Raw genomic sequence first — 72,089 nt, 5'->3', positions numbered from 1 at the left:
TTCCTTCTTTGATTCATGTTCAAAAAAATTTACAATAAATACTAAAGATTTAAGGGTACAGCAGGGAAGAAATGTTGCTGGTTCCTTGAATGCAGTGATAAGAAACAGGGAAGTGAGCATGGAAGTAAAAAAGTTACTCCACGACAGTATTGTGATACCAATTCTAACATATGGAAGTGAAGCTTGGACCTTGTTGGAGGGACAGAAGTCAAGAGTGAGAGCAGTGGAAATGAGTTATTTGAGAGGAGCATGTGATGACACATGGAGAAGCAGAGGTGGAGGGGGGTGGGAGGGAGGGGGAGGCCAAGGATGAGATGGAGGAATGGAGTGGAGAGGTATATAAGAGAAGGGGGTGTGAGCTGGGAGCAGGGCAGTGAAATGGTGGGGGACAGGGCAACATGGAGGCGATTTGTTTGTGGCCACTCCTTACAGGATTAAGGCATCTGGCAATAGAAAGATAGACAGTCTGAGTCACAGAGACTTTTACTTGATAACCTAAATCATGGGGAAAAGAAAAATATGATATTTAAGGTGGCAAATCAGATCTATCTATCTATCTATTGCCAGACGCCTCAATCCCGTTTGGGGTGGCCACAAACAAATCGCCTCCACGTCGTCCTGTCCCCCGCCATTTCACAGATGAAGAGGGATAATCGGTATATTATAGGTGAACAGTGTGTGAAGAATGATGAAGGAAGGGTAGTGGTGAACAGTGAGGATATTAAAGATGCATGGAGAGAGCATTATAGCCGGTTGTTGAATGAGGAGTTTGACTGGGACAGGGAAGGTTTGGAGCCAGCAAAGCCAGTGTTTGGCCCTTGGCCTTTGATTGATGCTGCTACTGTGAGTGAGGCAATAGGCAGGATGAAGGTGGGGAAGGCAGCATGTGTGTCAGGGTTGACTGCCAAAATGTTGAAGGCCTCAGGAGGTATAGGGGTCAGGTTAGTCACTGACCTGATAAATATGATTAGATACGAGTGTGTTGTCCTAGATGATTGGCTGAAGAGTGTAATTGTAAATGTGTACATGGGAAAGGGCAATGCCCTGGAAAGAGGAAATTATAGAGGTATAAAGCTTTTAGATCAGATAATGAAGGTAATGGAGAGAGTTTTAGGAGGTATAATTAGAGAAAGAGTGAATACTGATGAGATGCAGTTTGGGTTTACGCCTGGCTGGGGGACCACTGATGCCATATTCATTGTTCAACAGCTTCAGGAAAAATATATTGGGAGGAGAAGGGATCTTTATTTTGTTTTTGTTGATTTGGAAAAGGCCTTTGACAGAGCCCCTAGAGAGGTGGTGAAGTGGGCAATGAGAAAGCTTGGCTTGGAGGAGTGGCTGGTTAGGGTGGTTATGGCTATGTATGTTGGTGCTCGCACCCATGTAAGAGTGAATGGAGATTTGAGTGATGAGTTTTCCGTGAACGTTGGTGTGCATCATGGGTCAGTTTTGAGTCCCATGTTGTTTATCATGGTACTTGAAGCCCTCTCACGTGACTTCAGAAAAGAACTCCCGTGGGAAACGTTGTATGCTGATGATTTTGTGTTGATTGCAGAAAACGAAAGGGAGGTGTTGGAAAGATTTAGGAGGTGGTGAGATGGTATGAGGTGCAAGGGCTTAAGGGTAAATGCAGATAAAACAAAAGTGATGATATCTAGGGTTGGTGGCGGTACTGTCAAAGACGAGGGAGAGTGACTATGTGCAGTTTGCCACAAGGGTGTGGGAAGTAATTCCATCTTGTGCAGTGGTTGTGATAAATGGGTGCACAAGAGAAGTAGTGGTATCAGAGGTAGACTGCGAGATAATGCTGATTTTATGTGTACAACGTGTCGGGGAGAGCAGGTGGAGATTGTCAGGCGTAAAAGGACTGAACTTGCTGGTGAATCTGTTGAGTGTGTGGAAGAGTTTTTTTTATTTGGGAGACATGTTGTGTGCTGGAGGTGAGGCTGGAGCTAGCTCTGTGGCTAGGGTAAGAAGTGGTCGGAAGAAGTTCAGGGAGCTGTTGCCTCTCCTGACATTGAGAGGGCTCTCCCTACGTGCAGCATGTGTTAGAAGTGTAACACTGTATGGTAGTAAGACCTGGGCAGTAAAGGAGGAAGATATTCGCAGGCTCAGACGTACAGAAATGACAATGATTAGGTGGATGTGCAGTACGTCCCTGCGTGCAAGGTCTGGGGGAGCTGGGTTTACGATGGAAAAGTTGAGAGGGAGGATGGGTCTGGAGTGTATTGGTGTTGTGATGAGGAGAGGTAGAGTGAGCTGGTTTGGGCATGATAATTGGGTGCAGAAGATGAGAAGTGTTATTATTGGGGGTGAGGTTATGAGGAGTAGACCGAGAAAGACATGGGACGAGGTCATTAAGTGTCACCTCAGGGTTAAGGGACTGAACAGGGGGGCTGCAATAGACCATGCAGCGTGGAGAGCCGCCATTAGGTGACCAAGGCCGATGCATGCAAGCATGTTGGAGCCTTCAAAAACGAAACGAAGTGATAGATAGAAAATGGCATGCAAAAACTAGCCATAATAACACTAAATTACAAGTACCTGTATAGGCCTACAAGCAAAAACAAGAGTAACAGGTAAAAAATCTTCCCCAATCAAAAACACCCTGAGATGAAAAGAGTGGACAATTCTAAATGTATGTGGGAGGCAAAAAGGAGTACATGTCGACTCTCAAGCAAGCACAGGGAAAATGATGGCCAAGGCCAGCTGAGAAGAAAAGAAAGAATTAGGAGTAACTTCCCCACCTTAATATACTTGTACATACAGTACTCAAAAGGTCATGTATCCAAACAGACCACAAAATGAAGCTGAACTGCCTGGAGGACTAGGGGACTGTCAGCAACTGAGAGAGAGAGAGAGAGAGAGAGAGAGAGAGAGAGAGAGAGAGAGAGAGAGAGGATGTGAGAATGAGCAGACATGAGTAGAATGCTTCTAAGTAAGAGGTTAAAGATTTACTTATGCATGAGTGTCTTACCTAAAGGAGAACTCTATTATAAAGGGAAAGATTTACACCAAAGGACTTTTCAATCTTAGACTGAAGCATGCCTGTTAGGTGGGATGTTTGTAGTGCAGGAAATTAGGGAAAACTGACCTTTTTCACATCAAGAATTCTCACAGAAATACTAATTATACATTAATAAAAATGAATATACAAGTATATCTACCTCTGTACTTACACGTGAAACAAATGAGAAGACTCTGGTTTCCCCTGCTCACATACGGATGGAGCGAAGGAACTGGAGTAACTTTTGCTGCTTGGCTGAGCAATGTTCGTGTGATTGATGTTGGCTATAACATGATCGTCCTCCCTACTGCTTGCCAATTGCTTATGTCTGTTTGACAAATTAATTTGCATGTCGGCACCCTGTGAGAGGATGAGGTGGAGAAGCCAGCACATGGTGACAAATCGGACACAAACTGACACCAACAAAAATACGTACAGTATGACCCTGACGGTGTCGAGACAGAGACTGACTTGCAAGTCTGCTTGAGCCTGTTCGTATCTGGGAAGTGGCTGGTAGGGAAAAATACTGGCAGGACACTCAAACTATGGCAGGAATGTCACTGCGAGTATACTTGTGACCCAGAAGACCCAAGGAAGCTTCAATTTCAAAAGCATACTCATGACCTGGAGGACAGAGTTAATCCAAGCACAGTATGGGATACTTAGCTATTCAAGTACTAAATCTGAAGAGGCCAGTCAATTGGACATTTTGCTTGGCTGCAGTTTATTATTTTCTACATACAAAACAATTATGTACTCAAAATTTAAATCATTATTTGTTGGGGGCAGTCACCACCCACTCATTCAATGTAGTGCTGCTCTTGGGTGTCTGCCCTGTCCTCTCCTCCATCCTTCTTTCCTTCCATCAACTTCTGTCTTTCTTTCGTTCATTCTTTCCTCGTCTTTCTGCCTGCGGGTGACTTTACACTCCCTCTTGTATCTTTCATTCCTTCATTCTTTCCTCTTCCTTCTGCCCATGGGTGACTCTACACTGCGTGACAAGCCAAATGGTTTCCTGTACACCAAGAAACCATTTACTACTCTGGATGGTAGCCATATAACCAAATTTTGGCACCTGGTGGTTTAGTGGGTAATTATTGTGCTCCAATCGGATTGAGCCAGTGAAGGTTTATATCCAAGGGGTGGTTGGGGTTTATTGCTCACATAATGCCACTCACGGATGAGTGAGGTTGGTCACTCTCATCTTAAATGTCACGACCAACTGCCTAGCCCCAGGCTTCTACGCTCCTCATGGGGCAATGTAGGATTGGATGACGGATGGATGGATGGATTTGAATTCCATTACTGTGACTGCAGTTTGGTTCTGTTGTCTTTATGGCAAGTTAAGCCGCACAGTGACAGTATATACTAAAGTACTTTTATCACATTAAAGGATGATGAAATGCTGCATCAGTGCTCCACAAACTTTTCTATTTCTTCTAATTATATTCTGACAACACCATAATTTAGATTAGGATCACCAATGAAAATGAACAAGAAAAATAATATGCAATACATACATTTTTTAGTTTCTTGTAAAGTTGATCACGTTTATTACTAATTATATTGTACTGCACAAGCATACTTATACGAGGTGGGGAGTCTGGGAGAGTGGAATAAGAAAACATTTCCTTCTCAAAGCATCCATCCATCCATCATCCAATCCTACGTTGCCCCATGAGGAATGTAGGAGCCCAGGGCTATGCAAGTTGGTCCTGACATTTAAGATGAGAGTGAAGAAAAAGCTGATAATCCAGGACAAATTATTCTGATAGTGCAGTGGTACCTTTAAAAGGAATTATGGATAAAGTTATTTGAGTCCTTGCATTATTAAGTAGATATTCTCCTTAATGTGTGATGGTAAACTGATCTGTTTCCATTTTGTTCTGATACACATATACGAGTATTCATAACTCAAACACTTTTCATGTGAATACAAATCTGAATATGAGATTTTAAGCACTTACATTTTTTGACCTTTTTATATACTGTATATACTAATATATACAGTATATATATATATATATATATATACAGTATATATCATCATCCAATCCTACGTTGCCCCATGAGGAGCGTAGGAGCCCGGGGCTAGGCAGTGACAAACCTCACTCATCCCTAAGTGGCATTATGCAAGCAATAACTCCAACCAACCACTGGATATAAACCTTCATCAGATCAATCCAATTGGAGCAACGCAATTACTCACTAAACCACCAGGTGCCATAATTTGGTTACATGGTTACCACCCAGCATAGTAAATGGTTTCCTGCTGTACAGGAAACCATTTGACTCGTCACTCAGTGTAGAGTCACCCATAGGCAGAAGGAACAGGAAAGAATAAAGGAAAGACAGACACAAGAGGGAGTGTAAAGTCACCCATAGGCAGAAGGACGAGGAAAGAATGAAATAAAGAAAGACAGAGGAGGAAGGAAGGAGAGGAAAGGGCAGACACCTGAGAGCAGCACTACCAGGAGGCTGTCAGATGGACAGCCGCCATTAGGTGACCAAAGTCAAAGCATGCAAGCATGTTGGAGCCTTTATAAATGATATGATACAAAACGATCTTTTTGTATATATTCCTTTTTCTGTGCAATGCATATTTAGTTGTATTTGGAGATCAAGGCAACTTCGAGCATTTTCAGGGCAAACTCCTTCCCCCCCCCCTCCAATGAAATGATTGCCTACATGCTTCTGTGCACAAAGCTCAGTACACTAAAAATGTGGTCCCAACAGTCAGAAACATAAAAATACAGGAAGAGCCTTTAACATGAAAACAAAAGTCCTCTACAGCTACTATGAGAGTTACTGTATGTAACAAAACTTTATTCCAACCTCACATCATCCTGATGGTCCTTTAGTTGTTGTCTCAGTAAGGTTAGCCATGGGTGCTAACTGTTATTACACATGACCTAGCTACTGGTAAACTTGGAAAAGTAATGCAGAAAAGATAACACAAGTTACTGTTAATCAATCCCAGTCTGTCTGGCTGAGCAGACCCATCAACTGCAGGCATGCAATGGCCCCTGCAGGTCTGTCCCATGCAGTGAACCAATGTTCCCTTGAAGATGACAGTGCTTTCTCACAGCAAGGTGTGGTGAGACGCTGTCAGCTGTGGAGGTTTGGTTCTTGGATGGATGCCGCACTTGTGTCTCTCCATCCAATTAAGAGTGGCACCATAGCAGGCTCCAATTCACCCCATAATTTGGTTATATAGTTATGACCCAGCATTGTAAAGGTTTCCTGGTTTACAGGAAACCATTGGGCTTGCCACTCAGTGCAGAGCCACCTGAAGTGGAAAGAGTAGCTAATAAAATGTGACTGGGAGGAAAGGGAAGAGTAGGAAGAGGTGAGGGCAGAGAATGGGAAAGGAAGAAGTAGCCAACACTACATCAAGTGAGTGGATGAAAAAATTTTAATGTCCAACCTCTGCACACTCAGTTTTATGGTTCTTACAATACACTAACTGGCTAACAGTACAATAAACTTTTGAATCCCAGCTTGCCCACTTCTGAGTGTCAAGTCCCAAGGCTAGACTACTGTTAGTCCATCAAATCTGGGATTATAAATAAATATATCATTATAGTTGTAACTTGATCATTAAAGTGTTCCTCAAGAATTTAGTGAGTGCAGCCTCTTAATGTGAGACTTGAGGCAGTGTGGCTGAGTGAAAGCTCTTGGGCAGAGATGACACTTGTATGGTCGCTCTCCAGTGTGCCTCCGGTAGTGACTGGTTAGGTGCGCCTTCTGGTTAAATGCCTGAAAACACTGGTCACATTTGAATGGTCGCTTGTTCAAGTGAGCTGACATGTGCACCTTATAAGAATTCACCTTTGTGTACTGTTTTCTGCAGATTTTGCAATACAGAGGAGTATTTACATTTCTACATTTTCCCCCTGTTAACTCATTCTTCTTCTTGCGTAAGGTAGGTTTTTCTTGCTTGCTAGCACACAATATCTCAGAAGAAATTGAGTCCTCCTCAGTTTTCACTTCAAAACCATATTCAGGGTGGGAGGTCTCAGCTTCAATGTATTTTTCTTCAGAAATATCAGAATCAGTACCGGTATCATCATCACTGGAATATTTTCTTTTCTTCCTGGACTTTTCTTTTTTCTTAGTTGCATGATAATTAATTTGTTGTAAGGACTGTTCCTGATTGGTCACACTGACATCATTATCCTGACCAAGATCCTCTAAACCTTTACACCACATAGCCTCATGGTTCCTCAACTTTGAAAGTCTGCTGAAAACCTTCTGACAGCTCCTACAAGCATACTCTCCACTCTGTGTTGACTCCAATGGTTCAATTTTTATAGGACTTTGGCCATCATCGGCATTTTCACTAACAGTCATTTGTTTTGTTGAAAACAGTACTTTGTCATCATATATTTTCTTATTAGACACATGGAAACCTTCTTCCTCTTGCTCATCACAGCTTTCGAACTCAGTTTCCTTTATCTGCTCTCCATCACTTCCAAATTCAGCACCTAACTGTCCCAGTTCTGACCCTGTCTGACCACATGGTTCCTCCTTGATATCCATTTCATCAGTAACATTATAATCTCTATATCTTTCATCTACTCTTCCATGCTTGACACTCTGATGAAATTTTAAAGCAGATGCCCTCCTGAAAACCATGCCACAAGCATCACATACTTCACTCAAATTACTGTAATGTACAAGGAGGTGGCTCTTCAGTGAGGAAATGTCAGGGAAAGTTGCCTGACAATTGCAGCAACTAAATTTTTCTTTCATATGCTCTCTCTCACTCTCTCCCTGCCTGATTGCATTCTTCTGCTCATTGTGCATTATTTTTTCATTCTCATTTTCCCTACCACTGTCTACATTATGTATGCTGTCACTGCTACCACAGCCACAAGTTTTATTATTATTCCACAAAAGATTACAGGAAGGTCCACAGGCACATTTTGTGGAGGCTGTATTACCAGCTTCTTGTTCTGCAATACATCTATCTGAGTGACTCTTGTCTTTTGACTGTGCTGCCACTTCACAATCGCACACACACGATTTCACACAACTGTGAATGCACTCGTGTGATTCTAAAAGAGGCCTCTGCTTAAAAGTACCACTACAATACTTACAATTAAAAGAACATTCTTCATGGGTCTGTGTGTGTGATGTTTTGCAAATGTCACAAGCTTTCATTCCTGAGGAACTGGGGTTATTACTTTCATTCGTGATAACTTTTCTGTTTTTTGTATCTAATTCCCTTTCCTTTACCTTATCACCATTTTCTTTTCCTTTTCCTATTTGTTGTGAGATTTTTAAAGCAGAGGCTTTGCCATGGTGCACATGTTTAATATGACGCATTACTGCAGATCTCTGAGCAAAACAAGAGGAACAGGCACTACATTTGTAAGGTTTGAAACCTGTGTGTCTACTCATATGATCTTTTAAATGTGTGATCTGTTTAAATGCCTTGCCACAAACATTGCATTCATATGGTCTCTCCCCAGTGTGCATCCTTAAATGGCTGTGCAGGTTGGATGATTGTAGAAAAGTCTTATCACAAAGCTTGCATGCCCAAATCTTTTTACCACATTCATCAATTATGGTTTTATAATTTTTTTCATCTTGTTCTTCTTTTATTTTTTCCAATGGTTTTGATGTAGTGTGGAATTCTTCTTTCAATGCCTGAACCGCATTCTTAGAAGTGCAGTCATCAGTAGATCTAGTATCAGTAACTTTCCTTTCCTTTCTCACAATGGATCCTGACTCCACCAAATGATCCTTCTCCATCTCTGGCAATTTATATCCACTTCGATGCTCCATCTCATCCACACCTGGCCTCGTTAATAAGTGACTTCTGACAAAACCATCTTCCTCAGTCACCTGTATCACCTTGTGATGTACCTGCCCATTACTTGCCTCCAAGATGTCTATATCCTCTTCCTCTTTTACTGCAATTTCACTAGTATCTTTGTTTGTGTTATTAGTTACAGGAGGAACAATGACAACAAAATCTTGCTCTTCTCCAATCTTGACACTGATGCACATGTCTGACCCACAGTTCTCAACAGCATCGATCTCGTGTGCCATTGTCCGGTGGTTATGGAGAGTAGTCAGGTCCACAAAACTCACACCACACACTTCACATATGCACTGATAATCAGTGTGTGTCAGGCGGTGCTTCAGCAGACTGGCTTTACTTTTGTACTGAATGCCACAAATTTTGCACGAAAAAGGCATGGAAAGTCGGTGATTCCTCATGTGCTCAATCTTATAGCATTCATTTATAAAAGTTTTCTTGCAAATTTTGCAGTAAAAACTTCTGTGTCTATATTCTGGTTCAGCCTTTTCTTTCTTCTTAATTTTCTTTTTAGCTTCTGAATGCTGTGTTTTTTTGTGAGACTTTAATCTTGAGCACTGAGTAAAAGCAAAATTGCAGATGTCACACACATATGGCCGCTCTCCTGTGTGGATTCGTACGTGTGATCTGAGATGTGCAATTTGCTTAAATCCTCGCCTACAAAAATCGCAAAAATAAGGTCGCTCCCCTGAGTGGGTACGCATGTGGGCAATGTAGTTTGAGGAAGTTTTGCACTCCTTGCCACACTGACCACAGTTATAAACTTTTGGCATTCTGATTTTTTTTTCTTTCATCTTTTTGCTCTTCACAGTAATTTTTATTGGTGAATTACTACCAGCTTCTGTTCTCTGTTTTCTACATCTCTTGCCTTCTTCTGAATTTACATTTCTTTTCTCCTTTGGTTTCACAGGTTCATTTACACATGGTACCTCCTGAGAGTCAATCATCACAGGATCATCTGAGCCCTCATCTATGATGTAAGTAATTTCATTATTGTGTTCCAGAATATCATTCCACAGAAGAAGGCTGGTACCATCTGGGTGAATATCTTTCCTCACCTTGGAGTATCTTCCAATATCCAATTCTAGCTCCTTACCCACTTCCATTGAGTACACCTGTCCACCATCAGAACCAGAGTCTTGAATATTCTGACTTACCTCCACTGTAAAGTTGTTTGGCTCCTCTACAGGCACTTCTTCATGCAGCTCCACACACATGTCACTGTCACTGACATTTGTGATAACTGGATTGGATTTCCCATGACTGACAGATACTTTCCCTGAACATACTTGGGAAGAATGAATCCCACCCAAAACAGACTCACTTCCAGATGCATCACCTGCAGCATTTGAGTTTTGTACTGATACTGAATTTGATGGCAGGTGACTCCTGGACTGTGCAGAATCAGACATTAGCATAACATCTTCAGTCTTTAAAGATGGTGGTAATATTATAAAGAAGGTGTTTCCTTCACCATCTTCAGTTTCTAGTAGTTTTCCATTATCTAAGGCAGCTTTTACTTGATTAGGGTGGATGTAACTGTCAAAATTATGTGCATTATCATTTAAATTGGACACCAAGTTCTCCTTCAATTTCTGTAAATATGTCTCTGCAGCATTTACTGTCAGTTTTCTTGGTGATGAAGAATTACTGTCAGCTGCTAATGAAGATGGTGAAGTTGATGCGTCAGGTGAACAAAATATATCATGGTCAGTTTCAACCTCAAGTGACTTGGGGCTTTCATTTTCTTTTTGTCCAACTTTAGTCTTCTGATTCGTACTGTTATCTGAATATGTGCATTTTTCTATTCCCAAAGAATGTTCTTTCTCCCTGCCAATTATATTCTGGGACTTAACAAGAGCTGCTGAAGCAAAAGTTTTGTTTGCCTCCTTATCATGGACATACAAATAATCATCTTTGTGTGTGTGCACTTTTCGATGCAGTGAGAGTCCAGCCAGCCGAGAAAATTCTTGGCCACACTCAGTGCAAACAAATGGACCCAGGTTAACATGAACCCCACGATGCTGCTGCAGGGTAACCTTTTCTCTAAAGCGAACTCCACATTCCTCACACTTATACCTCCTCTCGCCAGTGTGAATCATTCGATGGAAGTTCAATCTTGTTGAGGTAGAAAAGGCCCGGCCACATTTTTCACACTGATAAGGTTTTTCACCTGTGTGCATCCTCATATGCAGCTTTAAATTCATTTTTTCAAAAAATGATTTGCTACAAATGTGGCAAGTGTAAGGTTTCACTCCCGAATGCTTCTTTTTATGTAGAGTGAGTGAGGATCTCTGAACAAACCTGGTTCCACATTGGTCACACTTAAAAGGACGTTCCCCAGTGTGCGTGCGCTGATGGTCGGTCAAATGGTGCCGCTGTCTGAATGCCTTCGGACAAGCATTACACTTGAAAGGTCTCTCCCCAGAATGAGTTAACAGGTGCTTTTTCAAATTGGCCAAAGTCTGGGAAACTGACCCACACTCATCACAGGTATATCCTTTCTCAGTTTTTCTAGTCATATTCCCTTTAGTTTTGTTTATCATGGCTGTAGATTCCTCACTTACCACAGCATGCACACTGTTAGAGCCATCCACAGCTGGTACTTGCTGCTCAGTTGCATTTTGCTGGGTTATTTGTTTGGCGGATAACATTATGACGATGATAGCACCTCTCTTCTCCTCCCATTCCTTACTACGTTCTTGAAATCACCAAAATTTACCAGATTTTCATGGAAGAGCAGACTGTCAATCATGTACCTGAAAGAGACATTTGCTACATTAACAGACAGTTCAGCCACAAGTACACTGAATCACAGTCCAAGCTGTCTCATACACACATGCAGAAATTGGTAAAAACAATGAAATTTTCTAAAAGATTTTTAAAATGAATGACATCACAAAATACGACATGATGTGAAGGAAGTGTCAGGATTAATTATGAAGCTACTGGGGGACATTGTTGATTTGACAATGTCAGTAATCATTTTTGGGTACAAAGAAAAATTATTTCAAGTCCAGAACTGAAAGAGGCAAGGATGAAGAAACATTCATCAAGATTCTAATGCAGTGTTTCTTAATCAGGGGTCTGGAAACCCCAAAGAACTGACAGGGGGTCTGCAAAATCTCTCTGAATAATTTACACTGACTTTTAAGTTAACATTTACTTACACTGTAGTTAGCAGATTTACGAGAAGTAGTTCTTTTCTGCTTATTTGTAATTTATCCTCCTAAATGCACATAAAATATGACTAAGTAAATGTTTGTAATTACAGCTTTTGGACAATATTAACAAACATTTTGTCCATGGTATGCCATTTTAATGGAAGCCAAACTTTGGATGTGGCTGAAATGAAGTGCAGTTTCAAAGCAATTACTGGATAACTAGTAATAAGTTAAGGCCAAACATAAGAGAAGTATGATTCTGCACCAACAATACTTAGGATTTGGCCATCACAGGAGTGTTCACAGGAAAGCAACAACCAACAATCGTATGAATTCATAACTGATGTGAAGCTGCAATCCTCTGCCAGAATTGTGTCCCATTTTCCATACTTCTTTTTACTCATTTTGGTAGGTGGGGGCGCCCATCATCCACTCACTCAATGTAGCGGTGCCATATGATCTCTACACTGAGTGACAAGCCAAATGGTTTCCTGTACCCAGGAAACCATTTACTATGCTGGGTGGTAACCATATAACTGGGGTTTCTGGCAGGGTTAAGTGTCCCCCAGATTCCCCTATCCAAAATCACTTAATCATGGCAGTTGTTTCAGAGAGCCTCGGAGGGCCCAATACCTGCCCAGGGCCCCAACCAAATGGGCAGACTCGTGTGGCCATGTGGAATGTGAGAGGTGTGAATGAGGAGAGCAAGAGGGTGGAAGTGGTGAATGTCTTCAAGAGTGCGAGATAAGCTGTGATGGCATTGTGTGAAACGAAGATGAAAGGGTGCGAAGTGGAGGAGTGGGAGGGTGTGAAATGTGTAAGATCGGGAATGAATGGGCGAGGAAGATGCAAGGATGGAGTTGCTTTGTTGATGAATGAGATGTGGCAGAGTGGAATGAGAGACTACAAATGTGTTAGCTCGAGATGTATGTATGTCAATTTCAAGTTTGAGAAGGTGAAAGTGGTAGTGATTGTAGCATATGCACCGTGTGAGGACAGGAGTGAGAGAGAGAAAGACAGGTTTTGGGATGAGCTGGGTGAAGTAGTGGGAGAAATGCCCAGGAGCTATAAAGTGATTGTGATGGGGGATATGAATGGAAGAGTAGGCACTGGTCCTGAGGATGACATAATGGGTTGCTATGGAGTACCAGGAGAAAATGATAAAGGGAAGAGACTAAGGGATATGTGTCAGGAGAGGAGGTTGTGCATTTGTAACTCGTATTTCAAACACAGAGATGCACATAAATATACATGGTATAGAGGGAACGGGGATCATGTTGAAAGAAGCCTGATTGATTACGTGCTCGTAGAGAGGTCGATGATGGGAATGGTTGCTGATACGAGGGCTGTGAGAGGACGATGTGGAGGTCTGTCAGACCATATGATTGTGGTATGCAAGATCAAGCTGAAAGGAGTGAGGTGGATCAGGAGAGAAAGAAGCAGTCAGGGAGAAAGACTGAAAGTTGAGAAGCTGAGGATCAAAGAAATGGCAGATGAATACAGGACCAAAGTAGAAGACAAGTAAGAATTACTGAATTGGAATGAAATGGATCTGGACAGACTGTGGAATGCATACAGGAATTGCTTAGTTAGGAATGCTTAAGTGGTATGTGGTGTGGCAAGAGTAACAACAAAGAAGAAAGGTACGGCATGGTGGGATGAGGAGGTAAAGAGAGCGGTGGAGGAAAAGAGGAAGAAGTGGCTAAAGTGGTTACAGGATAGGGGTTCAGTTGAAATAAGAACTGAATATGTTGAGAGCAAGAAGCACATAAAGAGACTAGTAAAGAGGAAAAAGGAGGTAAATGAGGATCTAGGAAGAAAAATGAATGCGAACTACTCTGAAAATAGAAAGTTATTCTGGAAAGACGTGCGGAAATGTAGAAGTGAAAGTGGTAAGAAATGGGATGGTGTGAATGATGCAGGTGGTAGATTATTAACTCATGGAGATGAAGTAAGAACCAGATGGAAAGAATATTTTGAAAGCCTGATGAATGGGGATAGAGAGAGCAGAGCAGCTGTAAACATGATTGGTTTAGGGGGTGTGCAGAGAAGGAATGCAGTGCCATGAGACGTGACACTCGCACAGGTGAAGAGTGCTGTGAAGCGGCTGAAAAATGGGAAAGCAGCTGGGGTTGATGAGGTGTATGCAGAGATGCTTAAATGTAGTGGAGAGAATGGAATGAAGTGCTTGTTGGAGATATGTAAGAAGGCATGGATGAGTGAAACTGTGCCTGCAGAGTGGAAAAAGGCTGTGATTGTACCCCTGTACAAAAATAAAGGTGAACGAAGTGAGTACAAGAATTATTGTGGCATAAGCTTATTGACTGTGGTAGGGAAGGTATATGGATGAATTATTATAGAGAAAGTAAGAGAGATATCAAAAGTCCTAGTGAGTGATGAACAGGGTGGCTTTAGGAGTGGCAGAGGATGTGTGGACCAAATATTTGCAGTGAGACAGATAGTAGAGAAGGCTTGTGAGAAGGACCATAAGGTGTTTATGGCATTCATAGATCTGGAAAAAGCATATGACAAAGTGGACAGAAAAGGAGTGTGGAAAGTTTTGCACATGTACGGTGTAGAGGCTAAGCTGCTAGGTGCCGTTGAGAGTTTTTATGATGGTAGTGAAGCATGTGTCAGGGTTAATGGGCATCTAAATGAATGGTTCACAATCAGTGTGGGCGTGCGGCAAGGTTGTGTGATGTCCCCATGGTTGTTTAATGTATATATGGATGGGGTGATGAGAGAAGAGAAAACACGAGTAATGGAGAGAGGGATGGCAATGGTGATGAATGGAATATCTTAAATTTGTTGTATGCTGATGATGCAGTATTGCTTGCAAGTACCGGACAAGAACTTTGTAGGCTAGTGCAGAGTTTTGCTGATGTCTGTAAGAGTCGTTCCTTAAGAGTAAATGTAGAAAAGAGTAAAGTGATGGTTATTGAGAGAGAAGGTGACTCCCAGTGCAATGTAACAGTGAATGGAGAGAGACTGGAATTGGTGAGAGAGTTCAAATACCTGGGTACAATGATAGAAAAGAGAGGAAAATGTGCAAAAGAAGTTGAAAGTAGAGTGACACAAGGAAGAAAAGTAGCTGGTGCAATGAAAGCCTTGATGAGAAACAGAGGCTTGAGTGTTGCTGCTGCACGAGGCTTACATGAAGGAGTGTTAGTGCCAACTTTAACATATGGATGAGAGACTATGGTGTGGCATGAAAATGAAAAGTCAAGAGTAAGAGCAGTGGAGATGGGACTGCTGAGGAATGTATGTGGAGTACAGAGGGTGGATAGGATACGAAATAATGTGATTCGTGAAAGATGCGGAGTGAGGAAGTCGGTGGACACCAGAATTGAAGAGAGTGTACTGAGATGGTATGGTCATGCTGAGAGAATAGATAACAATAGAGTGGTGAAGAATGTATATCTGAGCGAATCTGAAGGAAGGACGAGGCGCGGTAGGCCAAGGAGAAGGTGAAGAGATATGGTTGGTGAATGTGTGAGGAAGAGAGGTTTGGAAGTCGGTGAGGCTAGGGAACTGACACGAGATCGAGCTGGCTGGATGAATTTTGTGAGGAGATGTGCATGATCAAGGATTTTTGGCACCCCTTTTTAATGTGGCAGCGTCTTGACTGACTCTGTTGGATACGATATGTGAAGCTACAGAATGTGGTGAATGTTTTTGGCATGTCCGATAGAGCCAGGATTCCGGGGGCTTGAATGATGAGTGAATGGAAGCGTGGCCCATTGGATTGGGCAAGTTTGGGCTGTCTGGACTTTGCTACTCCTCATCCTGCCTTTGGGTGGGAAAGGAGGTCCGGATGATGATGATGACTTATTTCTCATCAGGCAGCAGCGAGTATCTTTCCTTCTCATGCACTTTTGTTGTGTGCTTCATATTACTATCATAAAAAAAAAGTTACAGTAACACAATGTAATATCACAATCAACAGAGAAGTATCAGTGAACTTTTGCTCATGGCTGTCTATGTCTATCTATGTACTGTAGCTAGATGCCATCATCCCGTATAGGGTGGCCACAGATGAACTGCCTTCATCTCATCTAGTCCCTTGCAATTTTACTGCCCTCCCCCAGTTCCCAACCCTCTCTCTCATATACCTCTCCATTCCATCCCTCCATCTCATCTTTGTCTCCCCATGCCTCTCCCCCCTTCCACCTCACTCACATACACTTTTCCTCATTAGTCTCTCACTCTCCACATGGCCAAACCACCTCAATGTATTTCTCCTGATGTTTTCTATCACACCCACATCCACACCACAACCCTCCTTCACTTCCTCATTTGTCAGTCTCTCCGTGAAAATCAACATGCTCTCGTCAAAGAACTCATTTCCACTGCTGTCACTCTTGACTTGCGTCCTTTCAACATGGTCCAAGCTTTGCTTCGATACCCTGGAGTTGGTATCACAATACTATCATGCAGTGACTTTCTTACTTCCATGCTCACTTCCCTGTTCCTTATCTATCTATCTATCTATCTATTGCCAGATGCCTTAATCCCATACGGGGTGGCCACAAACAAATCGCCTCCATGTCGCCCTGTTCCCCACCATTTCACTGCCTTGCTTCCAGCTCACACCCCCCTCCCTAATATACCTCTCCATTCCATCCCTCCATCTCATCCTTGGTCTCCCCCTCCCTCTCTCCCCTTCCACCTCACTCACATACACTCTTCTCATCAGTCTCATTCTCCATCCTCTCCACATGGCCAAATCACCTCAATGTGTTTCTCCTAACGCTTTCTATCACAACCACATCCACACCACGATGCTTATCACTGCTTTAAAAAAAACAGCAGTCTTTCTTCCCTGTCATATGCTTTCAAGCACTTCATCCTCTAAACTTCCATCCTTACTCATCACACTACCAAAGTACTGTACTTAAATGCACTCACATTTTCCATTTCCTCACCATCCAGCCTCACTGTGCATTCATGGACTTCATTTCTCTCAAAGACAATAATTTTACTCGACCCTACATTCACATTCAGGTTCCGTTTCTTACACACTCTCCCACACTCATTCACCAAGCCTTGCAATTCCCCTTCGTCTTCACTTAACAATACGGTATCATCTGTAAACAACAGAACAGGAAATTTCCAAATGCTGTCCTCTCTCATTGGGGCTGCTCCAGCATCCACTGCCCTATCTTCTATTCCTTTTATAACTCCATCCATATACAGATTGAACAACCATGAAGACATGACACATTCCTGTTTTAAATCCAACATTCTGATAGAAAAATTAACTCAGTTCACCATCCACACACACCATGGCCTTAGCATCCTCATACATACTCGTCACAGCATTCAACAGCTTCCCACGTACTCCACATATTATTAACATTTTCCACAATCCTTGTCTATCCACTCTGTTATATGCTTTCTCGATATCCATGACGGCCACAAAAAACTTTCTTCCCTTCTCTAGAAACTTTTCAACTGAAGACCTTAGGACGAATATCTGAACTACATAACTTCTTCCCTACCTAATCCTCCCTGTTCTTCTCCGACTAATTCCTCTGTTATTTCCCTAACTCTATCAATAAGTATCCTACTATATATATATATATATATATATATATATATATATATATATAGTACAGGGAAATAATTACACCTGACTCTCCTCCGGGACTCTACCCTCCTCCCAGGCCAATCTGCACACTTTCTGTACCCATTCTACTACTATCTCTTCCCCGTGCTTCAGCATTTCTCCATACACTCCATCAATTCCTGAGGCCACCCTCATTTTGAGTTTCTTCACTGCTTCTACTACTTCCATCCTACTGATCTCTTCCTACCTTCTCATCACCCAGCCATTACCCAGCCACATATACTTGACAGAACTTAGTGTGACGCAAGAAAGGACTGACACCTGTATGCTCAGTCGGTCTGAAATATGTTAAGAAATGCGAAATCAAACACAGAATGTGAAATTGTATGCTAACGTATGAAAATGCATGGATGAAAGAGTATTTTTTTTTTTTCTGATTTGCAAACATTTTCATTCCCTTTCGTTCCCTAAAACTACGAAACCTATATAAGTGTGGGGTAAAACTTGGTGAGACGTGAGAAAGGAATGATAGCCGTATGCTCAGTCGTTCCGAAATGTGTTGGGAAATGCGATATAGAATGAAGAATGTGGAACTGAATGCTAACTTACGAGAACACATTGACGAAAGCACAATGTTTTTCTGATTAGCAAACATTTTCACTCCATTTCATCCCCTAAATTGAGAAATCCACAAATTTTTGTCCAACCATACAGCCTTGAATGTGTCAGGACAGGTACCCAAATGTACGCCAGCCAATCATGATGAGTCTGGCAAATGATGACACCATATGTAACTTTCAAATTTCGTCACCAGGCCAGTTGACTTCCCGCGTGAGCTTAAGTTTTTTTCGTGTGTTGATTATGACCTGTTGCATTATGCTGAGCGCGTTAGAACAAAAATGTGTTACTCAACCGCATGTTACTCAAGGACTGAATGTAATGCAGACTAAGATGAAGGTGCATTATCATAAATACATCATAAAAAAATAGCAAACTAACCATTCTGTTGGTTAGATATGCACATGCACAGAGCATGGAGGTACTGTACTGCACCCACTACATCATGGAGAGTGGTCAAAACCCCAGGTTCTGATCACCTCCCCATCATCATCACTACCAAAACCAGAATCACCCCAGCTGGCCACAAACACTATCTATCTATAGCCCGACGTCCTAATCCTGCAAAGGGTGGCCGCAGACAAAACGCCTCCAAGTCGCTCTGTCACCCACCATTTGACTACCCTCCCCCCAACTCACTCCCCCCTCCCTCATATACCTCTCAACTCCATCCCTCCACCTCATCCTCGGTCTACCCCTCCCTCTCCCTCCCTCCACCTCACCTACATACACCCCCTTAGTCAGTCTTTCATTCTCCATTCTCTCCACATGCCCAAACCACCTCAGTGTATTTCTCCTAATCTTCTCAACCACATCCACATCCACCCCACAACGTTCTTTCACTTCTTCATTCCACCTCATCCTTGGTCCCCCCCCTCCCTCCACCTCACCTACATACACCCTCTTAGTCAGTCTTTCATTCTCCATTATTTCCACATGTCCAAACCACCTCAGTGTATTTCTCCTAATCTTCTCAACCACATCCACATCCACCCCACAACGTTCCTTCACTTCTTCATTCGTCAACCTGTCCCTCCATGTCACTCCACATGCTCCTCTCATGTAACTCATTTCCATTGCTCTCACTCTTGACTTGTTCCCCTCTTGCAAGGTCCACGCCTCGCTTCCATATGTCAGGGTAGAGATCACAATACTATCATGCAGTGACTTCTTAACTTCCATACTCACCTCCCTATTTCTCATCACTGCTTTCAGTGAACCAACAACCTTTCTTCCCTGCTGTACCCTTTCATGTAATTCATCCCCCAAAGTTCCATCCTTACTCATCACACTACCCAAGTACTTGAATGCACTCACATTCTCCATATCCTCACCATCCAACCTCACTGTACATTCTGTGACTTCATTCCTCTCAAACACACATACACTAATTATAAGAGAGCCAACTGGGAGGCCTTTGTAACTGAAACAGAACAACATTTTGAAACACTAAATAGCATACGCATCACAAACATCAACACCGCTGTGCACACTTTCAATACAATTATACAAAATGCAGACAAAAGACACATCTCTAGAGGCAAAAGAAAGAGAGACAACCCCAACTTCACACCAGGAATTCAAGGCCTCATCAGACAATGGGACACACTGCGACACTCCCCAACACCCCATACACAAGACACCGTACAACAAATACAAGCACTCAACGCTCAAATAAACAATAAAATATCAGAACAGCAATCACTAAACTAGAAAAATTACCTCCAAACACTTGACCACAAAACAAACATCAGCAAATTCTACAAAACACTAAACAGCATCACACTTTCCAACAGCAGCACCACACAATCACACGCTGCCATCACAACAGACACCATACCCTCAAACAAACAACAAGCAAACACTCTCATCAATCACTTTTCACAAGTCAGCCATCTAAACCCCCATCCCAAAGACCGACGTATCATCAGACGTAAGAGACAGTTCCCCACAGACCCAGACTACGCACCTTTCACTTACAATCAGATGAAGCACATCATTAACAACCTCAAGCACTCACCTGCCTGTGGATCAAACAACATAAGCAACATTCACCTTAAACACCTTGGATTACAAGGCATACATGCACTCACCAACATATCAAACCACAGCTACTCACACAACATAATACCCAACATCTGGAAGCATGGCATTATCATCACAATCCCTAAACCCAGCAAAGACCCCACGTTACCCTCCTCACACCGCCCCATCACACTCCTCTGCATCCCCTCTAAAGTCACTGAACGACTGGTACTACAACTAGTCACACCTCACATTCCCCTAGCCCAGTCACAACATGGCTTTAGGCCACTACACTCCACAAACACCCTTCTTACAGACCTTACACAGAGAGTTTTCAATGGCATGAATTCAGCTAGGCCACCACACAGAACACTCCTAATCACACTAGACATTAGCAAAGCTTTTGATGCCATCCCCCGCCACAACCTCACAAACAAAATACTCAACACAAACATGCACAATAACACAAAAAGATGGCTGGCAAACTACTTAGTAGGCAGATGTGCACACGTAACATTTGCCGGTCAGTCTTCTAACATCAGAAACTTCACAAACGGCATCCCCCAAGGATCTGTTTTGTCCCCTACAGTCTTTACCTTTACCCTATACATGCCTGACATACCCACACCCCACACACCACAGATACACATAGCTTCCTATGCAGATGATATAACACTTACATGTACGCACCAAAACACAAAACACAGCTGCACACATCATTCAACCTTACCTCAACACACTACACGAATGGTTCACCACAAACAGGCTCAAAATAGCGCCAGCCAAATCTACAGTGACCCTTCTCACAACCTGGACAGCAGAACACAGTCACATCCCACACCTCACCATAAACAACACTCCCCTACCCCCCCCCCAAAAAAAAAAATCCTTGGTATAACATACAATACATCAATGTCATTTAAACAACACATCACAAACATTAAAAATAAAATAACACCAAGACTCAATGCTTTGAGGTCACTTGCCCATACAACATTCGGACACAACAAAGAAACCACCACCACAGTATACAAACAATACATATGTTCAGTGATGAATTATGCCAGCCCTGCCTTGGCTTCTAACCTCACCAAAACACACTAGAACACTCTACAGACCATACAGAACAAGGCCCTAAAAATAATCAAAGGCTGCACAGCTACTACACCCACAGACCACCTACATTAGGAAACCAAAGTCCTCAAAGTCAAGGATCACCTAGACATGAGAGGCACCCAGTTTCTTGCTGCAGCCTCCACAAACCCACAACATCCACTATATTACATGGCAGCACATCCACCCACACCAAGGAATGTCAAAACAACACCCAGCACACGATACCATACACAAATACTGTCATCTCTTCCCCCTCACCCACCTCAGACCAGCTTCCAGAAGCATATCCACACTCAGATCACTCGACGCTCCATTCAGTCACTTAAAGACAACACACAGCTGCATGCACGGCCTCCTGACATCCACCCTTCTGAATCCTATCTCCCTCGTGAGGACAGGGTCCACCTGGCCAGGCTGAGATGTGGGCACCATCCAGCCCCCTTAAGCTACCAGAAAAGGCTGGATGACTTCGTCACTGATGCCTGTCCAGGATGCAACACAGCACCCCATACTATTAAGCACATTATGGAAGACTGCATTGCACAGAATCAACTATGCCAACAACACAACAAACACTCTTTGAGAGCTCTGTGGGAAAGCCTGGTCTCAGCCATGGCCTTCCTAAGGGACTTGAGGCTGTTCGGCCAGACTGCCTAGGGAACAACTACTACTACTACTACTGTACGGCACCACACCATGTGCATTGGTAAATTGTCAATAAAGTCAGCTGATCACCTGCTACTGAAAATAAGGCGACAGTGAAAGATTCATATGTTTGTATTTCCAATTTTAATACAGTAAGACCTCACTATAATGGACTAATTGGGGCCCAAACTCTTCCAAAAAATGAAAAATTCCGATAAAAGTGACATCCAGACTTCCCCCTGCTAACCCAAACCTTTTCCAACACATCAGACATTAGTCCGGATCGCATGAACTGTTTTTAAACTGTTTTGGCTACCATTGCAGTACTGTACTATGTTATAACTTCACTGCATTAATCAAATGGTATATATATAATAATACTGTACTCCACACTGATAAACATGTCTTCTATTTACCTTATTGTGGTGAACACAGCTGAAGTGGTCAGGCAGTCCGGACAGCTCATGGCTTTATCGGACTTTTTCCGATAATATAGGAATTTAGTCTGGTAGCTCCTCGAGTCCGATAAAAGCGAATTCCGGACTATCGAAGTCCGTTATATTGAGGTTTTACTGTATTTACCTTTATACAAAGGATTGGCATGCAAGGATTCACCTTACATCATCAAAATCACTCAATCTGCAAAAATCGCTGTGGGCCTATATTTATGCAGAAATTTTATTGCTGTACATTTGTGCCTCCACGAATGAGAGAGAGAGAGAGAGAGAGAGAGAGAGAGAGAGAGAGAGAGAGAGAGAGAGAGAGAGAGAGCACAAAACTAAGTGGTTCTTACAAGAGCTGCAGAGGCCGAAACCACCTCTTGGGCTCGTGTAAACAGTCCCTGCAAGTGATATGCAGGCGAGGGACACAAATTTCTTGTGTACTTCCTCTTTTACTAAAATTTGCTTTTATTTTCTTTATAACCTTTGGACATGACCTGAAAATGGATAAGTGAGAGAGAGAGAGAAGTAACAGAAGAAGGAGAGGGATTAGAGAAGAAAAGTGGGGGGAAAAAAATGGAGGGAAAAATGGAAAGGGGGAGAGACGAGACAAATAAAGTCTTGGTCTGCCGATGTGAGATTTTATATATAAACCTCTGTGTACATACAACTGTCTGTGTACTGGTCTGCACAGTACCTTGAGTTTAAAAAATAACTGGGCAAACATTATGAACACAAAAGCATGGTACTTTGAGAATAAATCCTTTAGACACTTACTGTACACGGTATAAACATTAACAGCTACAGTTTATGTCCTTTGTTGATAGATTACATATTTATGAGTTTTGGGTGGGGGTTGGAAATTATCTTTACTATTTGTTTAGGAACTAATGGGGAAAAATGCTCTGAAATCCAGCAAACTGTCATAGGTGGTATACCTGTCAGATATCAGGGTATGCCTGTACATGTAAATGGAGGCAAATTATTCCCAGCTCCCTGTCAAACTCCACTTTTTTCAACTCATTTTCCCCCCCATTCCGGGAAATAAAAAGATGAAATTTCTCACCTGTGTTATTCCTCACCACAACAATAGTGTCGGGAACAAGTTGGCAACAACAACCAGAGGACTGAATGCACACTTGTTTACTTCAACACCTTGCTGAGGCCATGAGTCATATTGCAGCTGCAGGAGTTAACTACTAATGAATGTCCACTGCATTTTCAGCAAGCTCTGCTGTGCCTCCGATGTCAATCTGTAGGAAGCACCACAATTACAAAATTTTTGGCCAATTACAAAACTATTGGCCAAGATCTTCCACCATATTTTTCCATGTAAATTATATTTATGCCATGATTACTATGTATGGGGACACAGAGGGGGTGCCATGAAAAGCCAGAATGCAAGAACTGCATATTGTGAATATGAGTTCCTACTGTAGATACGGGTGTGTCCAAGAATATATTTACAATATACAAAAAGTCCTCACTATGCCACCTTTCTTTAATGCTTTTTTCAGTCATTAAGTGGGATGAGGGTGTAGATGCCGCAGTTAATGAGAAAAGAAGATATTTTCAGGAGAGGAAAAGGGATGGTAACAGTCAGGAATACTTGGCTGCCAGACATAGGACCAGAATGGAGGTATACAGGGTATAATCTGAGTCTCAAAGACTTTTACTGGATAATCTAAATAATGCTGAAAGGAAGAATGTGGTATTTAAGGCAGCAAAGCAGATGATGAGACAAAACAGGGATATCACAGATGTGCACTGTGTGAAGAATGATGAAGGAAAGATAATGGTGGACAGTGAGGATATTAAAGACACCTGAAGAGAGTATTTTAACCAGCTGCTGAATGAGGAGTTTGAGTGAAACAGGGAAGGTTTGTAATCAGTGGATCCAGTGTCTGGCCTTTGGCCGTTGGGAACAGTGGAGGGTGTGTATGGGTTGACTGCTGAAACACTGAGGGCCTCAGAAAGTAAAGAAGTGGGTTTAGTTACTGATCTGACAAATTCATTTATACAGTATATGACTGTGTTGTCCTGGATGACCGGCTGAAGGATGTGATTGTAAATGTGTATAGGGGGAAGGGTGATGACCTGGAAAGAGGAATTTACAATTCAGAGGCATAAAACTTTTGAGCTGGACAATAAAGATAATGGACGGTCCTAGAAGGCATGATAAGGAAAAGAACAAATACTGAATTGATGAGATGCAATTTGGGTTTATGCCACACAAAGGGACCAATAATACCATATTCACTATCCAACAGCTTCAGGAAGAATATACATGAAAGAAGAGAGAGCTATACAGCACTTTGTTTTTCTTGATTTGGAGAAGGTCTTCAACAGACTCCACAAGGAGGTGGTGAAGTGGGCAATGAAAAAGCTTGGGATCAAGGAGTGGCTGCTTATGTGCATGGGTGCTCACACCCAGGTGAGAGCGAATGGAGATCTGAATGATGAGCTTTACACGAATGTTAGCATGCATCAGGAGGCAGTCTTGAGCCTCTTACTGTTTGTCATGGTGCCTGAAGCACTCACATGGCTTCAGAAATGAACTCTCATAAAAGATAATGTATGCTGACAACTTGGTCTTAGTGCTGACTGCAGAGAATGAAAGGGGTGAAGAAAAGATTTAGGAAGTGGAGGGATGGAATGGGGCACAACAGATTGAGAGTAAATGTAGATAAAACAAAAATATGGAATCTAGGGCTGGTGCCAGTACTGTCAAAGAAGAAGGAGTATGGCCATGTGCAGTTTTTTTTTTTTTTTTTTTAATGTGAGGAAGAAGGAACCAAAGGCAATGAGCCCGCAACACTGTTCCTTCCATGAGAAAAGCAAAATACAAGAGAGAGCCAAATTCAAGATCCATTCATTTCGAGATGCCTGGACACACTGCGTTTGAAAGACTGGAGATCATAGGAAGCAGGAAATACAGACAGAGGTAGACAGTTCCAGAGCTGACCTGTTGTATAAATGAAGGACTGGGAGTAACAGTTAACTCTTGCATTAGAGAGTTGTACAGAAAAGGAGTGAGAGTTTGCTGCTAGACGGGTGCTAGCGCCCATCATAGAGGTGGAGGATGCAAGCAGACAGTTCAAAGCAGCAGTGACCATTGAAGTAGTGATAGAAAAGAGATAATGATGCAACATGCAGCATGTGTTAGGAGTGTAATGCTGTATGGAGACCTGGGTAGTAAAGGACGAGGATATTCGCAGGCTCAAATGTTCAGAAATGACAATGATTAGGTGGATGTGCAGTGCGTCCTTCAATGTGAGGCCTGGGGGTGGCTAGATTTACAATGGAAGAGTTAAAAGGAAGGATGGGACTGGAGTGTATTGATGTTGCGATAAGGAGAGGTAGTCTGAGATGGTTTAGGCACGTGGAGAGGATGGGTGATGACAACTGGGTGCAGAAATTGATAAGTGTTAACACTGGGGGTAGGGTTGTGCGAGGCACACCAAAAAAAAAGCCTGGAACAAGATCATAGAGTGTGACCTCAGGGATAAAGAACTTAATAGGGAGGCTGTCAGAGATCAAGCAGCATGGATAGCCACCATTAGGTAACCAACACGTGAGCATGTTGGAGTCTTTATAAACGGTACAACGATATGGTATGATACGGAGTCCACAGTAATTTAAAGAAAAATTACTGATCAGAGCTACTTTCCTAACTATAAAGCTTATTACCAGTTCCCTAACTTACAGTACCGGTACCATAAACAGCTCCCTTCACTCCAAAACGGGCATAACATTACTAAGAAAAAGAACTCTACAAGCACAAGGCCAGACAGCATCAGCAACCTACATGTGAAACATGTAAAACCAAATGGCATGCTGACCATAAACATTAGCAAATACTCCAGCACACAATATATATAGCATTCACAACAACATGGAACAATCATCACAATACTTAAACCAAACAGGGACCCAACACTTACTGTGTAAATAAATAACATGACTGTATTTAGCAAGCCACCCGACGTAAGAGAACACCAAATTTTTAACATATTCACACTTCATTTTTCTCCTTGCTTCCTCATAACATGGCTTTTGGTAACTACACTCCACAAACACCTTACTAACCAACCTCACAGAAGATGCAATAAACTACATCAACTTCACGAGGCCTGCACAACATATCGTACAATTCTTACAACAACAGACATTAACAGTCTTTGATGCCACTCCGTAAAACAAACTAATAATAAAAAACCTAAAACATAAGCATGAAGAAAATATAAAATGCTGCCAGCCAAGTACCGTACAGCACTTATCTGGTAGATAGGCTAAGCATCTGTTACACTCCAGGGCAAGTCACCAGGAACTTGAAACCTTCCTAAAGGAATGCCACAGGGCTCCATTTGTTCAGCCACACTTTACAACCTATATCTGCATGACATTCCTACACCCCATCTGCCCAAACATTCCCTCATGTGCAAATAACATTACCATAAAAACCACACAACACACTGCAGACAGCCTGCACACTGGAACAAAACTGCCTCAACACATTTCAGGCATAGGTCAAAGACAACAGGCTGACCATTGGTCCCTAAATTCACTGCCACACTCATCACCAGCAGCAATCATGAGCACAGGTATACCCACTAAAATAATTATTGGTACCCCTTGCTTCAATACCCTACACAGCTATCACTGGCAGAGAAACCATGAATATGCTGTGAGGGTTGGTACACCTGATCCTCCGCCTCTCCCTTCCCCCATCTCTCTCTCTCTCTCTCTCTCTCTCTAGATACAGTAAAACTACAGTGCTCGTCAGAAGTATTCAGCGTTGTCCACCAGGCGCGCAATACTTATGGCCCAAAAAGAATCACCCATTCTGGGGGGTAAGAATTGAGCCACAAGTTTGAGCTCCGAGCATGACGTCACGGTAGCCTGGGGCCTTCCGACGCGCTGGTTGGTTCCCGCCTCAGTCGCCCACGGGCTGCCTGAGAGAGAGGAACTTCGCCGAGTGTCCCTCTCAAATTGCGCCATTTTTTACCGAGTGTCCCGCAGTGTTCTGGCCTTCACAACTTTGTTATGGCACCTACCCGTGAACTATCGAGTGAAATCATATCCCAGATCATTGCTCTAAAGGAGGCAGGCCACCAGACAAAGGAAATTAGTGAATTGGTTGGTGTGGCACGATCGACAGTGCGTCGTTGGTGTGCGCGGTTTCGGGAGGAAAACAGTGGTGCAGTTCCCACAAAGAAACTGCGGTCTGGTAGGCCTAGGAAAACTTCCCCAAGGTCTGTTAATGTTTTAAAACGTGCAGTGGAGTTTAATCCTCATGTGAGTGCAAGGAAAATTAAGGAGAGCAACCCGGAAGTGTTTGGTGAGGTGTCAGTGAGAACAGTGTCTCGTAGGGTGCATGAGCTTGGTTACACAAGTCACAGGCCTGTGAAAAAGCCTCTTCTCACCAAGAGCCAGAGAATTCGTAGGCTTTCCTTTGCTAATAAATATCTAACCTGGGGTGAGGAGCAATGGTTGTCAGTGTTGTGGTCTGATGAGGCAACGTTTAGTGTTACCTGTAACAGAGGAGCACGTGTGTATTGACGCAAAGGTAGTGACCCACTTGACCCACGGTATGTAGAAAGCACAGTTAAACATCCTAATTCACTCGTGGTATGGGGTTGTTTCTCAGGGAAGGGTTTGGGGAAGCTTGTTGTACTTCCCAAGAACATCAGAGTGAATCAGGATGTTTACCTGGAGCTTCTGTGTGATCATTTACCAGACTCCTTCGAGCTAACAGGTGCACGAGTGTTTCAGCAGGACGGTGCACCTGCTCACAAGGCCAAATCGGTCACCAATTGGCTTCGTGACTGCGAGGTATCATTCATGACAGACTGGCCAGGAAATAGCCCAGACCTCAACCCCATTGAAAACCTCTGGTACCGGTACCTCGTAAAGAAGAGTCTCCAAGGGAAAGACGTGAGCTCTCTGCCTAAGTTGGAAGCCGCCATTCGTGACTCCTGGGACAAAATACCCCTCCAGCACCTCAGGAGCCTCACCCTTTCACTTCCAAGACGTCTCAGATCCGTGAAGAAACGTAAAGGCTACCCTATGAAGCACTAAAGGTAAATAAAATGCATTATTTATACGTTTTTTCAATGTTGAAAGGTTTGTTTCTCAGGAGGGACGCAGGGCGCTCTATACTTCTGACGAGCACTGTACCTTAGCTTCATGTCTAGTATAACGAATACTGTTCTTCATAGCAATGGACGTAATGCTTGAAGGATGGTCTCAAAACATTATCCACTAGATAATAAAGAAATCAATAAGTTATTTGTCTGCTTGGCACCCATTGTATCCAAGGTTACCACCTCAGGATCTTCTTACACGATGTAATACAATGACAACCACCATTAGCATTTTAAGAATGGGTTGATGGCAAACTTTATGGGCCTAACAGTCCAGTATATACAACGCCTCATGAACAACACATGTAAAGACTGTACAGTACAGGTATACCCCAGTTTAACAATGCAACTGGTTAAGTAAAAACCCATCGCTAGGTGGGGTATCGTATCTCAGGGTAGATTCAACATACTGTATAAAGTATAGAGATGCATTTCTGAGCCTTGGGTTTCCCCCCAAACAAGTTCTAAACCCACCCAAATGAGTCCAAAAACAAGTTTCTAGCTAACCTAAATCCCCAAATAGCTTTAAAACAAGCTAAACTAAGCCTAAAAGCAGTTTATAACCTACCTAAACCCCAAAATATAATCTGTCTATCTATCTATTGCCAGACGCCTCAATCCCGTACGGGGTACAGTTTACTAAGTTTGATTTTTTCCATACTTATATTTGACAGTTTTCAGATGATGAATATAATCTGAAAACTGTCAAATATGTGTGGAAAAAATCAAACTTAGTAAACTGTACCCCAAAATGACAAAGTTCACACCACCTATGACTAAAACACATTACGGTACTCTAAGTCTAAAAACCATTTACAAATCAATCTAAACATAAAATTTGTCCAAAATATAATCAAAATCAGCTAAAAAAAAATCAGAACCCATCGTTAAACTGGAGTTTGGCCAGCATTTGGCAGGGTATGGTGGTAACTATATCTACCCCTATTGCTAAGCCAAGGTATCGAATCTCAGGGTATAAATGTACTGTAATCCCAAAACTGACTCAATCGATTACCAGGTAAGTATATGTGAAGCTACAGAACGTGGTGAATGTTTTTGGTGTATCCGATAGATTCAGGATTCCAGGGGCATGAATGATGAGTGAATAGAAGCGTGGTCTATTGGACTGGGCAAATTTGGGCTGTCTGGACATTGCTACTTCTCACCCTGCCCTAGGGTGGGAAAGGAGGTCTGGATGATGATGATGATGATGATGATCCCAAAATAATACCTCAACTACTGTACCTCTTGCAAGAATTGTCATACCATGCAACTAGTTACAGATAATCTAGTTGGAGTACTAATATTTATTACTTTGGGCCCCTACCACCACTGCCAGTAGCTCTATGCACAATGTGGCCCAACCTGATAACTACAAATTTCCCATTCAGAAACACTGCAGGAGAGCTCCCATAGCCTATACAAATAGTGAAAATTTTATCATATGACATGGATTATATATATATCCTTTGGGTAATTCTTTACCAAACAGGCGCAGCGATTCCACCTATCATATATTATAAACTCATGATCTCAAGGTACTGTAACTAATTTTGGTACATAGCCTATTCAACACAGATAAGTAATTGTTGATCTGTGACTGCAAGAAATGATTGGAAAATGACAAAATATACCTATTTTTGGGTAGTTAAGGAAGTGGCCAGGTTGCCTGAGGCAATCTTTACCAGCGTCTCTTCGACTGGCCGCGTTGTTTACCAACCATCATTCCGACTGGACAAGTCAGTGTATTCGTGTCAAAGCAACGGGAAACTTAATAATTTAACCAAACCTAACCTAACCAAACCAAGCTAACCTCACTTGCATTTGACAGCCAGCTTTCAAATGTAAAAAATGTGCATTAGGAATGTTAAATATGGCCAGCTACTGGCAGACGTCGGCAGAATATTTACGCATTCAAAATCCTCACTTATAGCCCTCATTGGTAAGTTTTTCAAAATGCCCAGCAGCTGTGGTAATCCAAGAAAAATAACAAGTAATCTGTGAGACTCATTTCAAGAGAAAATATGGAAAGGCTGCACCCGTTTAGTAAAGAATTAATCCTAATTGTATAATTCATTCATGACACCCTGATTCTGCAGAAATAACATTCATGTTACTAAACAGCAAAGTTAGGTTTGCATATATCAACAGTAGCCTCCTACAGAGGGCAATGGGTTGATTCATTTGTCCCAGTAGTGCTCTCATTAGTAAGATATAGGTAGTTCAATTAAGCTGGGTTAGCTTAGGTCTGCTTAAGTCATATTAGGTTAGTAAGGGTGAATGATTACCGTAGTGATGGATTAATTTGGGGGCCAAATCAACAAGTCTGACACAGCAGGTGGCCACTTGCCATGGTTTGCATGTAAAACTCATCAGGCTGTATAATGGCTGTTTTCAAAATTACGCACTTCCACAACATTTTCAATCTATCACAATGATACTATAGCTAATTATGTTACACTTTATTGAGAAAAAAATTATTATAAATTCTAAGCATGGGAGCTCTCCTGCTGTTTCACCGACGTTTCTTTCATTTTACAACCGGAAACTCAGTTAATGCCTTTTTGCTCTTCACTCCTCCTCATTATCATTGCCCAAACCTAAATAGACATTAATTCCCAATGGATTACACCACTCAATGAACGCACCAAAACTGAGAGCAGAAAACTAGCCTAGCTCTTACTGCTCACATGGCAATAACATATGCTCGTGTTTTAGCTGCCTTTATTGAAACGATTCTACCTACTACCCAAGACAATCTACTACCAATATAGTAATACAGTAAAACAGTTTCACTTCAGTAAAATCTCACCCATTTCCCCCGTCTCAGAAGTAAACAAAAACATCACGTGCAGTGTTGCCAACGCGTTTTTCCCTTTATTCTCGTAAATTAAAATCGCTAAATATTTTCTACTGTCACACAACTTGTCACCACCTACGAATTATGAAATCAATAAATTCAACGAATATTGTCATACTATGATATTAATATTCTGACAAATGGACGCTGGTCTTCCAAACATCCTATTGGAATGGGCCTTTCATGGGACATTTGCTATGTTTCATACCATTAGTGCTTTTTTTTTTCTTTTTTCTTTGCCTGCGGGATACGTACAAACCGTCACCCCGAGGAAGACACCAAAATTTCGGCACCAACCAACTTCACCAAGAAAAAACCTTGTTACCAAACTCTCCAAACGCATTTCTTACTTTTGGCGTCATTTCAAATTCTATATCGATACGTTAAGTTTGGATAATTTCAGTTGATTAAGTTAGAATAGGTTAGGTATCACCATTTCACTTACTCCTTCAGTGTTTAGCTCATAATTCATTCACAGTTTCATTAATTATTCACTCGACCTTTCACCAATGATTCACCTGCCATATCATTAATCATCATTCTCACCAGTTTACTAATTACTCCTTCACTGTTTCGAACCAGTAGCGCACACGGTAATATACTGGCTCTCACTCGTCTCTTTACTCAGTTGTTCAGCCATTCCTGGGCATCCTTACCCAAATTACTCATCCCGACTCAACCACCAATCCTTGATTCCTCACCAACCACACTGACTATTCATCCATTAAAAAACGCTTGTCCGCACTCATTTCACTTGCCCCGATCCTTTGGCTGACCCTTATGCCCCAGTCACATTGCAGGTACGACTTGTCGCAAACCTGAAAATCGCGAAACCAGTCCCCGACTACGGAGGTCTCCGAGCAGTCGTGCCACCGATCGGCTACCGGTGGTCGTCCAGTGTCCGTCCAGCGACCGTCCAGTGGGCGGCCGAACGGCAACAATGGCCAGGTACACACAGGTCAAGACACCGACGGGTGGACAGCCAGTCGTCGGCAGGCTGCCGACGATCTTTTGGTAGCCATGGTGGCCTGCGGCTAGACCGAGACATATGAAGACCAGTCGTAAACCTCACCAAAACCACCCACGACATGCAGGTCGCGGGTGGTTTGCGATAAGTCGTACCTGCAGTGTGACTGGGGCCTTACTCGTCACTTTACATATTAGTTACGGTAATAATTAATTCCTCACTGATCCATACTCATCCTTACTCATTTTGCTCCTCTTCGGTCCTACTGCTGATCCTTGATTGTTCTCCTGCTCATTAGCAAAGATAATGACTCAGTCATTCTCTGTCGTCTTTGACCTGCCTGAGTCTGACCTCTGACCTACTTCAATCTGACCTCCGACCTGCCCAACCTGACCTACCTCTGACCTGCTCAGTGGAAGATGTGCTCGGAACATTCCCAAACCCTCGTTAAAATGGCTCCTGCCCAACGATTCCACTGGAGCGCGTGTTCCAAGAAGTTTACAAACGACTTCATGGTGAAAGAGGAGGGTGAGTAGATGTGCTGTTTGTTTTTTGAATTAGCAAGCAGGCTTAGTTTAGAAATTAGGAAAAAAACAGTGAGACAATTGACGTGTTAAGTGACAGGGTGAAAAGGTGTGTACTAAGGCAGTGCATGTGGAGGAAATGTAATCAGAAGTGTTAGACAGTTGATTTAAGGCAGATAACTTAGAAACAGTCAAGACCAGGCTAGATTATAGTGATGGCGTCCAGCCGCTCAATGAGAGGTGCAAGGCTAAGATAAGCAACACTGACAGGAGTGCAGGCTATCCATTAGGAACAAGTTTCAGGTACTACTGTATTTTAGAGACTGTAGCGCAGGACGAGCCTAACCTCATACTTGTTGGGGATTTGTCGATCAGACATGAGGAGGAGGTTTGTGGTAAGGGATACAGAAAGAAACTTTTTTGCGTTCCTGGGTGCAGGATGCAGGACGTGACTAAGAAAGTTGGTGATTTAGTAACATCTCAGAGGACTCGGTCTTTGTTACTGTGGTAGAAATTAATAATGTAACTTCAGGCAGGTCAGACGAGAATGTATTTTGGAAGTATAAGGACATTATTAGGAAGTTAAGGAGCGTTGTCGAAAGCTAGTTATTTTGATGGTCCTGTGATCTTGGTTAGAATGATAGAAGTCGACAGTATGCTAGGTCTGTGCAGAAAGGAGGGTGTGATGTTTATTGTGGCAGTTTTAGTCAGGACATGGGCTTGTTTGGTAGATGCAGCCTTCACCTCAACAGGGCAGGACGAGCCAGGTTAGGTAGGTTTCTGGATGACAATGTTAAGCATGCATTAGGTAATACTAGAGAAGTGGAAAGAGAACAGTTACTGGCATAGCTGTTAATCCAATCACAGAGGCCAGTAGGGGTAGGGCATATGAGGTGAGATCAGACCACCAGCAGAGTCTGGTAAATCTGACCTCACCTCAGGATTTATCTTGGAAAGAACATATTACCTCTCTTGTAAAATCTGCTTCCAAGAGATTGGGTGTGCTAAGCCGACTCCGTACCTTCTTTACCCCAGTACAGTTGTTGACTTTATACACGGGTTTCATTCGCCCCTGTGTAGAGTACAACTCTCATATGTGGGGAGACTCCCCCCCCCCCACACAGTTCCTCTCAACAGGACAAACCAGCATTTTTAAAGACGAACCGTTTTTTGGTCTGGAGCATGGAACGTCGGCTTTAAAATGGTTTAATCATTGACTTGTGGTGCACTCTCAAACGACTTGGGTGCGAACTTGGTGTGGAAGGAAGAAGACTATTGGCATGCTGCGGTTATTTTATTCACTATCTGTTCATTATATGAGGCTGTGGTCAGCCCTTTAGGGGATTACTCGCCTCAAGTGCACTGGCTCGGAAATTCTGAAAGGATTAACTGCACCACTTAATCGGTCAGAATCATATACATCCACACCTTGGACACAACTTCACACACACATTAACACAAGATATGATGTTTATCTGCCTCTCACAATATACTGGAATATACTTGTACTGTATCTTGGTGTTGTAAGCTATATCAACTAATACAAAAACTTAAAGACTTTAGCCGAGTTTGATGTACCCGTGCAGTAGTTTGAAACCTCTTCCGCAAGTTACAAGCAAGGCCATTTTGGTTTAAGTCTTACAAAAATTCGGCACAGTTATACAAGCCTGTTTGTAATTTGTGCAACTCAGAAGGGAGTGTTGCCCTTGATATTAACTTCTTCCTCTAATTCACATCCAAAAGAGATCGGCTTTGATTTAGATTCCTCTCCCCCCTGTAAAAATGTGAAATGTGGTTACTATAAGTCATAATACATGTAATTCTGCCAAAAAAAGAAAGGAAGAGGGAGGGATAGGGATACAGAGGAAGACGAAGAGGAGGGGGAAAATTGAGAGAAATAATGGAGAAAGAGGCATAGGAGGGAAATTGAGAGAGAGAGAGAGAGAGAGAGAGAGGGGACGGTAGATGTCTTAGGGTTAGAGCCTGTCAACTGCACAAGGGTCAGTAAGGCAATTGGTTATTACCAAGTTACAGTCTCCCCTTGAAACACGAGATAGGACAGGCAAATTTACATCAAGGTCCCTAATTGTAGTGGTGGGTGAACTCGGTCATGGGGAAACGAATACTGTCCTAAGTTTGAAGGGCGCGAGAATCGAACTCATGATTATCCGGTTGTGAGTTGGATATGCATCAGGAGGCAGGAAGGGCAGGACAGGGTCAGGGGAAGAGTAGGCGAAGAAGGGGAAGAGGGACCCGGGAGAGGGTGCTTGGGTGAATATGGAGCAGGCAGTGATGACTAGAGAAGCTGGATTATTGAAAGGGATAGAAAAGGAAACTTAACACAGGTCATACCCTGGTCCGGCGTGGGTCATACTGTCTAGATGTTGCCTGCGTTCATCATATCCCTCAAGGAACGTCTGTCTATCTATTGCAAGACGCCTTAATCCAGTAAGGGGTGGCCACAAACAAATCGCCACCCTGTCGTCCTGTCCTCCGCCATTTCACTGCCCTCCTCTCAGCTCACACCTCCCGTCTTTGATATACCTCTCCACTCCATCCCTCCATTTCATCGTCGGCCTCTCCCTCTCTTCCCCGCTTCACCTCACTCACATACTCTCCTCGTTAATCTCTAACTCTCTATCCTCTCCACATGGCCAAACCACCTCAATGTATGGTATTTCTCCTAACACTTTCTATCACATCTTACAGAGAAAACATTCAAACAGAAACATGATCCAGACAGCCAAAAATACACTACGTAGTTATGCAAATGATGCCAACTACAGATCTGGATTTGAACACATCTGACTCGCATCAAGTAAGTATTCGTTTTGCCACTAAAAAAAGACCAGCTGTGAAAAAGGACTGAGGTTTGCTCATGGAGTTTACCTGATACGATACGGCAGTCAGGAAATTATTATTCATATTTGCTGGATCAGTGAGAATTAAAATGACGTTCCTGTTCTTCCATCGTTTAATTTTAACGCATCCTTGGGTTTTCGACCCAGCATCATGCTCTAAATTCAGTATGAAATTTAGTGTTTCTGGAACTGTTTGCACTGAACTCTCGAGTATATTCTTTATGCAATCAGACCAGGTGTGAAAACAATAATGTACAGTAGGTATTTCATACCTGTAGGTTAATGTATTATATTAAAATAGGCTTGGAAGTGAAAAGACCATGGTGAGAAAGGAAGCTACGGTAGGATCAGCCTTGACCAAGATCCACAAACACACAAAAAAAACAAAGAATCAGACAAACAAACACCATCTAGTCCGTACTGTACGCATAGGCGGCTCTGGAAGGCAATTTTTTGGGAGGGTGCAAGCAAGAAAGGGGCGCCATAAATGGCTATTCTGGGGGGCCAAGGGGCGCCATAGATGGCTATTCTGGGGGGCCAAGCAAGAAAGGGGCGCCATAGATGGTTATTCCGGGGGGCCAAGGGGCGCCATAGATGGCTATTCTGGGGGGCCAAGCAAGAAAGGGGCGCCATAAATGGCTATTCTGGGGGGCCAAGGGGCGCCATAGATGGCTATTCTGGGGAGGCCAAGCAAGAAAGGGGCGCCATAGATGGCTATTCTGGGGGGCCAAGCAAGAAATGGGCGCCATAGATGGTTATTCCGGGGGGCCAAGCAAGAAAGGGGCGCCATAGATGGCTATTCTGGGGGGGCCAAGGGGCGCCATAGATGGCTATTTTGGGGGGGCCAAGGGGCGCCATAGACGGCTATTCTGAGGGGGCAACCAAGAAAGGGGCGCCATAGATGGCTATTCTTGGGGGGCCAAGCAAGAAAGGGGCGCCATAGACGGCTATTTTGGGGGGGCCAAGCGAGAAAGGGGCGCCATAGACGGCTATCCTGGGGGAGGAGGCAAGCAAGAAAGGGACGCCAGCTAGTAGTCAGCTTATTTAAATTTTCACTACTTATATCTAATTCTTATGAGTAACTTTTGGAAGGTTAGGCAGACATACAGTGAACGTTTTCTATAGGAAAACGTTCACTAACGTCCCCATTTCCACACACACACAAACACATGTATTAAAAGATACTTTTTGTGTGCAACATCTATATGTTTGGGTGATGGTGAGGTGCCCGACGCTTCTTGCCTATGGCCCTAGGAGTTGAAAGGAACAAGAGGCGCAGCAAACAACTGGAAGGAATTACTGTACAGAGGGGCGCCAACCTACCTCCTGGGGGGGGGGGCATGGCCCCAATGGACCCCCCCCTTAATCCGCCGGTGACTGTACGTTGCCTAAGCACAGTGACTGTTTATTATCATTCAACAATAGGTGTGTGAAGTGTTCTGTGCTAACGATTTATCTTAAGACTCCTTGTCTGTGAGGGGTTAATGAAGTCTGCATTTACGTGCAACCACTGCTGTCTGATTTTTTTTTTTTCTTTAAACAACTGAAGATAGCAGGAATCAAATTCAAAAGATGTCATAGTGCTAAAGATGCTAATTCATCACGCTGCCTGCGATGAATAAAAACACGTTTTGCAACCTGGACAGGCTCACACAGACCAGAGCACATACGTTCATTATCACCAGAATGTAAAGTTTCAAAGTAATCCAGATCACAGAGCTGGATGTTCATTATCCTTTAAATTATGTTAGGCAGTCCAGTGGCCAGAGAACACAGGTTGAAGTGACCGTCTAGCCGTGCCCATAGGTTCAGTGCTCAAGAGGGTAATGCCCTGAAGGGAAGAGGTTAGCCATCTGTCCGTGAATGTACTGGAGAACGGTAGCCTAGCCTCGGGCCCCTGCACTCAGAGGGAATAATATGGGACTGGCTTTTGTCGTTTTACCTCCGTTTAGATTAATTTCACACACTTCATAAAAGCTTCAGTACTGTGCTGAAGGCTACACATTTTTTTTTTCTAATTCATAAGTACTGGGCAACAGGTAAACTGCCATACCTGACCAAATATTTTTCATTCTCAGCTAGGGAATGTAAAAGTCAATTGCTTTTAAAAATTTATTGTCTTGAGGTGATACAGGTGCCTAGGTTTTTTAAGGAATTAAGTATAAATGAAGGCTAGGTTTCAGTGCAAATTTTCTGCATTAACTCTGACAATTTCCAAAACTTTACAGTAGCCTCACTTTGAAAAAAATAATATAAACACAGTGAACCATTAATTCAGCTTATCTAAAAAAAAAAAAAAAAAAAAAAAAAAGATGGACTCATGATGTCCATGCATAAAAGTACTGTTCTTCTTATGTCTGACTCTGGGCATAGACTTCACAGCCCGTTCCCTAAGACCTGACAATCCCCCATCGTGTCACACACCTGCATATTTCACCAACTGGATGTTAATATCCACAGTCCACACAGAATGCATGGAATGGCTGTCTCACTGAGGACTCGTATGATGGTATCAGCGGGGGGGGGGGGTGTATTACTGACATTATAGTAGCGGCGCACGACTCTGAGGTTATCATTATCGTACCCTGGCAACCTATCATTCAAAAGTGCGTCCTATTTCGTATCATATTATTCACGAATCTATTATTATGCATGAATATATTATACACGAATATTATGATACACGAATCACATGCGTCTCATATTACACACGAAATCAGACGCACTTTTGAGTGGTAGGTTGCCAGGGTACGATAAGAACATAAGAACATAAGAAGAGAGGATAACTGAAGTAGGCCGGTTGGCCCATGCTAGGCAGCTCCTAGACGAGTAACTGAACTACTAGAATGAGATAAGGATAGCAAAGAAGAAGGCTCTCCCCCGCCCTCCAAACCCTCCAGCCGAAGCCTGCAGGAAAAAATCAGAAAGAAGACCACGCAGTAGAAAAACTGGCGTGGACATTTTACAGGAAAGTGTGAAAGGAGAATAGAGACTATCATAGTGTAACCTGAAAAGGAAAAATTTACCAATTAGTATTGGTTATAAGATTTTCTTTTTTCTATATCAACCCCTTATTTGTCATATGCTTATCTAGCATATGCTTGAAACTCTCAATGGAAGAGGCAGCAACTACTTTACTAGGTAGATTATTCCATTCGTCTACTACTCTATTACCAAACCAATTTTTACCTATTTCCTTACTGAAACGGAATTTTTCTAGTTTGAAACCATTATTTCTAGTTCTATCCTGTATGCTCACTTTAAGTACCTTGCTAATATCTCCCTTATTTATACCCTTCATCCACTTAAACACCTCAATTAAGTCTCCCCTTACTCTATGCCTCTCTAGCGAATGCAGACTTAGTCTTTTCAGTCTGTCTTCATATGACAGGTTCCGGACGTCATGTATCATTTTTGTCATTCTTCTCTGTACATAACGACAACCTTAGAGTCGTGCGCCGTGACCATAGCACCGCTGAGGAGCACCGCGTCAGGCCTCGCTGCAGGCTTGATCAAGGACGCACTGGAACACGTCAACGGCGAAATCCACGTCAGCCTGAGTGATGCACATTGGAGGCTTTATCCGGAACACCTGTAAAGAAAATCAGATGCCGTGTTTGTTAGCTTTGCACTTGGGGTGAACGATGGCCACACACACACACACACACACACACACACCCTGCCGCTGACTCAGTGACTAAAAAGGATGGATCCAGTATTTGTAAGAGGGTGATTTTTATTTTCCCCCTTTCAGCCATTGCCTAAATCATCCTTTATCATATTTTAAAAATGTACATTAAGATTTTATTACAACCCTATATTGCAAAACGTCACTAAGAGTCAAGCTCATTGGATAAGGAATTTTTCATGTAAATATTATCATTCTCATTTAATAATTCTGAAAAATTATTGCAACAAAAAATGACGCAGATGAGAGAGAGAGAGAGAGAGAGAGAGAGAGAGAGAGAGAGAGAGAGAGAGAGAGAGAGAGGGAGGGAGAGAGAGAGAGAGTCCGGACTTCCTTTACTCTCCCCATCTCTGGCTCCGTCCCTGTTCAAAGAGGTTCAAATAAGGACATGAAACACCACTCTCTTGGTATTAGCGTTGTTGTTGTTGTCGCTCCCAGACGACTTTTGTTGAGGTTATGCTGAAGGCGTTTGTGCTGTGATAGTGTGGTGCATGGGGTGTGTTTTGGTGTGAGGGGCTGCATTACAATGTGGGCATAGTTAACTGTTTTGAGTTATATTTTGTGTTATAGTCGGGGAGCGCGACTCTGAGGTTGTTATTATTGTGCCCTGGCAACCTACCCCTCAAAAAGTGCATCCAATTTCGTGTATGAGACGCATGTGATTCGTGTATAATATGTTTGTGTATAATAATATTCGTGTATAATATATTCGTGCATAATAATGATTCGTGTATAACATGATACGAAATCGGACGCACTTTTGAATGGTAGGTTGCCAGGGTACGATAATGACAACCTCAGAGTCGTGCGCCGCGACTATAGTACTGTGGCAGGGAAAGTTGATAAGCACGTCGCAGTCTGGCTAAGTGTACTCCTGTCTCTCTGGACAGGGCTGTTTCTGAGGGGTATATTTCTGGTAGCGTTCCCCGAAGGACACTACTGTATTTGGCTGAAGGTTTTGCATGGCTGTGGTGCCTGTGTTAATGTATGGGAGGTGTGATGGTGGGTGGAGGAGGGAGGTTGTTCAGATATCAGTAAGGTGTTGGGCAGCTACTCTTGTTTTACTTCTTTGTGGAGGGGGAGAGGGTGATGCAACACAGCGTTACAATGGAGAGATGGGTCTTATGGTGAAAAGATGAAATGTGTTCGTCTCATGTGCATACAGTATGCATAAGTATTTCAGTTTCTTGATGTAGGTGGTCTACATTTGTGGGCTTGATGCATCCTGTTATTATCTTTTTGACTTTGTTTATGTTTTTTGAAGCTGATCCATATTTGTCATGCTTAAGGTTGGAGCACAGCTTGGGCTGGCATAATTTACTGTCGTTCTAATGAATAGTTCTTAGACGGTTTTCAGAGACTTTCTGTTCTCGAAAGGTAGTGCCTATAAGTGTTTTCAGGGCATCAAGTTTACGGGATACTTTTGCACTGTTTCTTGTACTCGTATTTCGAGAAAAATATTACGTGTATATCCAAAATGAGCCATGAAATTTGGATGTCTTTCCTGGGGTAGTGGTTGGTCACAGATGGAAACTTAACGATATGTCAGATTCATGACTATCTGGAGAGATGAGGTTAATAGCTGATCTGGTTGATGGGGCAGTCATTTTGTTTAGTTTCAGACACTTTTCTGTTGAGTAGGTATAGCTAGAGTTGTGGCGCTGCTTGCAGAGTTTTGGAGTGTGGTGAAGCTATGGCCAAGGCGTGGCAGATCATGGAGGAAAAGGTTAAGATGTGAAAGGTGAGGGGACTGAGCTCTGTGGGTCACCGTAGGATGGTATTTTGAATTGTGAACTTGGTTTTGGTGGAGCACCTGAGATCGTCTTCCTAAGAGGTAGTTGACCAGCTTTCTTTTATTTTTTTATAATCATTTTCTTCCATGGTTGTGTCTACGATTTTACTTATTAGAACGTTTCTTTGTGATGAGTCAAAAACTTTGTTAGTGTGGTTGTTAATGGTGGCTGCTTGTTATTGAAGCCATCTAGGATGAATTGAGAGAGAGTGATGTGGTGGATGATGGCTGAGTGTTTAGGTCGGAATCCATGTTGGAAGTCCGAGAGTGGAATAGGAGAGGGGTGTTCTGTAAGTTTAACCTTTCCATGGTTTTGGAAGGTGTGCGGCCTCCTGACAAATTCCGCTTAGAAATAATAAAGAAAAAGTACTGGCCAAGCGATTTTACTTGCCACGGGGAAACCTATCGAGGTCTGAGTTAAACAGTTTCCTTCCTCCATCGTTGCTAAAGTGACAGCAGCTGAGTGGACTGTGTGTCGTGTGAATGTCTGTCATAATGTTAAAATGATTCAGCGCCTTCCTGCTGGAGTGAGAATAGGTTTTTATATTACAAAACCGGCTTTATAGAATGTTTAACGACAAATTGTTACTTTGATATGTAAAATTGAGCACTGAATCATTAATTAAGGTGTGTGTGTGTGTGTGTGTGTGTGTGTGTGTGTGTGTGTGTGTGAGGGGAGTTCATAAGAGAGGATGTTTGAGTCGGCAGTAAATGAACGTGGTATCCTTGTAATGGAGAGACGTAACAGTACCAAGGATAACAGAGATGGTATTGTGAATGACGAGGCAGTATTAGAATATTGTTAAGTGAAAATTTCGCCCCACTTACTTGTCCGTAGTAGCCGCCTCTGCCCACCAGCACACCATTGTCCTTCAGTGCATCCCACAACGCCATTATTTTCTGTGCACTGAGTGGCTTGCGAGTGGTCTTGTCCTCCACCATCTCCACTCCAAGCATAAGACCCTTGCCTCGCACATCGCCAACAATTGGGTATTTGTCACTGGAATTCAAGAGATTACAAATGCGTGAATACCGGCAAGGCTTAATTTTTTTTTTTTTTTTTTTTTTTTTACGTGTCCGACTCTCGGCAAAGGCTTCAGGGCCTATTTCTCGGGGGCAGTGACCTATCCCAAGGCCCAGTAGTCCTCCTACACCACCACACCTCCTACATCAGGTAAGCTTAAATATATTCAGTTAAGCTTAATACGGCATCTTTACTGTTGAGAATGAACCCTAGTATTACAGGCTATTGTGCAGCTTACCTCAGTACTGCCCAGGGTTGCTGCGTGTGGGATTTTGGTGGAAAGCTACTTATCATATCCCCCTCAGCCTACCGGCTCTTAATCATGAAGCTTTTAGGTTCAAAATTTAGGGTTATCCCCTTGAAGGACTTAAGGATGCCCTGCCCCGTCCTCTTTTGAAGACGGATCATAAAGGATTAAAAGGCCTGGCCAAGGTAACGTCTTACAAATTCGTTTTTATGTTTACACTAGAAACACTATCAAGGACACCAACTCAGAAGGTCAGCATGTACCCAACCTAATAACTTTCCAGGTGTCCATTTGAGTGCCAAGTATGTATTTTACTCATGCTGAGGTAACTCAAGTCTGGGCATTTGTTGGATGTTTTTGTTGTCTTGGGCCGAGCGTGAACACTGGATGCCGCCCGTGGTGGTACAATACGTGTGCAGTTATCCTCCTGCTAAAAGACACACTCATTTCTATCTAACTTGAATGCAATCTTTTCCTTTTGGATGGTTTATGAACTGTGTCTCACGGTTATGTCACAGGTAGCATCATCCCACGTAACCAGTAAAGGAGTGAAGGATTATTATATATCATTCCACCGTATCCACACTCTGGGTAGAGCTGTTTACTACTAGTCCTTAGTCAGATCAAGTACTATACATTTATAATAACAAACCGGAGTTCTGCCAGCCTCCTCAGGAAGTATGGACCAAGCTTGTGGCAGTTTTCTTGCGTCTTGTCCTCTTGAATTGTCTGTAACAGGATGTATGCATTGTAAATATTGTACTGATGTCACACACACACACACACACACACACACACACACACACAAACATACAATGGAAACGAAAACGGAGGGTACAGTATTAAATGAGAAGAAATTCGTAAACTACTGATTTTATAAAAATAAATACAAATCAAACAGTAAGCAGGGTATTACATAATATTCGAAATAGCCAAGTATATCATTGTACGATATATATCTATATATATCTATATCTATATCTATCTATCTATCTATATGAATTAATTAAGGCAAGGTCATTTGAATTACGAAATATGTGGGAAACAGCATATTGTACCACCGTTCAAAAAGGGAAGACAAAACCTGATTAGCTATCGGTCCATTTCTCATAACAGTATAATGTGAAAAAAAAAAAAAGGTAATTACGTAGACGCATGAACTGCTGACAAATAATCATTTTTGGCTTCCGATCCAGTTTTCATTTGCATCAAAGCATAAAATTTCGACAACGGAGTGAAATGAATAATACAAGTGATGAATGGGTTGACTGCATTTATCAAGACTTCTAGAAAGCATTTGATCGTGTTTGTGATTTTAGAGGTGAAGCTGAGAAGTAGCCTACAATTATTTTTAAATAACTGGTTCTAGAAGCCGGGCCTGAGTAATATTTCGAACATCAGTGTCTAACGGTGGCAATTTATACGAGTAAAGCTAGGATGCCAAAAGTGAATGGATGTATGTTCCCGGTGGTCAATTGTTAAACAGTTTTGAATGCTAAATATGCTTAGTATGCATGCTACATTACAGAGCGCATTCAGCAGATTCATGGTACAAACACGCTTTTCTGTCGCCAACTTTAGCATCCTTCGTGGAGATGAACGCACACTTGTAGAACTGCGCCCAGGCTAAGAGCTCTCTTACTAAATGGAGCTAAGAAATATTGAAACTCTAGGGAAAGTATTAATATTAACTTACAAACAGCGGAATTAGAGCACAGATCAACTCGAACTTGACGACTTTATAAGAACTTTCTCATTTCCAGTCCACTTGTATGTGGCAGACATGAAGGATATGACTGCTTTCCCTCACTTGCCTTTTCAATTTCGCAAGACTCCAAGAGGGAAAACATTTTCATGACTACGCCCAAACCTACAAAGTCAGTGTCGTAATATTTAATACTAAGGCAATATACGATACTTACATCCAGTACAGATATCCCAACTGCTGATGAGATTGGATTGCCTCCAAAAGTATTAAAGTGAAGTGCCTTTGACATGGTGTGGGCAACAGCAGGAGTGGTGACAACGGCTGCTAGAGGGAACCCATTGCCAATGCTCTTTGCCATTGTCACAATGTCAGGAACAACACCATGACCTTCGAAACCCCAGAAGTGTTCACCAGTACGTCCAAATCCACTCTGTACCTGAAAGATTTATCCATATTTGATTATACCTCCCACAGTACACAGTAAAAGCAAATATACTCGCACATTTTCCGTTGACAGTTATCACTCGATAGAAGTCGTCCACCTTGGAGTTTGGAACGTGGCCCTCGGCACTCCTCGCAAAGCACTTCGCTGGAAGAATCTAACCCAAATTTACCCAACAGTGATGGGATTCTGCATGACACTGTTTACTTTTTTCAGAGCTGAGGAAGTTAATAGGTTTGATTGTAATTTGTTACCACATGCTGACGTAGGTACACCACCTAGGCGTGACCCAGCGATGTCAGGACGCTAAAATATAACACGCTGCATAATAGCTAGTAACGTGTATAGTTAATATAGAGGTTAGATGAAAGTCGTGCCTAGGCGAGAAGGCTAGAGGAAACAGCGATGCACATTCTTAGGAACTTCACATACAGCACAATGACGCCGGACAGGAAACTCCCCAGGCCCGGGAAGGTTCCACACATCCGTGCCCTTACACGTGACACAACCAGTCATATACAGGGGAAGTGGGAGAGACAGGCAGAAGGGGTTAGGAGAGAAGAGAGGCACAGCAAGGAGAGGCAGGAAGGAGCGGGCGTGGTTAGCCAGCATAAAACTGCTCTCACCTCAGTACTGCTCTTGTGAGATACTCCCATTTGAAGAAATAAACTCATCCCAATACTGCTCTTGTGCGATCATCCCTTTAAAGAAATAAACTGCAATCAAACCCCAGACTCATCTTTATCTTTTTCCTGCCATCTACAATAAGTACAACGAACATTATCTCTTTCGTAAAATCCCTACAATTCAACATACAGTTGCAAAAGCTCGGCGACAACTACTTATACCGTATTTATTCACTTTGTTTGGTCCACCATGCCTTCTCCCACTTGCAAAATCACTTATAAATAACCCTTTCACCACCCAGTTTACCCTTTTCTCTCTAAATAACCACATCATGTAAGTACGCTCTCATCAGACCTACTGCCTACTATCTCCACTCGTGGCTTTTTGTTCCCTGGTACACCAAAATTTCACACCCATACGTTGATGTGAGTAACAAAGCATCCATACGGAGGCTTCTTTCAGTCTCCACATGCAGACACATCCACACCACTCTTTAGCATCAAACTCTTCAAAATATCAGCTACCTTCTTCCCAGCACTATTTTACTTTCCCTTTCTTTTACGCATTTTACTCTTTTCTCTTATTGTACCTGGGATCGTAAGCTCCCTCGCCCATTCAAGTGTCTTTCCATTCACCAGACATCACAACGGGAGCCACCTCTCTAAATAACCATCACGTTGCACTTGTTACAGTTTACTTTCAAATCACGAGGCTCACGGACATCAAACAAATCTCTGCAACACTTCTTTGCATACATCAGAACTGAGATACAGTATTCCGCCGTTCACCATTAATAATAATAATCACCATCATCATCATCATCATCATCGTCCTCTCTCTCTCTCTCTCTCTCTAGTATAGTTATACACACACAGTATATATAAACAATACAGAGGAAGGGGAGCCGAATGGCAGAGGACGGAGCAACGTGGAGGTGATTTTTTTGTTGTCACCCTTCACGGGTTTGAGGCGTATTGCAATACATATACAGTATACACAGTGAGAAGATTCCATCATTACCACACAAGAACTGTATAACTAAGCTTATACTTCTATTAGAATACTAGTTGTAGTGGGTGGAAAAAAGAACTGCAGAAGAAGGCCTAAAATGAGCTGAGTAGGCTGTGATAATAATCTATCTATCTATCTATATACCTAGGCTGCTTCCCCCAAGGAAAGGGAGGTAGCCGAGACAGGACGACACACTCCCCATTTACTCATCTATTCAAACACATTCATTCGCATCTAAGCCCCAAAGGGAGAACGGACAGATCCTCACCGCACCACACCGCACAAGGGTCAACTGTGCAATGCAATCGATGACATCCGCAGCAGGGCCCGACAGCAGAGCTGGTTTACCCCTGCCACATCATAACAGACCCATCCCCTTACCCGCACCTGACCTGGCTAGCTGATCAGACCAAATGCGGGAGAATATCCCCTCAGGGCTGCGTCATCACTTATTCATTCACAATTTCTCTCCATTTATTTCTGTCACGCACATGAATAATGAATTAGTTAAAAACGTAAGCCTGTCTGTACATCAATTTGTAAGTGGTGATGCACTACAGAGAAATGTTGCCACACGATTTTTCATCATCATAGTAGTTTACCCTTCGTATTAATGATACTGTATTCGAGAGAAATGTTTAACAAGGAAGTGATTTAATAGACTAGTACAGTGGTTCATAACCTTTTTTCTTGGCGACCCAAAATCCATAAGATGGTCTATATGGCGACCCAAACCCTCGTAAACTTACTCTGCACCAGAACTGAAACAAACATATGTGTCATATCATGTGACTAAAACCAAAGTAATATTTCAATATTTTATTGATGTCATAATAAATAAATTTTATTTTTATTTTATGTACTTTCTAAGAACTAAAATATCAACACATTTTGGCAGGAAAAAATAAATCGAAGATCAGAAAATCAAAATAATTTATTCATGTTCATGATACACCTATTTACTCTGACCATTAAGGAGAGTCACTATTTTGGATGTTGTCTGAGACATAAAGTACTATAATCAGTGAGATCCCTGGCACTGAAAAGTTTCAATCAGCTTCTCAAACCGGGGTGATTTAGATGACAGACTGCATCTTAGGTCATGCTCTGGTTGTAGACGGTTTCTGTACTTTGTGAGTGCAGAAAATCCTGCCTCACACAGATGAGTTGTAGCAAAGGGAAGGAGTGCTTTCAGGGCTTCACCTCCAAGAATTTTCTTTTCTTTGTAAACTCTGATCCAGAATGAGCTCAGTGATTCGTTTTGTTTCCTGAAATCATAACTAAGTGTTTCATCATTCTGAACCTCGATGATCTGCTCCTGGAGGTAGCTGATGTTCGAAATCTCGTCAGGTCAGTCTTCAGCTTCAATGCTGAAGGGATTTCTTACCCAGGCATATTTCATCACATTCTCAGGAATGTAGTGAAAAACTCTTCGATTAGTCTGGAGATATGTTCCACAATGATGCTTTGGACCTGGGTGAGAGAACATTTTTCGTCTTCCAGAAATTCACTCGAAGATGGAACGACGCAGTCTTCCCAGTCTCAGTTTTACTCTTCCACAGCTTCAGTTTCCCCTTGAATGCAGTTACCTTCTCTGACAGCCCAACTAATGTCTGATCGTGACCTTGCATTGAAATGTTCAAGGCGTTAATCTCAGCAAAGATATCTGCAAGATAAGCCATTTGCATCACCTACTTTGAATCAGAGAATCTTTGGGGCCAGTGAATGATCCTTTTTTGCAAGAAATATCTCAGTCTCGTTCCGCATTTCAGGAAACCGTTGGAGCACCCTTCCTCGTGACAGCCACCTAACCTCAGAGTGGTACAACACGTGAACATGTTCTGAACCAAATTCAAAACACATCCGACTGATGATCCTGGAGGGCACAGCCCTAGATTAATAAAACTGACTACCTGGATGACTTCCTGCATCACTTTCTGTAACTCAGGTGACAACCCGTGAGAAGCAAGAGTCTCACGGTGAAGGAGACAGTGAACAATCAACACGAATGGATTTTCTTCTTTAACTCTAGCAATGAAGCCATGACGTACTCTCAGCATTGCTGGTGCGCAATCACAACAGACATAAAACACTGATTCCACTGAAGCCCTTCTTCCTTGAAGAATGAGTCCACAGTACTGAAAATATCTTCTCTGGTTGTGGTTGTGTTTAATGGCCGACAGCACAGAAATTTCTCTTCCATGTTTTCTGGACCTCGGTACCGTACGTAAGCCATGAGCTGGGCATCATTACTCCGAAATGAAAACGGTTAAGTTTTAAAATATAAAATGTACAGTACCGGTACTCTACTCCCAGTTGTGTGCATGGTAGTAATCTTTTTTTAAGCCAAATGCAATCGCCTGCTGTAGGAGAGAGAGAGAGAGAGAGAGAGAGAGAGAGAGAGAGAGAGAGAGAGAGAGAGAGAATGTAAAGTGCGAAGGATCGACAAGTACGGTAATATGTTAAAAAGTAATAGTATACAACATTAATAATATCGGTAATATATTTGTCTCTTGGCGACCCACTCCAAATGGCTTGGCGACCCAAATTTGCGTCGCGACCCATAGGTTAAGAACCACTGGACTGGTAGATCACATCATACTCCATCGAGTATGGCTGAGTGTGACTGGCTGCAACACTTGTGTGTTAATCAAAATAAGGCAGATTACGCTGATAAAACTTATGAAAGCTGAACAATACGTAGGTTCTATATTTCATAATCCCGACAGCCAACTATTTTGCACAGGTTTCAAATATTTGTTTGTCAAAGACATTGTGCAGCACTGTTATTGTAATGGGTATTGTTTATCAATTATTCGTCATTTTAAGAGTAAATGTACGCTACTGAATCGTGAAATAATAGGCTCACAACGCTCCAGTCTGGCTCAAGTCCAGTCACAGGCGACTTGGATTGGGGAGCCTCTTCTGGGCGTGCGCGAGGGTCACTCATTGTTTTTGCACATCGGTGTTTGGCGGGAGAACAGCCTAATAACAGAGGACAGGATGACATGGAGACGATTTGTTTGTGGCCACCCCTTACGGGATTAAGGCGTGTGGTCATGGATAGCTAGATAGATGGTGTTTTTGGCAGACACGTCTCAAGTTTGACTTAAGTCTGACTCAAGCTCCAAGTCCAGTTCTAGCCTTGTTTTAACATTTGGGCCATAGTGCGTTAAGAAACATTCATTCTGTATGAATCTGTATAGGGGTTCAAGCGGTGTATCTTGATTATAATAAAGCCAGGTATTATCTTACCTCGTCTGCGACACAGAGTCCTCCGTACGAGCGTGCCAGTTCAAAAGCTTTCTTCAGGTAACCCACAGGAAACTGCACTGTTCCTCCTACTCCCTGAAATATAATGTTTTCATGTCAAATACCTTTAGAAACAACTTCAGCAAACTGTGCGTTTTTACACTTGTAGGCCTGTCCTAGTTAGCAACATTTCATCAGACATTCTCAGAATTTTATTATGTCAAGTGAACCTAATATTACCTTGCGGAATAGTGGGTGCTGATTACCTAGGTCATGTGCATAGACAGGAACCCTTGTGATAGTTCAAGCATTCATACATAATAAACCTTCAAATCAAAACACATATCAAATGACTATGTTTAAACACTGTCGTTGAAATATCTCTGCTGTGGAGAGATTAAAAAAAAAGTCCAATGTGTTCATCCAATTAACATTTTTCACAAATAAATGGGAAGGGTCGGGTCTAGATATGGAAAGAGCAGATCATAAAGTGATGGACTTATCAACATAGGTTCCAATGACATGATCCATATATTCCAATTGCTTATCTTCAACATTTTCATACTACTCGGCCTCATCTCGCAGACAATCCACAGAAAAACTTACTTCACCATGCTATGGGGTAGAGGTCCTTCTGCCGACTGACAAAATACAAACTGAGATGTAGTGTCTTTGCGTTTCCGTAGTTCATCCTTTAATTTCCGTCTCGTCAGTATTTTTGCTGCTTCAAATTCCTTACTTTCTGACACATTCATTACCATATCCAGCCATACTGTTCATGAGTACCACTCCTCCTCCCACCGTAAAACTCACTCTGATAGTGTACATAATTTTCACCACCCAATTAGTGTTCATTCTATCTGTGTGACCATAATATCCAAGCACACTCTCAAACAGAAATCTGTGCTCCTTATCCTTCCCTAATCTGTATTTTCTTGTCTTATTCACCCTGTGCAGTTAGTTATAGCCTTCATTAGTCGTGTTATATCCTGCATTAGTCGTGCTCACGGTTCTGTATCAAAGTTTCACACTCACAAGTTAATGCTGGTATGGACGCACATAGCCTAAATGCAGTCTTCTTGCACTCTCCGTATTCAGTAGTCTTTCGTATCAAGTCTTACACAGTACCAGAACTTTATTTCCTTGAGCCTTGAACAACCCTAAGGACAACACACAGCCCTGTCTCGGTTTAACACTGATACCTTACTTTTCACTCAGACATCCATCTACAACAAACTCTCATCCCTTTTCTGTCCAACTCTCTAATGCAACAGTTAACCGTTCTTCCAGTCCTTCGTTTATGCAACAAGTCATCTCTGGAACTCTCTGTCTGTTTTTCCTACTTCCTATGATCTCCAGTCTTTCAGACGCAGTGTGTCCAGGTATCTCGAAATGAACGGATCTTGAATTTGGCTCTCTTTTGAACTTTTTTTTTTTTTTTTTTTTTTTTTTTTTTTTTTTTGAAGGAGCGGTTTGCGGTCTCCTGGCATTTGCTTCCTTCTTTCTTGCATTAAATAACTATTTTCCATACCGATCAGCACTCAGTAGTTTCCATCCACACCATAACCCTTCCCCATTTACCTCGTCATACTCTTTTTCCGCCTATATATATTTTTTCCTTGCATTTTTCCCTCCATTTCATTGCCCTGCTCCAAGCTCACACCTCCCTCTCTCATATACCTCTCCATGCCAAGGATGAGATGGAGCGATGGAGTGGAGAGGTATATGAAAGAGGGGGGTGTGAGCTGGGAGCAGGGCAATGAAATGGAGGGGGGACAGTGCGACATGGAGACGATTTGTTTGTGGCCACCTCTTACGGGATTAAGGCGTCTGGCAATAGATAGATAGAACAGGTCACTGGACAAACTTATTGCACATTAATGTTTGGACCTATTTACATTACTTTTGCTTCTTGTGTAAGGGTACGTATCAAAGCAGAATGAGTGAATACATGTCAAAGTAGAGTGAATACATGTCAAAGTAGAGTGAGTGAATACATGTCAAAGTAGAGTGAATACATGTCAAAGTAGAGTGAATACATGTCAAAGTACAGTGAATACATGTCAAAGCAGAGTGAATACATGTCAAAGTAGAGTGAATACATGTCAAAGTAGAGTGAATACATGTCAAAGTAGAGTGAGTGAATACATGTCAAAGTAGAGTGAATACATGTCAAAGTAGAGTGAGTGAATACATGTCAAAGTAGAGTAAATACATGTCAAAGCAGAGTGAGTGAATACATGTCAAAGCAGAGTGAATACATGTCAAAGTAGAGTGAATACATGTCAAAGCAGAGTGAGTGAATACATGTCAAAGTAGAGTGAATACATGTCAAAGTAGAGTGAATACATGTCAAAGTAGAGTGAGTGAATACAAGTCAAAGTAGAGTGAATACATGTCAAACTAGAGTGAATACATGTCAAAGTAGAGAGAGTGAATACAAGTCAAAGTAGAGTGAATACATGTCAAAGTAGAGTGAATACATGTCAAAGTAGAGTGAATACATGTCAAAGTGGAGTGAATACAAGTCAAACTAGAGTGAGTGAATACATGTCAAAGTAGAGTGAATACATGTCAAACTAGAGTGAGTGAATACATGTCAAAGTAGAGTGAGTGAATACATGTCAAACTAGAGTGAGTGAATACATGTCAAAGTAGAGTGAATACATGTCAAACTAGAGTGAGTGAATACAAGTCAAAGTAGAGTGAATACATGTCAAACTAGAGTGAGTGAATACAAGTCAAAGTAGAGTGAATACAAGTCAAAGTAGAGTGAATACATGTCAAAGTAGAGTGAATACAAGTCAAAGTAGAGTGAAAGTGAATACATGTCAAACTAGAGTGAGTGAATACAAGTCAAAGTAGAGTGAATACAAGTCAAAGTAGAGTGAATACATGTCAAAGTAGAGTGAATACAAGTCAAAGTAGAGTGAATACATGTCAAACTAGAGTGAGTGAATACAAGTCAAAGTAGAGTGAATACATGTCAAAGTAGAGTGAATACAAGTCAAAGTAGAGTGAATACATGTCAAAGTAGAGTGAATACAAGTCAAAGTAGAGTGAATACATTTCAAACTAGAGTGAGTGAATACAAGTCAAAGTAGAGTGAATACATGTCAAAGTAGAGTGAGTGAATACAAGTCAAAGTAGAGTGAATACATGTCAAAGTAGAGTGAGTGAATACAAGTCAAAGTAGAGTGAATACATGTCAAAGTAGAGTGAGTGAATACAAGTCAAAGTAGAGTGAATACATGTCAAACTAGAGTGAGTGAATACAAGTCAAAGTAGAGTGAATACATGTCAAAGTAGAGTGAATACAAGTCAAAGTAGAGTGAATACATGTCAAACTAGAGTGAGTGAATACAAGTCAAAGTAGAGTGAATACATGTCAAAGTAGAGTGAATACATGTCAAAGTAGAGTGAATACATGTCAAAGTAGAGTGAATGAATACATATTAGTGAGTTTTACAGTGACTGACATGTGACTGAAATGGAAAAATGGTAAAGATCTGGAGAATAGCGTAATGAGGTCATAATTATAAGGAATAATAGACGCCTGACAGTGCAGTGGATTACGGCGCTCCAACTACTACTACTACCACCACCTCCACCACCACCATCACTACTACTACTACTGCTGCTGCTGCTGCTGCTACTACTACCACTACTACTACTACTGTAGCACCGGGCTCCTACGGGCAATAGTGGACTGGATGATGATGGTGTTGATGATGATGATGGTGATAATGATGATGATTATGATAATAATGAAGATAATGATGTTGGTGATAATGATAATGATGATGCTGATGGTGGTGGTGGCCCGGGAGAAATGATGATAAGCGTCATCAGTAAAAAATGTGCCAGGATTTTCTTTTTTCTATTAGTCCGTCGTATTTCCAGCAAAAAGAAATACAGACCATACAGAATAGTCTGGAGCGAGTGGAATGACCTTTGAAATTTGACTGCTAGCCCTGGAGCCAATGTGGGGAAATATACAAGGAGGACAGTAAGAACACGCTTGCCTCAACACGACACAACCCTCTCGTGGTTACAACTGCCTAGTATTCTATTTCAGCAGACTCCGGACAATTTCATGAGACTGAGAGTGAGTCTTAGGGGAATGAGCCGGTTAACTGGTACAGTCGCCCCAAGAAGTGATGGCAGAGTTTCAGATTGCTTCGGTCACTCTGCATTGCCGTACGTTCAATGAAAACAGTGAATATAAGGTAAACATTCAATGCCTTCATCAGGTCATATCAGACAAATTATGTATTATATTGCCCTAAGAATGATGTAAAATGAATAACAGGAGGCAGTGATGTATTAGAAGTTAACAGTTACCTTTCCCGATTTGAATGAATGTGAAATGTATTACTCCGCGCTCGGTGGGCAGTAGGCCTATAACTCTGTGTTGCTGATTTAATCGTTTCCCAGGATTTCAAATACAGATGCTCTCGTTTTGAAGACCAGTTAAGGAAAATTTTTGTGACTGCAATACACTGCCTTGTTTTCAAATGCTATGGTGATGATACAGCAACAATAAGGATGCCATAACAATGAAATTATTCTTCGTAATGATGCCCTACCTGCGGTAGCAGCAAGACCATACTGCCTTTTATTCCGTCTTCCTCTCTACAGTAATAATTATAATTAGCAACTTTATTCCCAAATGATGCAAAATTATTCTTAGTCGTAAGGAGGTATGACAGATTCTGCCTTTTTCGCTTACACTAAGTAATAAACAGGACCAAAACATGAGTTCATAAAACTCTTGCAATGCAAAACCACGCACTCTTTACTCCATCTTTTAAACTTAATATCTGTCTTTTTAAATAAACTGTAATGTCCTGCTGAACAGAAAATGCTGATCTGGAAGTTTTGAATTCAATGATTTTATTAACTCTTGCTAATCGAATATGCACTGAGGATATCAAACACTGACAGAAGCTAGCATTCTGCAAGGAGCTCCGACTCTAGGCAAACATCGAGGTTCTTTTTTTAATACTTCTTTCACCTATTAAATAATCCAGAGATTTTTCTTAATGGGAAACTGGCCTAAGGCAGTGTAATAACTGCATGTCTTTGAAAAAATGTTATCTTTTTTCGTGCGTGTTGATCGAAACATTTAAAAAAGCTTACTGGCTTACGCCGCCTTCCCGCTTTCTGTCGTCGTCCATGGAGACATTGGAAACGGAAATAAACGACTTTAAATTATTCCCTGGTATTGTAACGGAAATTATTTTATAAATAATAATTACTAATTTATATTGTTTATTGAAGCGCCTTTTTGTTCAGGCTTACGCTACTAAAAGATTATTGCGTGTTACCATACTAGATTTGAATTCCGCAAATTATTCCTGACTGTCCCTGAGCGATAGTTGTGAAATTTCAATTAGTTCCGTTTAGGATTTCCTATTATCGTAACTAAAGAACTGCTTCCTACAATTTTGAAATATACAGGTACTTTGGCATTGATTTATTGTTTTTTGTAATAATTTTACGTATTAGGTTTCACCTCGTAGAGATATAAGGAAGAGTATGTGCACTGTCGCTGACCGAAAATTTCTGGATACTCCGCCGTCACTTCTTAAGCCGACTGTACAACCTAAATCCTATGAGCCAGACAGTCTTCCTGGAACGAAAGATCACCGCTGAGCAAAAGCTCTGAACAATGAAGAGGAACACCTGTCAGTTCAGGAATAACTGTAGTAAAACTGTGTGTTGGTGTTTGTTGTTTTTGATCAACCCTAGTCAGTCTGACCGAGCAGACCCATTAACCACAGGCAAGCAACCGCCCCTGCAGGTCTGCCCCGTGCAGTGAACCTGTGTTTCCTTGTAGCTGACAGCGCCTCGCCACAGTAAGGCATGAAGAAAAGGTGTGGAGGTTTGAGGGCTGGTTCCTGGATGGACGCCGCATTTGCGTCTCTCCCATGATATGGTTATATGGTTACCACTCAACACCGTTATTGGTTTCCTGGGTTACGGGAAACCATTTGACTTGTTCCCCTGTGTACTGTTACCTAAATTGGAAAAAAAGAATATGAAAAGTGAAAGGAAGAAAAGAGAGATGTAGGAAGAGAGGAAGGCAGGACCAGAAATAGAATGACAAAGGTGATGGAAGAAGTAGGCAGCACTACATCAAATGAGGGGGTGATGGGCACCACCACCCACTACCACAGTCTACTGGTAAAGTCAGTAAATTACAGTATGACAATGTGTTTAGAGTAAGTTTAAAACAAAAATAAAAACTAACAGAATTTGGACAGGAACTGCATATGTAAATTTCTAACTTCCAAGTAAACCAGTGCAGTATCTTTGACTAGATATCCTGTTGTGTTTATACGTCAACACTAAAATGACTGTCGGGGACGGGTTTGCTGTGCCTTGGCACCGCTTCTTGTTTAGCTGTGTTTTTCTGAGGGTCCGGCAGACGTGCCTACCAAACGCAATAGTAGCATAGGAGAGGCTTTTTGAAGCTGGAGGGACAGATACAACCTTATTAACTCCTTTACTACCACAAATATCCTAAACACCAAACAGAATCGTTCGTAGGTAGCACAGTTAAGTAATACGTCATCAGAGTGAAGGAGTTAAGATAAAGCAAAGGGTAGTAGTTCATGCTTCACCTGAATCGACTCTGCGAAGAAGGCTGCTAGTTTTCCTTTTGGGATAGAATATGTAAAAACTTCATCCAGCTGCTCGACGTATTTCTCAGCAGAGGAGCACACACCATCCACCAGCTGACTTTCATTGACCCTTGAGGACTGGACAACACAATCCCGGTGACCACCCCACAGTCCTCTATACGGGTCTGGGTTCAGTGCCTGTAAATATTATTAGTAAAACGAGACCAACAGTTACTGCCAGTTAACTGCTGGCTTTATACTTTCAAATGTAATACAGAGATGATAATAAAACAAAGCTAATGTTCTGCTATATTGTTTTCAAATGGAATCACTGACAATACTTACGTTGTGAATTCCAAATCCATTGGCAAAGTTATATTTCCACGTGTTGTGTGCGGTAAGGCCAGCAGCGTATGGGGAGGCTCCATGGAAGCTGTTTCTCAGAGTTACTATGTCAAAGCTTCCGGTATACAGTCGTGCCATCATCATCGCCATGTCATTGGCCTCAGAGCCACTATTCACAAAATATACAACCTGAAAAAATACAACCAGGAAATTATTAACCCTACAGATAAAGTGAGAAGAATATTATTTTTACATAAACATCCATATTTAGCAGGAAAGCTCAGTATGCTTGGGTCCTCTAGCCAACTCCTCTTCAACCACTGCATAGCTTTTTGTTTTCTTAGTCTATCTATTGCCAGACGCCTTAATCCCATACGGGGTGGCTACAAGCAAATCGCCTCCACGTCGCCCTGTCCCCCGCCATTTCAATGCCCTGCTCCCAACTCACACCCCCCTCTCTCATATATCTCACCACTCCATCCCTCCAACTCATCCTTGGCCTACCCCTCCCTCTCTCCCCCTCCACCTCAATCACATACACTCTCCTCGTCAGTCTCTCACTCTCCATCCTCTCCACATGGCCAAACCACCTCAGTTTCTCAGTAAATCTTGGTAAATCTAGGTATTTAAGACTCGGGATTAGGTACAGCAGCATGGCATTTCATTTCCATTATTGAAATATTTTGTCTTAGGTTCTGAAACGCCAGAATGGCATTACTGAATATTCTGTGAAAGTTTCTGCCGATATACTTTAAAATGCTTTCACTGCGGAGATATTCTTATAAGCTGAATAAAATCGTCAGTCGTGGGCTCGAATAAAATACAAAGTTCTTTACTCTCGACCACACCATTCATCACGAGTATTATAACATTCTGGGTGCCCCAGATTATTTGTCTAGGCAGAAGGAAGAGGAATGAATGAAAAAAAGAAAGACAGAAGAGGATGGAAGGAAGAAAGGAAAGGGCAGATATCCGAGAGCAGCACCACGTCAAGTGAGTGGATGGTGAGCCCCCCCACCTACCACCATATGTCTATCTATCTATCTATAGCCCGACGCCCTAATCCCGCAAAGGGTGGCCGCAGACAAAACGCCTCCAAGTCGCTCTGTCACCCACCATTTGACTACCCTCCCCCCAACTCACCCCCACCTCCCTCATATACCTCTCAACTCCATCCCTCCACCTCATCCTCGGTCTACCTCTCCCTCTCCCTCCACCTCACCTACATACACCCTCTTAGTCAGTCTCCATTCTCTTCACATGTCCAAACCACCTCAGTGTATTTCTCTTAATCTTCTCAACCACATCCACATCCACCCCACAGCGTTCCTTCACTTCTTCATTCATCAACCTGTCCCTCCACGTCACTCCACATGCTCCTCTCAAGTAACTCATTTCCATTGCTCTCACTCTTGACTTGTTCCCCTCTTGCAAGGTCCATGCCTCGCTTCCATACGTCAGGGTAGGGATCACAATACTATCATGCAGTGACTTCTTAACTTCCATACTCACCTCCCTATTTCTCATCACTGCTTTCAGTGTACCAACAACCTTCCTTCCCTGCTGTACCCTTTCACGCACTTCATCCCCCAAAGTTCCATCCCTACTCATCACACTACCCAAGTACTTGAATGCACTCACATTCTCCATATCCTCACCATCCAACCTCACTGCACACTCTGTGACTTCATTCCTCTCAAACACCATAACTTTACTTTTGTTTACATTAACTTTCAGATTCCTCCTCCTACACACTGTCCCAAATTCATTCACCAAACTTTGCAACTCCCATTCATCTTCACTCAACAGTACTGTATCATCAGCAAACAGCAACACCGGAAGCTTCCAAACCTCACCCTCATTCATTAGAGCCACCCCCACATCCACTGCCCTACCCTGCACCTCCTTTACAACCCCATCCATGTATATATTAAACAGCCATGGAGACATCACACAACCCTGTTTCAGTCCCACATTGAGATCAAAGAACTCACTCAGCTCACCATCCACTTGCACCGCAGCCCTAGCTTCCTCGTACATACTCTTCACAGCACTCAACAATTTCCCCTCCACTGCATATATTCTTAATACCTTCCACATACCTTGCCTATCTATTCTGTCATAAGCTTTCTCCAAGTCCATGAAGGCAGCATACACTTTCCTTCCCTTCTCTAGATACTTCTCCACTAAACATCTTAGAACAGATATCTGATCTACGCACTCTTTTCCCTTCCTAAATCCCCCTTGTTCTTCTCCAACTAACTCCTCTGTCATATGCCTAACCCTATCAATGAGTATTCTACCATATATTTTACCAGTCACACTAAGTAGGCAAATACCCCTATGATTACCACATACTTCTCTCTCCCCTTTTCCTTTGTATAAAGGAACAATTATACCTGATTTCCAGTCCTCTGGAACCCTTCCCTCTTCCCAAGCCAATCTACACAACTTCCATATCCACTCCACAACAATCTCACCCCCATACCTAAGCATTTCACCACACACTCCATCTATTCCTGGGGCCTTTCCCAACTTAATCTTCTTCATCGCTTCCACTACTTCCGCCCTATTGATCTCTTCCTCCCTCCTCTCATCTCTTCTTCTCCCAGCCATTCCCCAACCACTTATACTCGCACTGCTCTCACTCTCTACATTCAACAAATCCTCAAAGTGCTCCTTCCATCTCCTCAGTTTCTCTCTCTTCTCCAGCAACGATCTATTATTCCTATCTTTCACTCCCCTACTATTTCCCTTTTCACACTGCCTTACTTTCTTTATCTCCTTCCAAAACAATTTCTTACTCTCCCTCCATTTCACACTCAGATTCCTCCCAAACTCTTCATCCACTTTCTTTTTACTCTCCTTCACCAGTCTCTTAACCTTCCTTCTTCTGCTCACATATACCTCTCTCTTCTCTCTCTCATCTTCTCCCCTACCTCTGCTCGCTAACCATTCACTATATGCCTTCTTCTTTTGTTCCACAGCTCGTTTCACCTCATCATTCCACCATGCTGTCCCTTGCACACCCTTGTATCTCCTCCTCACTCCACAAACCGCCTCACATGCTGTGCCTATCTCTTCCGTGAGTATCTTACATATGTATGTGTGTATATATCCCATTGGAGCCCAGTGTCCCCAGCACTGGACAAAAAATAGGGATTTTCAAATCTTAATAAAGTAGGGAATCCCCGGTTAGGGACCTATGAGCTTCCCGACTATGAGCCGATAGGCGGAGGGCGGTACGCTTAGTACCCTCCCAGTACAGGGCCTCGCCCAGCAGCTCTGGGATCCAATGGGATATATATATATATATATATATATATATATCTTCTGTCTTTCATTCCTTCATTCTTTCCTCTTCCTTCTGCCTGTGGGTGACTCTACACTGAGTGACAAGCCAAATGGTTTCCTGTACACCAGGAAACCATTTACTACGCTGGGTGGTAACCATATAACCAAATTTTGGCACCTGGTGGTTTAGTGGGTAATTATTTCGCTCCAGCCGGATTGAGCCGGTGAAGGTTTATATCCAAGCGGTGATTTTTTTTTTTTATGCGAGGAAGAAGGAACCAAAGGCCATGAGCCCGCAGTTACAGTTCCCTCCAAGAGAAAAACAAAATACAATAGAGAGCCAAATTCAAGATCCGATCATTTTGAGATGTCTGGACACACTGCGTTTGAAAGACTGGAGATCATAGGCAGCAGGAAATACAGACAGAGGGAGACAGTTCCAGAGCTGACCTGTTGCATAAATGAAAGACTGGGAGTAACGGTTAACTCTTGCATTAGAGAGTTGGACAGAAAAGGGATGAGAGTTTGCTGCCAGACGGGTGCTATGCGCCCGTCGTAGAGGTGGAGGAATGCAAGCAGACAGTTCAGAGGAGCAGTGACCATTAAAGTAGCGATAGAAAAGAGATAAAGATGCAACAGTGCGGCGAAGAGACAGAGGTTGAAGGGAGTCAGTAAGAGGAGGAGAGTTAATGAGACGAAAAGCCTTTGACTCCACCCTATTGAGAAGAGCTGTATGTGGGGAGCCTCCCCACACATGAGAGTTGTACTCCACACAGGGTCGGATAAAACCCCTGTATAGAGTCAACAATTGTGCAGGGGTAAAGAAAGAGCGGAGTTGGCTTAGCACACCCAATCTCTTGGAAATAGATTTTACAAGAGATGTAATATGATCTTTCCAGGACAAGTCCCGAGTAAATGAAACCCCAAGCATGTTCAAGGATGATGCAGGATTAAGCTGAATATTATTAAACATTAGTGGGTATACCTGTGGAAGATTTTGTTGGGTTGATAGGTGTAAGAACTGAGTCTTAGATGGATTAAAGACAACCATATTATTTTTACCCCAGTCAGAGATACGAGCCAAGTCAGACATTAGGTGTGTTATAACCTCATCCCTTGTTTGTTGAAGTAACTGTTGAGATGGGCGTTGGTGGAACCGAATGGAAAGGTGAAGGGTGGAGTCATCAGCGTATGAGTGGATAGGGTTAGATGTACAGCTTAGAAGATCATTGATGAATAAAAGGAAGAGAGTTGGTGATAGGACAGAGCCCTGAGGAACACCACTGTTGATAGATCTAGGAGAAGAACGATGGCCGTCTACAACAGCGGCTATAGAACGACCAGAAAGGAAGCTAGCGATGAAGGCACAGATAGAAGGATAGAAACCGTAGGAGGGCAGTTTGAAAATTAAAGATTTATGCCAGACTCGATCGAAAGCCTTTGAGATGTCAAGTACAATGGCAAAGCTTTCGGCAAAGTCCCGAAAGGAGGATGACCAGGAGTCTGAAAGGTAGGTGAGAAGATCGCCAGTGGAGCGTCCCTGACGGAACCCATACTGACTATCGGAAAGAAGGTTGTGATAGGAAAGATGCCTTAAAATTTTTCTATTGAGAATTGACTCGAAAACTTTTGAAATACAGGACGTTAAAGCAATTGGACGATAGTTGGAGGGTTGGGAGTGGTCACCCTTCTTTGGGACTGGCTGAATGAGAGCAAACTTCCAGCAAGAAGGAAAGGTACAGGTTGACAGACAAAGGCGAAAGAGTTTGCCTAGGCAGGGTGTAAGCACAGAAGCACAGTTCTTGAGAACAACAGGAGGGACCCCATCAGGCCCATATGCCTTGTTTGTACTGAGGCCAGCAATGGCAGAAAATACATCAACTGAAGAAATTTTAATGTCAGCCATGAGGAAGTCAGAGGAGGGAAGAGATGGAGGAACAGCACCGGAATCGTCTAAGGTGGATTGGAGGAGAAAGTCTGAGCGAAGAGATCTGCTTTATCAGTAGAAGAAATAGCTACAGAACCATCAGAGTAGAAAAGAGGAGGGAAGGATGATGACGTAAAGTTGTTAGAAAGATTTTTGGCAAGGTGCCAGAAGGAGCGGGAAGAATTCGAGTTGGAGAGTTGAGAGCATTTAGTATGGATGAAAATATTTTTAGTAGAGCGAAGAACAGACTTAGCACGATTCCGGGCAGAAACGTAAAGATGATGTGATTCAGGGGTGGGTTGGCTCCGGTACCTTATGTAGGTACACCTTATGGTTATGTAGGTTGGGGTTGACTGCTCATGTAATGCCACTCAGGGATGAGTGAGGCTGGTCACTCTCATCTTAAATGTCGAGACCAACTGCCTAGCCCCGGGCTCCTACGCTCCTCTTGGGGCAATGTAGGATTGGATGATGGATGGATGGATATATATATATATACACATTATTTATAGATATATATACACACACACACACACACACACACACACACACACACACACACACACACACACACACACACACACACACACATACACACACACACACACACACACACACACACACACACACACACACACACACACACACACACACACACACACACACACACACACACACACACACACACACACACACATTATCGTTCTCAAATCATTCGATTCAAGAGAGGGTAATCAAAGTTTAAGGGTCAGATATAAGTATAATCAGCAATAACCTCGTCATTATTATTGGCTCCTTCCTGTATTGAATCAAACCGTCCCGTGGAAGCAAGCAATAAAAGGAAAATATGTGAGTGTTGCCGAGTTTGATCACTTCCATACCTGCCACAGTACCATCACAACACTGCCATACTCATGAGGGACTAACTTTGAGGTCTCCTGGAAGTGTGTCTGTCAGCCGCTTGGCATACTCATGAATCTTTGGATGTAGATATATATTTGTTGTGTGCCACAGCTTCCGCATCTGCTCCGTCGCCGCTGCAAGAACTTTCCTGTAAGCAGAATTTTTACATCACCAAGACTGGCCTGTAAAGAATAAAATATGCAGTTGTAAATGAATATGAGAGTTTTCTAGAATAAAAACAATTATCTTCATATCTGGGCTTTACTTATCGGTTAACGTACGAAATAAAGAGTTTTACGCCTATACTAAAAATCTTAAAACCGTATTGCCATGTCGCACCCTTGCAGCAAATTAAGTATATTAGGATAGGACAGCCTGGATTGACAGAGGACCGCTTCATCGTTAGGCTGTTAGGGTAATTTGATTTTGGGGAGAAGGTGAGCACTTAATGTAGAAAAGAATAACCTCCTCCTCGTTGTTGACGTTAGTTAAATTTTTAAATGACTTGTTTTCCAAAGTTTTAGTAAACCATTATTATTTTTTTCCATATTTTCATAAGCACTCTCTTGTTCATCGTAAGGTTGGTAATCTGTGTCCAACAATATTCTAAGCTCCTGCCTCGTATTTTTGGGCCTGAGGACAAGATAATAAGCTGTAAAGAATGGACATAACCAGGATGGAACAGCAAGGGGAGGTTTACAGTATATACAGAGTGATGATGCATAACTTACTTTGAGTGAGAGAAGTTTTAGTGTGTGGCAAATTAGCTTGATAATATATTTTTTTTTTTTATGCAAGAAAGAAGGAACCAAAGGCCAGGAGCCCGCAAACCATTCCTTCCAAGAAAAAAACAACAATACAAAAGAGAGCCAAATTCAAGATCCATTCATTTCGAGATGCCTGGACACACTGCGTTTGAAAGACTGGAGATCATAGGAGGTAGGAAATACAGACAGAGGGAGAGAGTTCCAGAGTTGACCTGTTGCATAAATGAAGGACTGGGAGTAACGGTTAATAAACACAGTAAAAATACGGTGTGGCCTTCAAGATATGAAAACATGCAGTCACTCATTATGAATTTCTCTCAATCATTTTAATTGAGAGAGTGACGAGGAGAGTGTATGTGAGTGAGGTGGAGCGAGGGAGAGGGAGGGGGAGGCCAAGGATGAGGTGGAGGGATGGAGTGGAGAGGTATATGAGACAGGGGGGTGTGAGTTGGGAGCAGGGCAATGAGATGCAGGGGGACAGGGCAACATGGAGGCGATTTGTATGTGGCCACCCTTTAAGGGATTAAGGCGTCTGGCAATAGACAGAATATATATATTTTAATTAAACTATAAAATCAAAAGAGAAGAAAAGACTGGAGGAAGTTTAGAGTTTTCCACAGTGAGTAGTTCAGAGATGGAGAGAACACTTTAGGGGAGTAGTAACTAATATATAAAACTGTTCTGAAAAAGAGACTGACAGACTAGGAGGCAAATATGGCCCTGGGAGACAGAGTGCATGTTTGGTATATAATAAAATATAATAAAACCAAAACCTGATCTACGAGTGGGGATGAAATAACCAGATTCCACTATGATGATAAGCTTCTCATGAAAAGCAGTTCGGGTATGTGCTATCAGTGTTGATGGAATGATTCGTAGCTGAATATGACAACACTGGCGTGGAACTTTGAACAGAGGGTGTGTAGTGTTGAGTAGAGGAGTAATTACAGAGAAATATGCTGTAGGGAAGAGGAGATATGGATACGTGATGAGAATATAAAAAAAAGCATGGTTACAAATATCTGAAAATGATGATTAGGTAGTTTGAACAATAATAAGAAAATGTTTTGCTTCTTGGAACCAGAGAGTTGAGTGATTCGCAGATGAGAGAGTAGGAAAGGGATGAGGACTGGATGAGAGAGCATGAGATATAGGTAAAAACAAGGCGACCTACTGAGGAGTTCATCGGAAAAGAGCAAGGCATCTGCGAGCCGAAATGGAGAGAGGGAACAGAAAGAGTCCTGGCACATCCAGAGTATCTATCTATCTATTGCCAGACGCCTTAATCCCATACGGTGTGACCACAAACAAATCGCCTCCACGTCGCCCTGTCCCCCGCCATTTCACTGCCCTGCTCCCAACTCGCACCCCTCTCTCTCATAAACCTCTCCACTCCATCCCTTCATCTCATCCTTGGCCTCCCCCTCCCCTTCTCCCCCTCCACCTCACTCACATACACATACACTTTCCTCGTCAGTCTCTCACTCTCCATCCTCTACACATGGCCAAACCACCTCAAAGCTTACCTGCCTGATGATACTTTTACTGTGAAGGTTAATTTCACTGACTTACGGATGACAGTGGCCGACGCTGACAGTAACGATGCCGCCGAAGAGATCCAGGTAGCGCTTGCCACTGTGGTCGAAGAGCCACTGCATATGCCCTTGATGCACCAGGACAGGCTTGGTGAAGTGTGCAGCTAAGGCAGGGTTGAGCAGGTCCTTCCTCACATTTTGTACCCAACTGTACTCCGGACCCTGAAAAAAGGTTGAAACACATTATATCTGTTTGTCTTTATAGACAGATAGACAGATAGATTATAGATAGATAGATTGACCCACTGCATGATCTAGACCTTCTTTCCGAGAGGAGACAGAGAGCCAGAATTTACCCTTCGTCATACTCCTGCCCAAAACAGTTGCCAAACAAATAATTCCGTGGCAGCTGCTTCGACGTCACCCCCCACGCCCAGCCCCTACATCCGTGCCTGCGCTGGTTCAATCCACAAGGAGCTTGGTGTTTTGGTCCGTGGGTCCTCTCCGTAATCCCATGTTTTCTTTCCTTTTGTAGCTAAAAACTGTATTAAGACGTACGCAAAACCACCAGACATCGAAGCGGTCATTCCAGTACAGGCATGTGTTCTCTTCAGCTTCCAGTACAGTTGAAGTTCAAAGCAAGTTTGACATCAACGAAACTTTTAGCATTGTGTGTGTGTGTGTGTGTGTGTGTGTGTGTGTGTGTGTGTGTGTGTGTGTGTGTGTGTTTAGTTTCATACGAGTATCAGATACAAGCAAATTTCATGCACTTACATATAATAAGGAACTTTGGGAAATGTCACGCATTCGCTCACAAATATTTCCTCTTTAGTTTTTACAGTTTTTAAAAGACTTTTCAGTTCCCAGGTACATGATATACTTAAGAGACATGACCACCGTTACAAATACTTTTTAGTGGATGAATATATTAATCTAGGCTTGCAACCTAACGGGGACTTCTTTTACGCCAGCATAAGTAAACATTAGACCGCAGTTATGATACACCGCTGAAAGATATATGCAAATGCGAGACACCAGCTGGACGTATCACTTACTGTGTATGGAGAGGGTTGGAAATCGCAGGGAGGCATTGATGGCACCTGCGACGACAGGCATTTGGCCCCTGCAATAGAAGAAAAAAGTGTAAAGCACAGCACATCAAGTGCTGTTGCTGTTGTTGTGGTCCCAGGCTTATATGGACGTTTACCCGGTTGAGTGGAAGCTGGCATTGACCTTCTCTGCGATCCACCGTCTCCATGTCAGAGGATAAAGTTAGGGAGGACTGTATTGTCTTATTGGTGGCATCACGAAGAGGCGTCCGTCTCCAACAGTATGAGAAATGTATCTGAGTAACGTTTAATCTGCGGTCAGTGAACAGCAGTTATTATCCCCCTCACAGATACAGTCATATCACATATTCAACCTCCCAGCTACAATTACACTCATGGAATCATTCTTGCTACATCCAATCAATTATATTTCACTTAGGAAAGTATTCTAGAAATGAAGAGGTTATTGAAGGACTCCAGTTCGTAAACTCTCCTCTAAGGTTACTTAAATTTTTGGTAGGAACAGGAATCTAAATATATACTTAGACTTTGGAATGAAGAGTATAAAAATGCATGATCCAAGTAAACAAGACGTCATTATCACGTGTGAGTAGAAGAGGGTCAGTGTGTACAGGATGTGATGATAAATGATCGAAAGGTAAACACACCACACGAGAAGCCGTATTCTGCGTTGCGCTGGACGTCTCCTACCATCACATCCTTAGTTATACAGTATATTCTGAACACTTTTATCATTCTCCCGTTTGCCATTTATGGCTTCATATTATCTACATGGTTTGTCTCAGAAACGCAGAAGATGACAGATAAGTATAAAATGCACATAAATCGGTAAACAAGAGGTGCCACTACAGCTCCCTATGTCACCTACAGTACAAGCCTGGGGACAAGGATGCATGTTGAAGTTCAAATAGCAGCACTTCCTGCTTACATATACCTCTTTTGCTATCACTGCATCATAGAACTCTCTCTCTCTCTCTCCTCTGCCCGCCCGTTCTCCTGCCTTTCCTCAAGTCTTCATTTTTGCTGTCAAACCACATTCCTCCCTTGTGTACCACCCAGCCAAACAGTGCTTACTCGTCATTCCCATTCGTCAGTTTTTCAGCAGTCTTTTCATTTGTCTCTTACCACTCCATCATTCATTTGCCTTCTTCTGTCTTCATCTACTGCAGTTATTTTTTTTTTTATTACATTCATTCCCACATTTTTATACCGTTTACCGTAACAATTTCCTGCATTCACATAATTTTTCTTATTTTTTTCCTCCAAATTCTTCACTCCATACTTTTTCCTCTTAACTCTTTGCACACTTCACTTATGGGTATTGATGTGAAAGGTTTTTGGAGAGGAGGGTGAGAAGTGCATGTGGAAAATGTGTTTTAGTTGTGTTTGTGGACTAGAGTCGTGTATGTCACCAGTGGAACCTCGACAGGGTGGGAACATGCAATTACACGGACACAGGACTGCACCCTCTTAAATGTCCGCCCCTGGATAGGATTACACCCTCTCTTTCATCCCCGTTCTTTTCTTGCGTCCAATCCATTCGCTTCTTCCTTTTTCTTCCATTGCGTACAGTATTTACCAATACATCTATGCATGCAGTTCATCTTACACGCTGACATGTGTGCAACAACACTCGCAACTTTGGAATCCTATCCATACTCTCTTTTATTCGTGTGTATAAATAAAACCCGCTGTTTATATATACAATTTGTCAACCAGTGTGGCCGGAAAAGCTAATATTCACTACCACCCACACTTCAGTTGGCAGGGATGTGTGGGTCAGAAGGAGAAACGTCATAAATGCATGATGGCAGTGGTGAGGTGGGTTACAGCTCCACGCAGATGAAGGTCTTATAGTATATCGGCCGCTCTTGGTATACCTTCCACAGACCTTAATTCATCAGTTTAGTTCACAATACACATTTTTTGTCTTTTTTTTGTGGCTACCTAACCCATCCTCACAGCATCTCACTTGCCTTCAGACCAACTCACAAACTGTCACGCGCACCCCTTCAAGCTAATCCATCCACAACACACACACACACACACACACACACACACACACACACACAAAACACCTCACATATCCTAACACTACCAAATACACCCTCACAATACCCCTACCATCATCACACTAACACACCCACACCCTTACACTAACTCATCCAACAATTCAATACATAGAACGGACTGCACCAGATACCCTGATACTACCTCATACTTATACCCAGCACATATTCGCACTACTTAACAACGTTCCTGCAATACTACACATACTGTATAGTTAAAATTTCGATATATCAGTACCATAAAGTGCCCTACATATTCACACAATCCACACACTGCCTCATGTATACTGCCTCACACATTCTCACACTAACTTACACACTGCCTCACACTACCCCACATCCTGTCTCTCATAATACTTCCCACATCCTCATAGGACAGTTCCTTAACCTCACTTTCAGTCTTTCTTACACCAATACGTGTGCTTACCACAACTACGCTCACAGTTTCACGCCACATCCCACATACTCGTCCTACATTATCTCGCCATCACGTTATTTCACTCTCCACTTCTGATATAAATCACAACACAACACATGTGCTCACGTGTGATTATCCCTTCCACAGCCTCACTCAAGCGTAGGTATGTCTGTTATAGCGCCAATCTCACCAACCCTTCCATCAACCCGCTTCGCCTTACACTTCACATCATCACCCCAAATGCTTGTGTACGACAACTGAGCGAGTTCATTGTGAAAAAGCAAATGTAAAGTGAGCGACAAGGAAACTGAACAAGTATTACAGCTGAGCGAATGCGACATGAACACTCAACATAGTCAGCAAGTTATACCTGGCTAGTACAAAGGATTCAAAGGAAATTTTTGTTCCAGCATATTGACAGTAGAATCAGTTGACTACGTGAACTAAAATAAGATCCGTAAGACAAACCAGGATGATGGTGGGAGCATACCGCAAGACTGGAGTTTAAAAGTCTGTCTATCTATTGCCAGACGCCTTAATCCCGTAAGGGGTGGCCACAAACAAACCGCCTCCATGTCGCCCTGTCCCCAGCCATTTCATTGCCCTGCTCCCAGCTCACGCTCCCCTCTCTCATATACCTCTCCACTCCATCACTCCATCTCATCCTTGGCCTCCTCTTCCCTCTCCCCCCATCCACCTCACATACACTCTCTTCGTCTGTCTCTCACTCTCCATCCTCTCCACACTGCCAAACCACCTCAGTGTGTTTCTCCTAACGCTTCCAACTACATCCACATCCACACCGCAACGCTCCTTCACTTTCTTATTAAAAGTCATCATTGATAAACAGGTGACTAGCCTTCAACCAGCACAACATTACAAGACCTATGGTACATTTAAAACTGTTTCAGAAATAATAATTGAAATGTAAGAATTTTCACTCCAAACCGGGGAATGTGAACCCATACTTGTATACTGTAGCTTCATGGCATCAACACTTACGGAAAGGAAAAGGCTAGCGTTTAGATTATGAAATGTAGAAGAAAGAACAAAGGATAAACTGCCTGGTATAATACAAAACAGAAGGATGGCCTCGTGCCTTCACTTCATGTACAATACAGTACCGGTGTAAGTCACAGCCTACCATCTGAAGATACTGAATGACACACACACACACACACACACACACACACACACACACACACACACACACACAAAGCAGGTACTACAACACTCCGGAATTACTTTTATGCATGCAGGAAGTCAGAGGAAGTTAAGCGAGTAGAAATGCGAATAAGTATACAGTATACTTCCTTAACCCGTTGGTGCCCAGCGTCCAATACAATGGACAAAACTGGGCATTTTCAAAATTTAATAAAGAATGGAACCCCGGGGTAGGGAACTATGAACTTCGCGACTATGACCCGATGGGCGGAGGGCGGTACGCATAGTACCCGTCCAGTAAAATCCCTCTCACAGGAACTCTGGCCACCAATGGGTACAATATGAAGGTGGCTGATATCAATACATGCTTGACTTTGACTAATGTTTCTAATTATCTGGAAGTCTGTGTATAACATTCATTTATTATAATTCTCTCTCTCTCTCTCTCTCTCTCTCTCTCTCTCTCTCTCTCTCTCTCTCTCTCTCTCTCTCTCTGTATATATATATATATTTATATACATATGATGTGGTAGTAATTGCTATTCAACATTGATTTATATCAAAACAAAACATCTAAAGTAGGAACCTCTAAAGTAAACAAAACAATTTTATTGATGACAGCGTGTTCACAGTTTAAAAATAAGTTCTTCCAGATATTGGTTAAGATAATGGCACATCATACGCTCGCGCAGTGTGACTACTGGCTCAATTTATATTGTCATTCAATTGCTCTCGTTCAGTTTCTGTCTTCCACAGTGCACTTAATCAATGTGCACTCGCTGAAGTGGCGGTGACCCCGTATCCTCACCCTCTCGATTGTATTTCACACACCCATTGCTGCTATGCACACTCTTACAGTACATTCTCATACTGTCCTTTGTGTCTGCCCTTACACTAATGTTATAAGTAGTGAAAACCTTTGAACAGGGTACATCATAAAATGTTAGTTGCTACAATTCATTCAGCATTGCTTGCATTATTACTACATGAACGTGTTCGCTCCGAGAGTTGGCCAGAATACTCCTATCTCAGTGACCAGACCAAGGGGTTGAATTTATGTATAAAGTCGTTTTCCAAGTGACCTGGATGATTTTGTAACAATTCTTCAACGATACAATCTTTTAATTATAACACTGTACGAATATCAACCCCTGATCTGCATCATAATTCCCTTAGAAAGTAAGAGGTCCCATTTACCCCCTAGAATGCAGCGCGTAGCCTGGTCCTTAACATATAATTCTAGGTACTGCAGTTAAGGGAAACAGTCCAGGCAAGAGAGATGACACACACTACTGTCATTCCTTTAGGCTTCGTTGTCGGTTTAAAATATTACTGACTAATGGAATAGGGGTGGATGCTATAGCGTGCATCGTGTCGGCGTAAGACAAGGCATATTCCTTGTTCTTATCCCCATCCCCACAAAAAAAAAAAAAAAAAAAAAAAAAACACTACCCTTTACCAACTTTTCTGAGCTGTTACTTATCACTGATATTATTAGGGCGATATCTAACATCTACGAGATAATCAAGGTAGAGATAAGACACTTCGACAACGGGGTAACTGTATTCCATCTGGATCGAGGTACTTGGATCTGAGATTTCAAACTGCAACAGTTCGGCTCTGATTCCTTCACTTTGTTAGATTATATACGGTAAATATCAATACCCTGTCACCTTCTACGATGTGGTGAGGATCAAGAATTCTTGTCAACAAACAGTGTATTGTCAGCATTGTTTCCGATGAGAAAATTGAAATGAGCAACGTGTGAACAGTGTGATATTTTGTGCACTAATTGACGATACTAACAAAGACTAACTGGTCGTGGCCTTCCCAACCTGCTGCATCATCCTGCTAAGCGACCCACGCACACATCTCAATCAGTTGTCATGGAAGTAGATCACGACCACTTCACCATTATTATTACTGTACAGAAGAGAACATTAATGAGAATCTAGCACTTGCATAATACATAAGCTTATTACACATATTCCAGTAGTGTAGTACATAGTGATCTGGAGCAGAATATTAACTAAGTACACATATGATAGTGTACAACAGACGATTGGCACTTAGTGCCAAACATAAGCATATTTACCACTGTGTAGCAGGACTCCATGACGGCACAAGCTGCGCCACATCTTTAGCTGATGAGATGCAAGTGGACACTGAGCTGTGACCTTGACGGATGCTGCCATACAACACCTTACACTCACCCCTGAAGTACCTGAACGTTAGCTATGATGGGGGTAACTACTCAGGGTACCACTCAGCAAAACAAGATTACAGATTGCAATTGTTTGCTTCGTTGCTGAGACAGGAGCAAAGCCAGCAGTCCACGATGCTGGCAAGTGGCCCCACAGACTCCGTGGGTGAGACCGTTACTTGCTGCTCAAGGTCTCAGTTAA

General features: G+C 42.4%; 2 protein-coding genes across 2 annotated transcripts; both read right to left on the bottom strand.

Moving 5' to 3' along the window:
* Nucleotides 1-6,619: 6,619 nt before the first annotated feature.
* On the bottom strand, nt 6,620-11,491 carry LOC145412198 (uncharacterized). Its single transcript, XM_080282124.1, has 2 exons — nt 8,249-11,491; nt 6,620-7,729 (listed from the first exon to the last, which is right to left on the bottom strand). Exons 1-2 carry the CDS (start codon nt 11,489-11,491, stop codon nt 6,620-6,622), a joined length of 4,353 nt encoding a protein of 1,450 aa, XP_080138250.1.
* Nucleotides 11,492-39,197: 27,706 nt separating this feature from the next.
* LOC145412115 (alanine--glyoxylate aminotransferase 2, mitochondrial) lies at nt 39,198-71,812 on the bottom strand. Its single transcript, XM_080282032.1, has 12 exons — nt 71,780-71,812; nt 71,491-71,607; nt 66,019-66,086; nt 65,001-65,185; nt 62,686-62,809; nt 56,538-56,726; nt 56,193-56,390; nt 49,567-49,659; nt 44,446-44,667; nt 43,176-43,252; nt 42,081-42,252; nt 39,198-39,364 (listed from the first exon to the last, which is right to left on the bottom strand). The coding sequence occupies exons 3-12, from the start codon at nt 66,052-66,054 to the stop codon at nt 39,263-39,265; spliced, it is 1,398 nt and encodes a 465-aa protein (XP_080138158.1). The 5' UTR covers nt 66,055-66,086; nt 71,491-71,607; nt 71,780-71,812; the 3' UTR covers nt 39,198-39,262.
* Between the last annotated feature and the right edge of the window lie 277 nt (nt 71,813-72,089).

Source organism: Coenobita brevimanus, chromosome 92, assembly GCF_032717465.1.
Source record: "Coenobita brevimanus isolate Jiangsu-jjx chromosome 92, ASM3271746v2, whole genome shotgun sequence".
NCBI lineage: Eukaryota > Metazoa > Arthropoda > Malacostraca > Decapoda > Coenobitidae > Coenobita > Coenobita brevimanus.
Note: the sequence above shows the minus strand (reverse complement) of the source record. Positions and strands in the feature narration are given on the sequence as shown.

Bases quoted from the DNA above. Each gene is read 5' to 3' on its own strand.
- LOC145412198 (XM_080282124.1), bottom strand. From the start codon at position 11,491: ATGTTATCCGCCAAACAAATAACCCAGCAAAATGCAACTGAGCAGCAA. The intron at 7,730-8,248 runs GTAAAGGAAAGG...TGCAATTGTCAG, and splicing joins GAAAAGAAAATGGTGATAAG to GCAACTTTCCCTGACATTTC.
- LOC145412115 (XM_080282032.1), bottom strand. From the start codon at position 66,054: ATGCCTCCCTGCGATTTCCAACCCTCTCCATACACA. The intron at 65,186-66,018 runs GTAAGTGATACG...ACCTTTTTTCAG, and splicing joins TCCAACCCTCTCCATACACA to GGTCCGGAGTACAGTTGGGT. The intron at 56,727-62,685 runs GTTAGTCCCTCA...GTATTTTTTCAG, and splicing joins CACTTCCAGGAGACCTCAAA to GTTGTATATTTTGTGAATAG.